The following is a 63,688-nucleotide window of genomic DNA, read 5'->3' on the forward strand; positions in this document are numbered from 1 at the left end:
AGTTGAATCCCCACTAATCAGACACTCATCCTGTGTATAGGTGCTAAATTGTCATTCTGGGAATATCCTTTAATCCCAATATAACCTCAATGCATAATGCTGTAGATGTATGGGGCTGGCGTGCAGGGATGTATGAAGCAAGCTCACATGCTGGTGGGTGCTGGTTGTATAATACAGCAGACACCAGCCAGCAGTGACTGGGGTTGGCGATGACACTTATTCTGGTCATTTAACTCCTCATGTGCTGCTGTCAATAGTGACCATGTCATCTGAACGGGTAGACAGATCGAGGGGGTTCCCCCTGTCTTCTGATCGGAGCCCGGGCGGCAAAATTGTGGGGCTCTGATCAGTTTCTATTACTGCCTGAGGGCTTTATGAAGGCTGTCAGCGCTATCATAGCAAACTGCCTGCTACAGTCAGGTCCATAAATATTGGGACATCCACACAATTCTAACATTTTCGGCTCTATACACCACCACAATGGATTTGAAATGAAACAAATAAGATATGCTTTAAGTGCAGACTGTTAGCTTTAATTTGAGGGCATTTACATCCAAATCAGGTGAACGGTGTAGGAATTACAACAGTTTGCATATGTGCCTCCTTAAGGGACCAAAAGTAATGGGACAGAATATTTGTCACGACCGCTACCCCAGCAGCAGTCGTGTCGCACCAGACGGAGGGGAAGGGGGACCCTTATCTACGGATGGGAATAGTATGGCCACCCCTGACTAACCCTAAGCTGGCACCTGTCTGCCCTGATACCCTAGACGGGGTGTGAACCCGTGCGGCGAGCAGGATGCCTAAACCCTCAGTCACCCTAACAAGCCTAGAGTGGGGAAAGGCCGATGGGAGCACTAGTCACCATCACTCATGTCTAGGAGAACAGCAGGGGAAGACAGCAACAAACAAACTATATCAGAGATAGACTTATCCAGTCACGAGCAGAGAAGGCGATCCCAATCACGACAGTCCACGCCGGACAAGAGCTCCACAGCAACACCATCAAACGATCTCCTTCAAAGGTCAGAATAGAACTGGAAGTAAGGACTATATCTGGCAATGACTGCAAGTGAAAGTGAAACTAATATAGTAGCTGGGAGTGGCAGACAGGACTCACCTGAGAAGGATGCCTACAAACTCCCAGTCAGGACAAAAAGGTTCACAAGGCAAAACCCAGATGACATACCCTGAACCACGGAGTAAACTCACAAGCTATCGCGAGTAGCAAGTCGCTGCGACCTTCTCCTCCCAGACCTGTCTGGATCAGTCACAGTCGTGACAATAATAATCATAAATTAAACTTAAACTTTTTAATACTTGGTTGCAAATCCTTTGCAGTCAATTACAGCCTGAAGTTTGGAACGCATAGACATCACCAGACACTGGGTTTCATCCCTGGTGATGCTCTGCCAGGCCTCTACTGCAACCGTCTTCAGTTCCTGCTTGTTCTTGGGGCATTTTCCCTTCAGTTTTGTCTTCAGCAAGTGAAATGCATGCTCAATCTGAGTCAGGTCAGGTGATTGACTTAGCCATTGCATAACAAGGAGTTCTGAAGCATTTGGCTGAATATGAGCACATAATATTGCCCGAAACACTTCAGAATTCATCCTGCTGCTTTTGTCAGCAGTCACATCATCAATAAATACAAGAGAACCAGTTCCATTGGCAGCCATACATGCCCACGCCATTACACTACCACCACCATGCTTCACTGATGAGGTGGTATGCTTAGGATCATGAGCAGTTCCTTTCCTTTTCCATACTCTTCTCTTCCCATCACTCTGGTACAAGGTGATCTTGGTCTCATCTGTCCATAAGATGTTGTTCCAGAACTGTGAAGGCTTTTTTAGATGTCGTTTGACACACTCTAATCTGGCCTTCCTGTTTTAGAGGCTCACCAATGGTTTACATCTTGTGGTGAACCCTCTGTATTCACTCTGGTGAAGCCTTCTCTTGATTGTTGACTTTGACACACATATACCTACCTTCTGGAGAGTATTCTTGATCTGGCCAACTGTTGTGAAGGGTGTTTTCTTCACCAGGGAAAGAATTCTTCGGTCATCCACCACAGTTGTTTTCCGTGTTCTTCCGGGTCTTTTGGTGTTGCTGAGCTCACCGGTGCGTTCCTTCTTTTTAAGAATGTTACAAACAGTTGTTTTGGCCACGGCTAATGTTTTTGCTATCTCTCTGATGGGTTTGTTTTGTTTTTTCAGCCTAATGATGGCTTGCTTCACTGATAGTGACAGCTCTTTGGATCTCATCTTGAGAGTTGACAGCAACAGATTCCAAATGCAAATAGCATACTTGAAATGAACTCTGGACCTTTTATCTGCTCATTGTAATTGGGATAATGAGGGAATAACACACACCTGGCCATGAAACAGCTGAGAAGCCAATTGTCCCATTACTTTTGGTCCCTTAACAAGTAGGAGGCACATATGCAAACTGTTGTAATTCCTACACCGTTCACCTGATTTGGATGTAAATACCCTCAAATTAAAGCTGACAGTCTGCAGTTAAAGCACATCTTATTTGTTTCATTTCAAATCCATTGTGGCGGTGTACAGAGCCAAAAATGTTAGAATTGTGTTGATGTTGATGTCCCAATATTTATGGACCTGACTGTATGTCTGAGGCACAGCTCGCAGGCAGCCTGTCAGAATCCCATATTACAGTCTATGGTACAAGTGATCAGAAGATTGCATGTACAAGTACACTAAGGGGACTAATAATTATAATTAAAAAAAAAATATATATATATATATATAAAAAATTCATTGCACCCCTTTTCCAAATTTTACATATAGTCCATAGTCTGAGAGCCATAGTTTTTTCAGTTTTTGGGCGATTATCTTGGGTAAGGTATGATTTTTGCGGGATGAGATGGCGGTTTGATTGGCACTATTTTGGGTTGCTTATCACTTTTTGATCGCTTGCTATTACACTTTTTGTGATGTAAAGTGACAAAAAATGGCCTTTTTACACTGTTTTTATTATAATTTTTTTACGGTATTCACCTGAGGGGTTAGGTCATGTGATATTTTTATAGAGCAGGTTATTACGGACGCAGCGATACCTAATATGTATACTTTTTTAAATGTGCTTAAGTTTTACACAATAACAGCTTTTTTAAAACAAACAAAAAAATGTTGTTTTAGTGTCTCCATATTCTGAGCTATATATATATTTTTTTTGGTTGATTGTCTTAGGTAGGGGCTCATTTTTTGCGGGATGAGGTGACGGTTAGATTGGTACTATTTTGGCGGGCATACGCCTTTTTGATTGCTGTTGTACTTTTAGTGATGTAAGGTGACAAAGAAATGGTTTATTTAGCACAGTTTTTATTTTTTATGGTGTTCATCTGAGGTGTTAGGTCATGTGATATGTATATAGAGCCGGTCGATACGGACGTGGCGATACCTAATATGTCTACTTTTCTTCTTTTCCCTATTTTTTTCCTTTTTTTTTTTACTTTATTTGTGGAAAATTACGTTTTGTTTTGTTTGAACTTGAAACTTTTAATTTGTTGGGGGAAAACTTTATTTTTTCAACTTTTTTTCACTTTATTTTTTGTCCCACTTTGGGACTTCAACTTTTGGGGGTCTGATCCCCTTTACAATGCATTCCAATACTTCTGTATTTGAATGCATTGGCTGTATGAGTTAATACAGTGTTTGGCTGGATCTTAAAGGCTCTTCACCGGAAGGCAGCTCCGATGCCTAAGGAAGGCATCGGGCTGCCTTCCATGCCATCCGGTCCCCATTACAGCAGCACGGGGACCTGATGGCAGCGCCGGAATGACCCGTTAACACTGAAAACCGCAGGTCTGACTTGACCTGTGTCACAGGACCCCCCTCGGCATTGTCACAGGGTGCCTGCTGAATTATTTCAGCAGGCACTCTGGTATGATCACCGTCCGCCGCGTGGCGGTGATTGGAAATACACAGGGCGTATAGGTACGCCCTGTGTCCTTAAGGACTCGGACATCAGAGCGTACCTGTACGCCCTGTGTCCCTAGGAGGTTAAACCTACTGTTTCCATAGAACGGCGATAGAGGAATTACAGAGTAATAGACAGTCTGGTTAGACTAAAAAGTCTTGCTGCAAATGTTTTACTGTAAATATTGCAAATGCTATGAAAAACACTTGAAACTCTTGACTTTTTATTACAAGTGTTTAAAAATGCAGAGTTTCTGTAGGTTTGCGTCATTTTGCTTTTTCCTTTATCGACTGCCCTCAGAGGCTGCACAGATATAAAAAGAAGTGAGACACATAGTTCAGTGACAGCTCTACACATCTGCTCACCACATGCGTGCATTCATAGAAACTTGTCCGGTCCGAGCACTTCTTTACTTACTGTTATAGAAACCCTTCTGAAACATGAAGTGTATATTTTACAGGAATTTCACCATGATATATGTGCTTGTAGTTGTGAAGAGCTGTGAGTGAGGTATAGCCACTCACCAGAGGTCACCTGTCAGCGCTTACTCATGTCTTGGGCCACTTTCAAAGAAGTCCCGAACATGACCTGCCTGGTGCTGCTGACTGGCCAGTAGTAATTGAATCAAGATGCCCAGCATTGTTAGGCTGCCTGTACTCACTGCCGAAGTGTACAGCACCACCAAACTGCACAAAGTTTTACCATGTGTTTTTTTGGCTATTTAGAATATAGTGATATATATTCGTAATTTCGAATATTCTATTTTTTTTTTTCATCAGTAACTTCCCTTCTTGCTTGTGGGCCAATGAGAAGGCTGCAATGTCTTTGTCTGAGCTTAGCAACATCCTTAGCAACCAATAGGAAAGTTGCCTACCCCTTAGTATATAAGAACCTCCCCAGCAGCCCTTGTATGCAGTATTTTGCAGATCTGAGAGAGACAGCAGTGTCATTGCTGTGCTCTGTGCTTTCCTGTGTTATTACATTAGTTAGTTAGCTTAAATATGTAATACAGATAGTTAGTGGGAGATAGTGTAGGTTAGATCAGTGGTCCTCAACCTTTTTTGCACCAAGGACCAGTTTCATGCAAGAAATGGCGCTCACCGCATAGGAATTTTTTAAAATATTTTAATAGTTTGGTCTTTTCTCCCACTAACAATCCCCTATCCACAAGATAGGGGATAACTTATTAGATTATCGATCTTGAGAAGAATGATCCGGTATTCCTTGGAGACCCACAGAAGGAACAGAGCGGCTGGTCGAGCACATGCACTGCCCCTCCTGCTGCTCCATCTCTATAGGAGTTTGGGAGACAGCGGAGTACAGCACTCCCATAGAGATCAATGCAGCAGCAGTGTGCATACCCGACAAGCCACTTAATTAATTTCCGGGGGCACCGAGGGGTATGGGGTCCCCATTCTTGTAAATGGTGAGGGTCCCAGTCGTAAGACCCCCAGATATCTAATAGTTGTACTATATCCTGTGGATAGAGGATAACTTGTAACAACCGGAATACCCCTTTAATTAGACATTCTTATTTATGTCACTGTTAGTTCTGAATCAAACCTATGAATTTTATGAATACGTATGTATATACATTTTATGCAAGCAGGATAAGTGCTAGGACATATAAAATTGAGGGGTTAATGAAGCCAGACATACAGATAAGATGCTGAACAGCTGACTCCTCTGGCAGCAGCTTATCTCTCATAGAAGGAAATGATTGGGCAGATGAAATCCAACATACTGATTCTTATCTCCTCCGACATCTGCCAATGAGAGAGGATCGGGATGCCCCTATACACATTAAATTGTTGAGTTGCTAGCCAAAATCGGCGTGTTTGGCTGATATACATCCTAGGCCTCATGCACACAAATGTATTTTGTTTCCGTTCCGTTTTTTTTTTTGTGGATAGGTGCAAAGGAAAAGGAAAAGTGAAGTAGTCCAAGGTCCAAAATCCAAGCTGTTATTTTCAAAATGAGATGTTTCCATGGGCAAATAGTCCACTTTTCTTTTGTGTCTGATCACAGTTTAGAGGGGGCATTGCATATGCTGCTTATAAAGCACTTCTGAAAGGGGCACTGTGCGGTTTAAAGGGGTTTTCCGAGATTCTAGTATGGAAGACCTACCCTCAGGATGTCATCAATATCAGAACAGCGGGGGGAGCTAGATGCCGCCCAGCGCCGGAGCTACTGCAGAACAGCTGATCGTAGTGGGTGCAGGGTGTTGGACCCCCCGCCAATGAGCTATTGAGGATAGGCCACCAGTACAGTGTAAAAAAAATTCTTCCTATGGCAGTCCGTTCGCCAGACTGACATCTACTGTAGGTCGTATCTGCGTAGATTTCAGTCATTTACACCAGTTACTGAGCTGTGGCCACTGCAGTAAGGGCTCATTGCACACGACAGTATGTATTTTGCTGTCCGCAAAACACGGATCCGACAAAAATAAGGATGATGTTCGTGTGCAGCTGGCCCCTAATAGAACAGTCCTATCTTAGTCCGTAATGTGGACAATAATAGGACATGTTCTATTCTTTTGCGGAATGGACATATGGAAAAGGAATGCACACAGAGTACCTTCCATTTTTTTTATGGACCCATTGAAATGAATTGTTCCGCATACTGTCAGCAAAAAAACAAAAACGGAACATGAGCCCTAACCCATATGGCGCCATCTACGTGGTTGCACCAGCGGTTTGTCTGAGTGGTGGGATCTGAGCTGCAGTTTCAGCCACAGCCTCATACACCAGAGTGGCGCTGTTAGCTACTGCACTGAAGGTGTGCTGACTCTGCGGTTAGAGCTGTGGAGCCTTTTTTCCACTGATCGGGTGGTTCTGAGGGTCAGGTCCCCAACAGCCTGGGCAATCAATCTCAAATGCTACTCATCCGGTGGTGATTGAAGGGGTTGTCTTGGTGAGGAAACTACACGAGCTGTACGTTTCTTAGACCAGTTGGCCTAGTGAATTTTATTATTCTGCGGTGCGGCTTCTGTTTAGAATGGATGTCACAGCGCTCTGCCCGATCTACCTTTTGACAGATACTAACAGTGCCCGATGGACCCAACTGATATGTCAAGTTCTACTGAGGTGACTTCTGTGAAATATGATGGAATCTGTGATGTCGGCTCTGCCAGAACCAGAGCCTAAAACATATGGGACGTGACCCGGGGGTGCAACCTGTTCAGCTACACCGGAGTTAAAGGGGTTGTCTGAGATTTTGATATTGATGGCCTATCACTGTGATGGCTAACCTCCGAAACTCCAGCTGTGGTGAAACTACAACTCCCAGCATGCTCCATTCATTTCTATGGCGTTCTGAGAAAAGCCAAGCAAACGTACATCTTGGGAGTCGTAATTTTACCACAGCTGGAGTGCCGGAGGTTAGCCATTACAGGGCTATCAACCCTAGCCCCTTTAAGGGGACCCACTGCCACCTTAACCACCTCCGGACCGCCTAACGCAGGATTGCGTTCCGGAGGTGGCAGCGCTGCGCAGAGTCACGCATATACGCGTCATCTCGCGAGACGCGAGATTTCGCTCAAAGCCGGCCCGCGCATGCGCATCGCGGGCCGGCAAAATTAAAAGAAGTATTTCGTCACCAGCCTGCCAGCAACGATCATTGGCTGGCAGGCTGGCGATTTTCAAAAAATCCAATCCAAAGTCATATAACAGATCATATTAGTAAATATGATCTGTTATATGGCTTGTCTGCTCCTGTGCTGGTCCTTTTCGTCGGTTGGATCCAGCACAGGAGCAGACTGAACTGTGAGTAGCACCAACACTACACCTTAGCCCCAGATCACCCACCTGCACCCCAATTAACCCTTTGATCACCCCTTTGATCGCCCCTGTCAATCACTAGTGAAAGGAAAAAAAGTGATCAGTGTAAACTGTCACTTTTTTTTTTTCACTGGTATTGGCTGTTAGGTTTTAGGGATAGTTTAGGCCCCTTGGTTAGGTAGTTAGCGTCAGTTAGCGCCCACCCCACCGCACTGCAGTCACTGATTCGCTGATTAGCGTATCGCTAATCAGCATTTGTACTTTTATAGTATCTGTAAGTGATCAAAACTGATCACGGTCAGATCTATAATAGTATTAGTGTCACTTTAGTTTGCCCTCCACCCAAAACGCAGTGTTTGCCCGATCAGGCCTGATCGGTCGCCCACACGTGCGTTCACCCACGCCTGCCCCACCGCAGTGACAAAAAATATATATTTTTTGATCACTGCACATTCATTTTACACGCACTGCGGCGATAAAAAAATCAGTTTTGATATTTTTTATCAACCGCAGCAGCCTCCGGTACTTCGCTAGCCTCCCCTTTGTAAGACAGGTTTGCTTTTTTTCTTGGGTAGTCTCAGGGAATACCCCTAAATTTAGTAGTCCAAAATGTCAAACAGGGGGTATTCTTCTGAAGAGGCCTACAGGATTCTGACCCAGTCGGATGAGGAGTGGGAACCCTCATCTGACGAATCTAGCGGGTCAGAATATGAACCTGTGGAAAGCAGTGGCTCTCTGACCCAAAGTTCGGACGAGGAGGTGGAGGTCCCTGGCAGCACCAGGCGTACCCGGCCCCATGTCGCTAGACCACAGGTTACGCAGGATCCGCTTCAAGAGCAGCAGAGTGGGGCTGTCGCTGCCGGATCACGTGGTGAGGCATACACCAGCAGCGCAGCCCTTCCTGGACCTAGTACCAGCACTGCCGTACAACATGGTGAAGTAGCGAGCACCAGAAGGGCAGTTGAAGCTGGTACGGTGGCACGTGCAATAGTTACCCCGTCGCAGCCACCGCAAAGACAGGCCCGTAGAGCCCCTAGAGTCCCTGAGGTGCTGGCAAATCCTGATTGGCAGTCACCAACTTCAGCCGCACCAGTAGTTCCCCCTTTCACCGCCCAGTCTGGAGTTCGGGTTGAGACGGCTCAAATCGGTTCGGCCCTGGGATTTTTTGAGCTGTTCTTGACTGCGGAGCTCTTGGACTTAGTCGTGGCAGAGACCAACCAGTATGCCACACAATTTATAACCGCTAACCCGGGAAGCTATTATGCCCAGCCTTTCCGGTGGAAACCAGTCCAAGTTTCCGAACTTAAAATTTTTTTGGGCCTTCTCCTCAACATGGGCCTGACAAAAAAGCATGAATTGCGGTCATATTGGTCAACGCACCCAATTCATCACATGCCCATGTTCTCTGCTGCTATGTCCAGGACACGATTTGAGACCATCCTACGTTTTCTGCATTTTAGCGACAATACCACCTCCCGTCCCAGAGGCCACCCTGCTTTTGACCGGCTCCACAAAATTCGGCCCCTCATAGACCATTTCAACCTGAAATTTGCAGATTTGTATACCCCTGAGCAAAACATCTGCGTAGACGAGTCCCTAATACATTTTACCGGGCGCCTTGGCTTCAAACAATACATCCCAAGCAAGCGTGCCCGGTATGGGGTCAAATTGTATAAGCTCTGTGAAAGGGCCACAGGCTATACCCACAAATTTCGGATCTATGAGGGAAAAGATCAGACCCTGGAGCCGGTCGGTTGCCCTGACTACCTGGGGAGCAGTGGGAAGACAGTCTGGGACTTGGTGTCACCCTTATTCGGCAAGGGGTACCATCTTTATGTGGACAATTTCTACACAAGTGTGGCCCTCTTTAGGCATTTGTTTCTAGAACGGATTTGCGCCTGTGGCACAGCGCGAACTAGTCGCGTGGGCTTCCCCCAACGGCTTGTAACCACCCGTCTTGCAAGGGGGCAGAGGGCTGCCTTGTGTAACGAAGAACTGCTCGCGGTGAAATGGAGAGACAAGCGTGACGTTTACATGCTCTCCTCCATTCACGCAGACACGACAATCCAAATTGAGCGAGCAACCCGTGTCATTGAAAAGCCCCTCTGTGTCCACGACTATAATGCGCTCATGGGAGGGGTGGACTTCAATGACCAGATGTTGTCTCCGTATTTAGTTTCCCGCAGAACCAGACGCTGGTATAAGAAGGTGTCTGTATATTTAATTCAATTGGCGCTCTACAATAGTTTTGTTCTCTACAGTAAGGCTGGGAGAACAGGATCCTTCCTCAAATTCCAGGAAGAGATCATCGAGAACCTCCTTTACCCAGGAGGTTCCGTGGCCCCATCCACCAGTGTAGTTAGCCGTCTACACGAGCGACATTTCCCCAGTGTCGTTCCTGGTACCTCAACCCAACCGTCACCCCGAAAAAGATGTCGTGTCTGTAGCAGGAGTGGAATAAGGCGTGACACCCGCTATTTCTGTCCTGACTGTGCTGACCACCCTGCCCTATGCTATAGAGAGTGTTTCCGGAAGTACCACACACAGGTACACCTAGCATAGGGATCACATCTCACCAGGACAGGCACACAGGGCTATTAGGGCCCATTCACTCACAGCTGCTGCAAACCTCTCCTTTCACCTGGGATAAAGTGCATAACGTACTTCGCCACATCTTTGGGCGATTTGCGCTTTGCACATTGTCCCATGGGGAAGGAGAGGTTTGTTCTATAAAAGGTAAAAAAAACTAAACAAAAAAAAAAATACCGGTAAGTAAAAAAGTTAAGTGTTCAGTTAAAAAAGTTTAAAAAAAGTTTCTATGTTCTGTTCAACAGTTAATAAAGTTATTGCTTTGCGGCCTGGTTTTTTCTTTTTTGTTTTGTTTTTTTTACCTTTCAGGTGGACCAACCGATCGACTAGCTGCAGCACTGATGTGCATTCGGACAGAAGCATTGCGCTGCTGTCAGATTACACGCAAGTCGGTGTATGCGGCGCTGCAAGACGAGATTTCTCCTCTGCAGTAAAAGATACGTTTGCCGAGGCATATGAGCTGAGGAGGTGGCGGTGTTCATATACTTTGGCAAACACTTTGTATATATAAAAAAAAAAATCCCGGCAATGATTTATTCATCCACATCGATTGATGTGAATGGAGAAATCTGGTTTGCCAGGGCATACGAGCTGAAGTGGGTATGGATGTTGGGCGGAGCTCCTATGTCCTGGCAGACGCCTTTCCCCTCCTTTTTCTTTTTTTGGCAGAGATTTTTTCATCCACATTGATCGATGCGAATGAAGAAATCTGTGCCGTTCATTTTTTTCTTTCAGCCCAGAGGCTGAACGGAAAAAAAAAATCTCATTACCCGTATGCTCAATATAAGGAGAATAGCAGAAACTCCTAATGCTGGGCATACATGTAATGATTGCGGAGACCCTCAAATGCCAGGGCAGTACAAACACCCCACAAATAACACCATTTTGGAAAGAAGACACCCCAAGGTATTCGCTGAGGGGCATATTGAGTCCATGAAAGATTGAAATTTTTGTCCCAAGTTAGCGGAAAGGGAGACTTTGTGAGAACAAAATCAAAAAAATCTATTTCCGCTAACTTGTGCCAAAATTTTTTTTTTCAATGAACTCGCTATGCCCCTCATTGAATACCTTGGGGTGTCTTCTTTCCAAAATGGGGTCACATGTGGGGTATTTATACTGCCCTGGCATTTTAGGGGCCCCAAAGCGTGAGAAGAAGTCTGGTATCCAAATGTCTAAAAATGCCCTCCTAAAAGGAATTTGGGCACCTTTGCCCACCTAGGCTGCAAAAAAGTGTCACACATGTGGTATCTCCGTATTCAGCAGAAGTTGGGGAATATGTTTTGGGGTGTCATTTTACATATACCCATGCTGGGTGAGATAAATATCTTGGTCAAATGCCAACTTTGTATAAAAAAAATGGGAAAAGTTGTCTTTTGCCAAGATATTTCTCTCACCCAGCATGGGTATATGTAAAATGACACCCCAAAACACATTCCCCACCTTCTCCTGAGTACGGAGATACCAGATGTGTGACACTTTTTTGCAGCCTAGGTGGGCAAAGGGGCCCACATTCCAAAGAGCACCTTTCGGATTTCACAGGTCATTTACCTACTTACCAGACATTAGGGCCCCTGGAAAATGCCAGGGCAGTATAACTACCCCACAAGTGACCCCATTTTGGAAAGAAGACACCCCAAGGTATTCCGTGAGGGGCATGGCAAGTTCCTAGAATTTTTTATTTTTTGTCACAAGTTAGTGGAAAATGATGATTTTTTTTTTTTTTTTTTTTCATACAAAGTCTCATATTCCACTAACTTGTGACAAAAAATAAAAATTTCCATGAACTCACTATGCCCATCAGCGAATACCTTGGGGTCTCTTCTTTCCAAAATGGGGTCACTTGTGGGGTAGTTATACTGCCCTGGCATTCTAGGGGCCCAAATGTGTGGTAAGGAGTTTGAAATCAAATTCTGAAAAAAATGACCTGTCAAATCCGAAAGGTGCTCTTTGGAATATGGGCCCTTTTGCCCACCTAGGCTGCAAAAAAGTGTCACACATCTGGTATCTCCGTACTCAGGAGAATGTGGGGAATGTGTTTTGGGGTGTCATTTTACATATACCCATGCTGGGTGAGAGAAATATCTTGGCAAAAAACAACTTTTCCCATTTTTTTTATACAAAGTTGGCATTTGACCAAGATATTTATCTCACCCAGCATGGGTATATGTAAAAAGACACCCCAAAACACATTCCTCAACTTCTCCTGAGTACGGGGATACCAGATGTGTGACACTTTTTTGCAGCCTAGGTGGGCAAAGGGGCCCACATTCCAAAGAGCACCTTTTGGATTTCATAGGTCATTTTTTACTGAATTTGATTTCAAACTCCTTACCACACATTTGGGCCCCTAGAATGCCAGGGCAGTATAACTACCCCACAAGTGACCCCATTTTGGAAAGAAGAGACCCCAAGGTATTCGCTGATGGGCATAGTGAGTTCATGGAAGTTTTTATTTTTTGTCACAAGTTAGTGGAATATGAGACTTTGTATGAAAAAAAAAAAAAAAAATCATCATTTTCCACTAACTTGTGACAAAAAATAAAAAATTCTAGGAACTCGCCATGCCCCTCACGGAATACCTTGGGGTGTCTTCTTTCCAAAATGGGGTCACTTGTGGGGTAGTTATACTGCCCTGGCATTCTAGGGGCCCAAATGTGTGGTAAGGAGTTTGAAATCAAATTCTGAAAAAAATGACCTGTCAAATCCGAAAGGTGCTCTTTGGAATATGGGCCCCTTTGCCCACCTAGGCTGCAAAAAAGTGTCACACATCTGGTATCTCCGTACTCAGGAGAAGGTGGGGAATGTGTTTTGGGGTGTCATTTTACATATACCCATGCTGGGTGAGAGAAATATCTTGGCAAAAGACAACTTTTCCCATTTTTTTATACAAAGTTGGCATTTGACCAAGATATTTATCTCACCCAGCATGGGTATATGTAAAAAGACACCCCAAAACACATTCCTCAACTTCTCCTGAGTACGGGGATACCAGATGTGTGACACTTTTTTGCAGCCTAGGTGGGCAAAGGGGCCCACATTCCAAAGAGCACCTTTTGGATTTCATAGGTCATTTTTTACTGAATTTGATTTCAAACTCCTTACCACACATTTGGGCCCCTAGAATGCCAGGGCAGTATAACTACCCCACAAGTGACCCCATTTTGGAAAGAAGAGACCCCAAGGTATTCGCTGATGGGCATAGTGAGTTCATGGAAGTTTTTATTTTTTGTCACAAGTTAGTGGAATATGAGACTTTGTATGAAAAAAAAAAAAAAATAAATAAATCATCATTTTCCACTAACTTGTGACAAAAAATAAAAAATTCTAGGAACTCGCCATGCCCCTCACGGAATACCTTGGGGTGTCTTCTTTCCAAAATGGGGTCACTTGTGGGGTAGTTATACTGCCCTGGCATTCTAGGGGCCCAAATGTGTGGTAAGGAGTTTGAAATCAAATTCTGAAAAAAATGACCTGTCAAATCCGAAAGGTGCTCTTTGGAATATGGGCCCCTTTGCCCACCTAGGCTGCAAAAAAGTGTCACACATCTGGTATCTCCGTACTCAGGAGAAGGTGGGGAATGTGTTTTGGGGTGTCATTTTATATATACCCATGCTGGGTGAGATAAATATCTTGGTCAAATGCCAACTTTGTATAAAAAAATGGGAAAAGTTGTCTTTTGCCAAGATATTTCTCTCACCCAGCATGGGTATATATAAAATGACACCCCAAAACACATTCCCCACCTTCTCCTGAGTACGGAGATACCAGATGTGTGACACTTTTTTGCAGCCTAGGTGGGCAAAGGGGCCCATATTCCAAAGAGCACCTTTCGGATTTGACAGGTCATTTTTTTCAGAATTTGATTTCAAACTCCTTACCACACATTTGGGCCCCTAGAATGCCAGGGCAGTATAACTACCCCACAAGTGACCCCATTTTGGAAAGAAGAGACCCCAAGGTATTTCGTGATGGGCATAGTGAGTTCATAGAAGTTTTTATTTTTTGTCACAAGTTAGTGGAATATGAGACTTTGTAAGAAAAAAAAAAAAAAAAAATCATCATTTTCCGCTAACTTGTGACAAAAAATAAAAAGTTCTATGAACTCACTATGCCCATCAGCGAATACCTTAGGGTGTGTACTTTCCGAAATGGGGTCATTTGTGGGGTGTTTGTACTGTCTGGCCATTGTAGAACCTCAGGAAACATGACAGGTGCTCAGAAAGTCAGAGCTGCTTCAAAAAGCGGAAATTCACATTTTTGTACCATAGTTTGTAAACGCTATAACTTTTACCCAAACCATTTTTTTTTTACCCAAACATTTTTTTTTTTCAAAGACATGTAGAACTATAAATTTAGAGCAAAATTTCTATATGGATCTCGTTTTTTTTGCAAAATTTTACAACTGAAAGTGAAAAATGTCATTTTTTTGCAAAAAAATCATTAAATTTCGATTAATAACAAAAAAAGTAAAAATGTCAGCAGCAATGAAATACCACCAAATGAAAGCTCTATTAGTGAGAAGAAAAGGAGGTAAAATTCATTTGGGTGGTAAGTTGCATGACCGAGCAATAAACGGTGAAAGTAGTGTAGTGCAGAAGTGTAAAAAGTGGCCTGGTCTTTCAGGGTGTTTAAGCCATGGGGGCTGAAGTGGTTAAAAGCTGCAATGCTAAACATGTGGATGTTTTATCAATGACTTCTATGCCTCGTTTACAGATCTGCTATAGAAACATTGGTTTATAGAAATACATAAAAAACGTGGTGTGAACCATTATCTTTCAGTCAAGTCTATAGGGACAGCGAGCCCTAAGGGAACAGGATGCTTAGACTTGTAGTTCTACACCAAGCTCTCACACTGTGTGCGGGATACTTGACGCCCACGAGCGCGCGCATTGTGGTCCGTGGAGACCGCCTACAAGACGCGGGGGCGCGCACAGCTCGGTGGGGTGTGGCTCGTCAGCTTGTCGGTTACGCGCACGCAGGGAGGCGGAGGCGCGTTCTTGCGTTGAAGTCTGAAAGTTGTGTCGGACTCCCAGGGACCGCTCCGGCTGAGCGGCAACATGGACGACCTGGGTGAGTGACGGTCCGGGGACTTTGGGGACCTGTATGGTGGGGCTGTGTGTATTTATGGGCTGGGGCACGACATGTGTGCTCGGGGTTGGCTCACTGGTCGTTTACATAGGGCTGCCAGCTAACGGGGCGACTATACCCTGGACCCAAGTGTCACATGGAGGAGCTTGTGTGTGATCCGGACTCCTGCGGGTGTGCTGGGACAACCGCTACCCTACAGCAGGACATCAGCGTGTTACTCCTGGCTGACATGTCTGCTCCCAGCATTCTTGTAGTCGCCTTCCATAGGAATGCATGGAGTTGGTGAATGTGTGCAGATCATTGTAACTGGACCGATCTCCGTCTGTAGACGTCAAGGGGCATTGAAGAGATCTTCCAGAATTGTCATTGTGGAGCCTAGAAGACAGTTGTGTGACCCTCCCCAGCCTGTACAGAATGACAGTCTATGGACTGCATGCCTTGTGCTATGGGGCACCTCTGACCTATGTCTGAAGATGCAGATACTATAAGGGGGGCAGAGGAGAAGGAGCTGGTGGTCTTTGCTGTCAATGGAAATTAGGATTGTAGTGGTCGCTGATTTCTGCAAGAAATTTATTGTTTGACTAGAAATGCATTTATTTATTTTTTATTACGGTAAATATTATATCTAGTCTTATGGTGAGTATTTGTGACTTGTTTGATGTTGCACAATGGAGCTTTATAGCTGCGGTCACATTCTTGGTGTATATTGCTGCGTTAAAGGTCTCGGCGCTTCCTGTTTGTGACACATTTAAGTTACACTAGATACGTGCTTACATGACATTAAGGCACTTGGAGGAGGACAATGTACACAGCACCTCAGAATTATGTTTCATCCCCTTTTACTATTTATAATGTGTTTCTAGGAATGTACCCGTCTCTTTGTACTGCTGACAGGTCTAATCCTAAGGACCCAGGACCTTTTGGCACCTATGTTGAATCCCTGCTGTTAAAGTGATACCCTCTGCGTCCAGTAGAGTTGATTCTCTTATGGGGCATATAGAAGTCTGGGAAAGGGGAAAAGCTTGTGGCCCCCATCTATTAGAGCAGAGAGACTCTGCAAGGAGTGACATAGCCCTGACATAGACTCTGCAAGGAGTGACATAGCCCTGACATAGACTCTGCAAGGAGTGACATAGCCCTGAAGGATTTAGTTGATGTGGTGTCATATGGTCGCCCATTGATGTAAATGGGTCCTGTGTAATATTGCATCTTTCTGCAGGAATCTGCACCCTCTGATCAACTCATTGTTGGGGATGCTGCTTTAAATATCTTGATCTTCAAGAAACAACCACTTTAAGGCCTACTGCACATGAATGTGTGCACCCCGTGGCCGTGCTGCGGCCCGCAATGCACGAACACCATCCGTGGGGCAGCCGCAGCAGATCGCAGACGCCTTGACTTTATTGGGTCCGCGATCCGGCCGTTCTGCAAAAACATAGGACATGTTCTATCTTTTTGCGGAACAGAAGTACGGGACGAAACCCCACGGAAGCACTCCGTAGTGCTTCTGTTACGCACCATTCCGCATCTCCGGATTTGCGGACCCATTGAAGTTAATGGGTCCGCATTCGTGATGGAGAATGCACAAGGAACGGTGCCCGTTTATTGTGGATTCGTAAATACTGCAACGGGACACCTGCGGCCGTGTACAGGAGGCCTAAGACTACTTTCACACTAGCGTTTTTTTGCGGATCCAGTATGGATCTGCAAAAACGCTTCCATTACAGTAATACAACCGCTTGCATCCGTCATGAACACCATTAAAAGTCAATTGGGGACGGATCCGTTTTCTATTGTCAGAAAACGGATCCGTCCCCATTGACTTACATTGTGTCTCAGGATCCGTCTTGCTCTGCACCACATCGAGGACAGAAAAACACTGCTTGCACTGTTATTCTGTCCGTGATGGGAGCGCAACCAAACGGAACGGAATGCACTCTGGTGCATTCCTTTTTTTTCAGTTTTGTCCCCTTTGACAATGAATGGGGACAAAACTGAAGCGTTTTCATCTGCTATTGAGATCCTATGACTGATCTTGATAGCGGAATTGAAAACGCTAGTGTGAAAGTAGCATAAGGCTGGGTTCACACGGGCGAGATTTCCACGCGAGTGCAATGCGTGAGGTGAACACATTGCACCCGCACTGAATCAGGACCCATTCACTTCTATGGGGCTGTGCACATGAGCGGTGATTTTCATGCATCACTTGTGCATGCTCTATGTTGTGCGTTTATCACGGAACTCAGGCCCCATAGAAGTAAATGGGGCTGCGTGAAAATCGCAAGCAAGTGCGGATGCGGTGCGATTTTCACGCATGGTTGCTATGATGACAGTTTATTCACTGTATTATTTTCCCTTATAACATGGTTATAAGGGAAAATAATAGCATTCTTTAATACAGAATGCTTAGTAGAAGGTCAATTGAGGGTTAAAAAAAAAAATTAACTCCTCCTCCTCCTCTTGATCGCGTAGTTGCCGATCTCTTCTTACTTCTTTAATCATGAGCTGCTGGCTAAAGGACCTGTGGTGACGTCACATCACATGGTCCATCACTGTGGTGATGGACCATGTGATGAGCTCAGTGACGTCACCACAGGTCCTTTGACAGGTCCTGAAGAAAGAACAGGTGACCGGCAGCTACGCAATCAATTGGAGGAGGTGAGTTAATTTTTATTATTTTTTTTTACCCTCAATTAACCTTCTACTAAGCATTCTGTATTAAAGAATGCTATTATTTTCCCTTATAACCATGTTATAAGGGAAAATAATACAATCTGCACACCACCTAACCCAAACTCGAACTCCATTGAAGTTCGGGTCTGGGTATCGCATTCATCGCATTTATTGCACCCGGGCGATAAAAACTGAACAACGGAACGTAATCGCAGTCAAAACTGACTGCAATTGCATACCTACTCGCACGGGTTTGCCGCAATACACCCGGGACGCATCCTGAACAAATCCGTCACGCCCGTGTGAACCCAGCCTAAGAGAGGTGATCAATTTAAGGCTCTGATACACATTAGACTTCGATACACTGCCATATCTGTTTTTAGGTCTGTGGATCTGCAAAATTTGGATACCGGCCGTGTGCATCCTGCCCTTTCCACGGGCTCTATAAAAGAAATGCCTATTCTTGTCTGCAAAATGGACAAGAATAGGGCATGTTCTATAACATCCTCCTGAATGCAGACAGCACACGGATGTATGCATTTTTTGCCGCTCCATAGAAATCAGTGGGTCCTGGTGCGATTTGCAAAAAATGCAGATCGGAAGCAGACCAAAAATAAGGTTGTGTGAATGTATCCTTTTTAGGCCTCATGCACACAGCAGTATGTTTGGTTTGCATTTTTTGCGGGTCGCAGCGGACCCATTCATTTCAATGGGCTGCAAAAGTTGCGGGCTACATGCACACAGTGAAAAACGGACGTAAAAAAATAGAACATGTTCTATGTTGACTGTCTTTCACTGACCGCCTGCCCACATACAATTGAATGGGTCAGTTTTTAAACAGACCCATTCATTTTTAATGTCCGTTAAAAATGGACAGTTTGTCCGTTTTTAAGGGACTTTTTTTTTTCAGTTGTGTGCATGTAGCCTTATTCTTGTACCGTTTCAGGATAAGGATAGGATATTTCTATTGAAGCGAAAAAGAAACGGCTACAACCACATGTCCGCCATCCATGTTTTGTGCATGAGGGTTAAGTGCATGAGCCCTAATGTGTGTGGTGGGCGCCCGACTCTCCCTCGGCAGATGTCAGGGAGAGATTGAGCGTTGTTCTCCTGGGAGATAAGCTGCCTCCTGAAGTGTCTGGCCGCAGCTTTCACCCCTCTGCCTATTAAATACACATTCGGCTGAGCCAAACGCGGATATGTATGAGGGATTCATTCAGGTGGCTCGGCCGACAGCTATTGAATGTGTATGGCCGCCTTTAAAATGAGGCACATGTCCCTGTGACTTATTGAACCCTGTTATAGGTAGCCTAGCCCCTCTGCGTCCGTTTCAGTGAATGTGTCTGTAGATCTTGGATGCTCAGTCCTCCATAGTGATAGCTAGTCTTTGCGGGGGTTCTGATCAGGGTTCTTTTTTTTTTGCCCCTATTGGTCGTGTACTATATTTTGACATCCCATGTATCTGGTTACTGCTGTGCAGTCTGGACAGTGGTAAAGGGTCAGCGTCTTAATCGGTGCCCTGGGCATAGAGAATGTCAGCGGTAACGGGAGAAGCAGCCCCGTGTTATTTCAGGGACGGCTTGTATATTTTTTGGCCTGCCGCTCGCTGTTTGTTTTAAGTAAAGCGTAATGTAGGCTTTTAATCTTGGCAGGATTCGTGGCCGCTCTTAACCATGTCTGGTAGTTTGATGTGCCCGGCCTCATGTAATGCCGTATGTAGCATGCTCTGCTGTAGCGTGGTGGCTCGCGTCATTACAGCTGGCATAGTGTATTCAGCTTGTCATTATTCTGCGGTGAATGCACATGTACTCTCCGTCACACATCATTTACAGGAGTGTTAAAGGAGGACAAAAAAAATTAATCCCGACAGAAAACCGGAATCCTACCGCAATCTCCCTCTCTAGTCATACACTTGCCTGATATCTGGGGTAATCTTAGGTGCCCGCGCACATGGTTAAATGCATTTGCAGAAAAATCTGCACCATAAATAGTTGTCCATGTATTCGCTTGTCTACTCTAAAAATCTGTGTTCTGCTGCGGAAAACGTGATATGTTGTGGATTTTGTAAAGCCGGATTTCTTCATAGAGCTCAACGGTAAATCATAATCCACAATGAAATCTGCTTTAAAATCCGAATAAACCTAAAAATACATATGGTATAATATGCGGATTTCAGTGCATGTTTTTCCGTCGCATAGTAAGGCACCTTTGTGTGACGTCTTTAATCCTCATTCACACGTCGGTGTTTCACGTACGTGTTCTCCGCGGACAGCACACGTCCCCGTTCATTTGAATGTGTGTATTCACACATCAGTGTTTTAGCACGGTCCGTGGGTCCCACGGATCTATGGGTTCGTGAAAAACACGGATGCAACACTGATGCCATCCGTGTTGCATCCGTATTTCAGGAATCATTAGGAAGAGATGCTTTAAAAATTATTTTTAAGCTGTTCAGTGTCAGTGCAACACAGACAGCAAAAAAACGGACCCAACACGGATCTGTCACGGGAGAAAACACGGATTGAACACTGTCTGTGTTACCACTGATCCAAAACTGACACAGACGTCTGCATGAGGCATTACACTGGAGCCAGTAAGGCCGTGCTGACATCTCCAGTGAATGTTTCCGGCGGAGAGCAGCCTGTCGGAGTTCCTCACATGCGACATTGGCGGATTCGGCTGCCTTCTGGGATAGATGCTCGGTTTCAGCCTTAAAAATACTACTGTATGCAGCGGTTTTTGTCCGGCATTTATAACGGAAAAGCAGGTCGTATGAGGCGTGTCGGAGATGTGTAGTACTACTGGTTTATATCCTTTGTGCCATTGATGAAGAATGTGTAGGGGCTGTCATAAATTAGGCGCATACTCTGGCCGTCCGTGCTCCTTAACGGAAATTCATGGCCCCTTCGTAGCTGTACATTTCATTTTTCATTTACGGATTTCACGCTCATGCACACGGCTATAGTATTGGTCCGCATCCGATCCGCGTCTTTTGCTGTTTCGATGAACATGTCCTATTTTTCTCCATTTTGCAGACAAAAATAGGTAATTTCTATAGGAGTATAGTGGCGGGCACACACAAAACCCGACCGTGTGCATGAGCCCTTAGAAGAAAAGTATGCAGAGACTCTACCTCTCATTGTTAGAGGCCCTTTAAAATGATAGCAGTATCCTGATTTTGGGGGGCAACTAATCCTTGGCGCCAGTTTGTGTTTTCTAATGGTGTAAATAGATTTTTTATTTTTTATTTTAAAAAAAAATCTAATTTGGGGGAGCTGCTTTTATTGAACAAAGAACAGATGTGTAGGTAGAAGGCTCGGCTTGTGTTTGTTGACTTTATGGGGCAGAATATATACTTTCTTACATTTTCCTATTACGGTTGCTCGTAGCACTGCCAGGTAAATATTTGCTGAGCACGTATGCTGTTCTGCTGCTGATATTTTACACGTATCGCTTGCGATTTAAAGGGACCTTACAGATCAGATATTTCTAATGTAAATTGTCAGGGGGTACGGTTTTAGCTTTCACGCAATATTTCAAATTTTTGAGACCTCACTCTGGACGGACTTCACCTAAGCATTTTTTTTTAAATATGCATGGCTATTATTGCCATAAATTCCGGAAACCTGTTAGTCCCCATTATGAGTGTGTGAATCCACTTGAATACAGGTCTAGCACACAACCACAATACTTGTGTGAAGGAGCCTGCCATCCTTTTCATGGCCTCGGGCTGCTGTATCTTGATTTACTGTGCAGTTGAATGTTATCTCTTGGCTTCTGTGCATAGCCATTTCATCATGGGCGCTAAGGACCCTTATACACAGGCTGATGCGCAGGGGAATGATCAGGCATGAACGGTTCGTGATGAGTTTATGTGCCGCTGTGATCACCCGCTGGACGAGCATTTTGCTTGATTGTTGGTGACATATTCCCACAATCATTGTCCCGTTCCTCCACCTGTTTTTTTCCCTAGTCGCGGTGCCTCTTGGGGGTGAATACCTGTTTGATATAGCTTGCGTGATCTCTTTTTATTACTCAATTTTCATAATTATATGGCAAAAAAGCTGTGTGCCGCTAAGTCCTGAGGCAAGATGGGGCTCTGTATTAAAGGGGAATTCCGATTATATCAGGTTATCCTCTATCAACTGGATTGGGATAACCATTTGGCCCCTTTCACACGAGCGTGACCGATTAGGTCCGGATGCATTCAGTGAAACTCGCACCATTTTGCAAGCAAGTTCACTCAGTTTTGTCTGCAATTGCGTTCAGTTTTTTCCGCATGAGTGGAATGCGTTTTGATGCGTTTTTTCATGTGCGTGCTAAAAAACGGAAGGTTTACAGACAACATCTCTTAGCAACCATCAATGAAAAACGCATTACATCCGCACTTCCGGATGCAATGCATTTTTCACTAAAGCCCCATTCACTTCTGTGGGGCCAGGGCTGCGTGAAAAAGGCAGAATATAGAACATGCTGCGTTTTTCACGCAACGCAGAACGTACACAGCCCTATTGAAATGAATGGGTCAGGATTCAGTGCGGGTGCTATGCGTTCACATCACAAATTGCACCCGCGCGGAAAACTCGCTCGTGTGAAAGGGGCCTTAGATTGGTGGCGGTCCAACTGATGTGACCTAACGATCATGAGAACTCCGAACCCCTCCCTGAAATGAATGGAGAGGCCTGTGCTGCTCCATTCATTCTCTATGAGATGGCTGGAAATGGCTGAACGCTTCATAGAGAATGAATGAGGCAGCACAACCTCAACCTCTCCATTCATTTAGGGTCAGGGTACAGAGCTCTTGTGATAGGTGGTGGTCTGACTGATGTGACCCCCACCGATCTGATAGTTATCCCCTATCCTGTGGATAGAGAATAACTTGATATAACCAAAATACCACTTTAGGGATTCAGTATGGAGCAGTTGTCCCTCGCTGGTGATAGACTTGGTGGGAGAGATTTATCAAACTGGTGGAAAGGAATACTGGCTTAGTTGCCTATAGCAACCAATCAGATTCTACCTTTCATTTTCCAATGGAGCTCTGACTAATGAAAGATGGACTCTGGTTGCTCTGGGCAACTAAGCCGGTTTTCCTTTACACCACTTTTGAAAAATCTCCTCCGGTGAGTTTATCGAACCCTAGGCTCCAGGAATCTCGTTCTCAATAATGCCATTTACATAGCTTTGGCTGCCCTTTTCCGCCAACACCCACATGGTGACCATGACTTAACCCCACCAGATCAGAAGATGGTTTAGTCACTGCACAAGGTTTCTTTTCCTTTTTTAATCTGATGTATCATGAGCATGGTTATCGATTCAGCCATACTATACAAGTAGTAAGCTCTGCAGCCTCTCCACAGCTCTGGATGCGGAGATATGGCCTCCTACAAGTCTATGGGAGCCCACTAATGGGTCTGTACTAGTGGTGGGGTGGATGAAGCTGTGATTCTCCAATGTGCTTGAGACCATTTGTGGTGGAGTCCATGCTGCAAGTCCCTACCAATATGCAGCTTGTGAACCCAGTCCTGAGAATATTCCGGCGCTCTCCAGGCTTTTCAGCTTGCATTGGTGAAGTAAGGTGTGTGTAGGAGCTGCATGACATAGCTCCGAGGTGGAATTCTAGGGGGAAGGGATTTTGGCTGTTGAGAGATGGGTGTGGGAGGAAGGGCCTGCTTCCTTACATTGCTTAATTTTTGTTTCCTTTCATTTTCAAATGTTTGCCCAGATGTTGAACCTCCAGGAGTTTCCTTGTCCACTGCACTCTATCACAGTCCATGCTGGAGATTGGAGGTCCTTCCTAGATCTCCACATTAGAGTAACAAGCTGATCTAGCACATACACACCACAGGCTCTGTGCATTCCGGATGTCGTGTCACTCATTTTCTGTGTAATTGCATATGGCTTAGTGACTTCAATTAGAGACCGGGCTCTGACCCTTAGCAGCCACTCGTCATTGCCTGGCACCAGTGAAGATGAAAACAGCATGCAAACTCGAACACTTACACTGGTGGTTTTAGGATATGGCCACAGGTGGCGTAAAAATTGCGTGTGGAAAATCCACTGGTGAAGATTTATCAAATCTGGTGTCAAATTAAACTGGCTTAGTTTCCCGTAGCAACCAAACAGATTTCATTTTTCACAACTACTTTGGAAAATGAAAGAGAGAATCTGGTTGCTATGGCAAATAATTCACTTTTCCTTAACACCAGTTTTTATAAATCTCCCCCACTGTGTTTTACAGAAGTAGCAATGTGGACGAGAAATCTCATTCTCGTGATGTTTACGAAATCCACAGCGTAAATGAACCTGCATTGCGCATTTTACGGGTATGCAAATCTTCGGCGCATCTGCTTGAAATGATGTGGATGTTGCAGAATTGCTGCTGATTTGATGCGGATTGCACCCTTGGCAACATATCTGCAGTGTGTGGATGAGAATTCCTAAAAACTGATTGGGGGTCATTTATCAGAGACTGACTTTTATAGTCCCTGCGCTGCAGGAGGTCATACATTAGCAGTCCGTGTGTCTGGAGTGAAAACTACTACAGTCCCTGACTGGACTAGTTTTCACTCCTCTTTTCCGCTTGTTTTCTGGTGTAAATGTTAGTACATTTGCTGGGGCAGATGTGCATCTATTCAGTCACGTGTAAGGGCTCATGCACACAAATGTATTTTCTTTCCGTGTTCGTTCCGTTTTATTTTCGTGGACCATATGCGGAACCATTCATTTCAACAGGTCCGCCAAAAAAAACTAAGTTACTCCATGTGCATTCCGTTTCCGTATGTCTGTTCTGCAAAAAAAATAGAACATGTCCTATTATTGTCTGCATGACGGACAAGGTTAGGACTGTTCTATTAGGGGCCAGCTGTTCCGTTCCGCAAAATACGGAATTTACACAGACGTCATTCACATAATAGAGTGAACAAATTGATTATTTGCTGAAAAGCCCATCCTTAATAGTTTGGCAAAGGTTTCCTAATGCTGGGCAGATTGCACATTGATTGGTAAATCAGCAATGGCGCAAATGTTTTAGTACCTGTTGTTGGGTAAGTGAATGCTTGCGGCAGGTCATAAAGCCACCGATAACATCCTCATCAGCTCTATGCATTATCCAGTCTGACCTACAGCTTGTTTGTCAGCGGCTGATGGGTTAATGGCAGCAGCGGGTGCTTCCTGCGCACCTTTTGGTACATAGGGTGATTTGTCGTTTTGTCCTCTGGTCTCCTCTGTTATATGCAGTGTATAGACTCGCCATTCCTGCGCACTTACTCACTGAGTGTATGAGGTTACACAGGATTAGATTACAGTAGAGAGCGGTGTGTAATGAGTCCGCCGGGCATGGAGACACTGGGGGCTCTGTTTCACTTTTCAGGACTGCCTAGAACTGCTTTCTACAGCTGGACAGAGCTTTAGGTCCTTTATAAACAGCAGCAGATGCAGGACCTTGCTGTCCATCATCGTCTGCCACCCTGAGGTCATTTAAGTGTCTGTTCACACTACGTTTGTCATAAAGTAACAGGATTCTTTGTGTTGGATTGACAAAACTGATATTTTCTGCATCTATCGGATCAGTACAGCCGCACTAAAGAAAACAAATGGTGAAAACACATACAGAAGAGCTGGCCATATGCTTTTGTTTAGGCACCAGCTATGTCTCCCTACCCCCCCCAGCAGACCACATCCCTCCCACCCTCGGGGGCACAGGCTCACTCATTTCAGCTGAGCGTCCATATGTTCTGAATAGGGAGAATAGAATAAGCCCCTGACAAACACCTCTGGAAGTGGCTTATCTTCCCAGAGAACTAAAGAATTGGGCATGTTGATCTCGAACAGCCTGATCTTTCCTTACCCAAACATCTTCCAGGAAGTCCTCCTAGCTATATATATGATCAGCCGGTCCAGCTGAAATGTCGAGGTCCAACATTCATGTGTATTTCCAGCTTAAGGCCTCATGCACGGGACCATATGTATTTTGTGGTCCACCAACCGCGGATCTGCAAAATATGGATACCGACCGTGTGCATCCTGCAGTTTCCTCAGGCCCAGTCGTATAAATGCTTATTCTTGTCTGCAGAACGGAATAGAAAGGGATAAGTTTTATTTTTTTTTGAGGGTCGGACATGCACAGGACGAGACAGATAGTATGCTGTGCGCTGTCCACATTTTTTGTGGCCCCATTGAAATGAATGGGTCCGCAACCAATCCGCGGATGAAATGCGGAAAAAAAATAAGGTTGTGTGCATGAGGACTTGCTATGCAGTAGATTATCAAGGATTAGCCCTATTGTCATTCAAATGAATAGATCCTTGGCGTTTTCTTGCAGAATCCACATAAATAAGTAGTGTTACTCATTTCTTTGGGCTGCCAGTTGTCCTTAAATTTGACACAGATGTCATTGTGGAAACCAGTTTTAGATCTGATGCTCTGCATCCATGTAATGTCCCCTTAATTGGGACAGAAGCTGAATGCTTTCAGTGGTTGTTCATCTTCAGGGACCCCCCTTCCCACCTGGCTCGACCTGTGGAGTTCAGCATAGTCGTCTGCTCCTCACTGCTGGGTTCTGGCTTCTTTAGTCCCCTACCATCGCTGCATTGCTCCGGTCTCTGCGTGTCAATGTCCTGTTTGACGTGGGTCACATGGCCGCCAAAGCGTTGATGTGTCCAGCAGAACGGCCCCCTGTAGATGAACAACCCCTTTAATTCCTAGCATGACGCTTATGAAATCAGAGTGTGACCAGGTGAAGTGTACCATATCACGGTGTCTGTGATAGTATATTGGATATGTAAACCCCACCATGAGCTAAGGTCACCCTTCCACATTTTTAGTCTGTGAGTACTCCCATAGTGATTGTGGGATTTACGTGAAAGTTAAAAAACACCAAAGTGGTTTGTGTTGGCTGTCCATACACATGAGAAAGCTGTTAGCCTGTGATCACATCATGTTTCTGATGCAGGTTTAGCGTGTACAAAGCTCTCGACCTGCTCTCTAAACGTGTCCATAAGGTAACGTTGGCTTCACCGAGACCTAAAGTATGTCCTTCTGGACTTTAGCTGCTATATGTCAGTTTACCACAAAAAAAAAACATTTTTGCAGTGGGATCTTTTGGGTGACAGAAGCCACTGTATGGCTACATGCACACTGTGCGTATTACGCGCTGATTTTTGTGCAAAAAAATCCACAGCATAGCCGATCCTCTAAAAATATACTGTCGTTTGTATGGGGCCTTATACGCTACAAGCTAAGTAGATGAGCTATTCAAAATGTCATGTACACCGGTGCGGATATTGTCCTGCGGATATTGTTGCACGGGCAATATTCGTGTGGATTCCGCAGACAAAGCCAGACCTTGAATGGGTCCGTGGTCCATCCGCACCACAAAAAAAAAAAAGTGTATGCACAACTTTTTTTGTGGTGCGCAGGCAATGTGGTTCCATGCCTTCATTCCGCGCTGACCTTCCACATCCCTGATGCGGAGTGCACACGGCATTGCGGACGCGCTGTTTGTGGGCACGGCTGGGCAACGGCCGGGCACATGAGCCCTTAAAGTGATGAGAACATAGCTTTAAGCTGGCCATATACATTAGTTGTCTGAAACCTCAATTGTCTGCAAATTCAGCAGAGCATCAATGTGTATGGAGTCTGCTGACTCTCCCAATGTCTGATGTAAGGTGGGCAGCCCGGTGGCTCAGTGGTTAGCACTGGTGCCTTTGTATGTTCTCCCCCTGTTTGCATGGGTTTCCGCCCACACTCCAAAGACATACAGATAGGGAATTTAGACTGTGAGCTCCACTGGGGACAACAAGCGATGTCTGTAAAGAGCTGCAGAATATGTTAGTGCTATTGAAGGTTGTGTGTATGCTGCCATTTTTTTTTTTAATCCCTTTAGAAATGTCCTATCCTTGTCTGCAAAACGGACAAGAATAGGACATGTTCTATCTTTTTTGCGGGCTGGCGGTACGAACAATCGATCTGCTGTCTGCATCTTTTGTGGCCTGCATCGACCTCCACATAAACATGCACGCTTGACACAGAATAGGTGATAAATGTCAGATAGGAGGTGGTAGGCTTTCTGACTTCTGGGACCCCCAGCGATGCTGAGAAAGAGGCCTTCCAGATTCCCCTCTCTGAATGGGACTGGTAGTGCACATGTTGGTCCTCCACTCCTTCCACGTTTATGGGAGTGATTGAGAGCTGTCTACCTCAGTCCTAATGGACCAACATGTGCGCTCGTGCTACATTCAGACAGGGAACTCATGGGATTGCCGGTCCAGCGACCTGATGATATACTGCTGGGGTTAGTTGATGCTATTCATGGGAGCGCCCCTTTAGTACATGAGTTCTACAGACAAGGGTGCATGTGGATGTCTTTGTGGGTCGTGCGCTCTGTCACGGTTCTCGCAGCAGTGCTGAAGTTGCAGCGAGTGCCAGCATGCAGGGAATGTCAGGATTCCTTGAGACTGTACTTGGCAAGCTTTCCTTTTTTCTGCTGAGATATGAACAGGCCCTAGGGGCAGAACTGCAGAAATCGCTGGAATGTGATATTACTCTGTGAGCCTTTGTTTTTCCTCTCCTGGTTGGCTCAGTCTTCATATAAGACATTGTAATGTAGTAATGCAGCTGTTTTATAGGACTATTGGGGGCCACATTGTCAGCCTAAACCAATTCCAAGGGCCAAAAATAAAACTTAAAGGGGTATTACCAACTAAAATACTATATTTATGGCATGTTGAACCTACTGTATATATCAGAAATGTCTAGTTACACTTCTAGTACTCCCATCTAATGGGGGAATACATGAAAGATACACGTGAGCAGCCACAAGACATAGACATACATGTCTGTCACCGCACAGAATGGTATCTGGGGCCGCAGGTTGTGCACCCCTGGACTATAGCCATTAAAACAGTCTTGTAGTGCAAAAGAGAATTCCTTGCGTGTCTGCATCCTAGAACATGGCTTCCACTGGTTGCCGAATCATGGTCTTGGCTGTAAAATTGGGCTCTGTTCTCTCCAGCTTTCTAGACTATTGGTAGTGCCAGTGAGCCCAGAAATGAGAAAAAGTGCATAAAAAAAAGTGTGTGGACCGGCGCTTAATAAGCCCTATGCCTGGTGGTGGATCCGCCGGAGTTAAGAGGCGTCACCTCTTCATAACTTCGGCTGATCCACCGCCAGTTCTATATGTAAGACCGCTTCCTTGCTGTCTTACGTTTAGACCAGGGATGCTCAACTGCCCGCCTTCCAGCTGTTGCAAAACTACAACTCCCAGCATGCCCTAATAGCTGTAGGCTATCCAGGCATGCTGGGAGTTGTAGTTTTGCAATAGCTGGAGGGCCGCAGGTTGGGCATGCCTGGTAAACGAGACGGGTCTGCCGGCCTGTCCCCTTCCGCGCCCATAACACGCCCACTTTTGTAGACTTGGCGTGAGCAGAGAGAAGTTGCAGATTGCGGTGCAAAGGACCTTTGCCCCGCAATCTGCGCCAGGAATACGTCTAATATTGGCGTATTTTGTAAATGAAACCCCCTTAGTCCCTATTTGATATGTTTTTTCCTTGGGGGATTTAGAAAGATAGAGGAATTTCTACAATCCAGGGAGAGGTTGGAGTCTGAGGGAGTATTCACACTTGGCAGATTTTGCGCAGAGTACTGTCCTGTCCCATTATCCATCAGGAGCGTGTCCTCTGGAGTGCTGTCAAATGGTCTTCTTCCGAGGTTCTCTCATTGCGGCAGACACCTTGTAAGTAAGGCTACTTTCACACTAGCGTTTTGGCTTTCCGTTTATGAGATCCGTTCAGGGCTCTCACAAGCGGTTCAAAACGGATCAGTTTTGCCCTAATGCATTCTGAATGGAAAAGGATCCGCTCAGAATGCATCAGTTTGCCTCCGATCAGTCACCATTCCGCTCTGGAGGCGGACACTAAAACGTTGCCTGCAGCATTTTAGTGTCCGTCTGAGGAAACTGAGCCAAATGGATCCGTCCTGGCACACACTGTAAGTCAATAGGGACGGATCCGTTTTCTCTGGCACAATAGAAAACTGATCAGTCTCCCATTGACTTTCAATAGAGTTCATGACTGATCCGTCTTGGCTATGTTCATGACAGATGCAGGTGGTTGTATTTTTGTAACGGATCCGTTTTTGCAGATCCATGACTGATCCGCCCAAAACGCGAGTGTGAAAGTAGCCTAACACACGAGGCAGGAACAGCCATACGACAGTCAGTAAGTGCCCTAGGAAGTCCTGTTCCTGGAGTAAGGAAATGAGGAGGGAGGACATTTCTATCACAAGCACGCCTGGAATTTCTCTACACCTGGTGTATAGCGGTGTGTTTTATGTCAGTGTCTTGTGTTTATTGCTTTGCTGTGAAGATTGTGTGCATTGGGTTTAGTGCAAATGGGCACCAAGCGGGGTCCTTCAGTTTCTAGCTATTTAGTCACTATGGTACCACAAATCCTCCTGTCTAGTGCATGTAAATGATAGCCTTCTGATGGAAGACATGCTTGTGGATCAAAGGTCCCTCCAGTGTCCTCTAACCGCTCGGATTGTGTTTTTTTGCATCGGCTAAATTAGATGATGTTCCTTTCTAGTAAACTCCTGTTCACACCCGGCAGCAGGGACTGCAGTATTCACGGCTTCACGGCGCGCAGTAATAGAGGCCAGGTATGGGATATGCCCGGCACATGCAGGCTACGTTTGTATTTAGGCATATTAACTATATTCATTGGTGGCGCAGTGGCCACAGCCCCTTCCTTCTACTCCCCCTCTTCTAAGTATTATATTAATTGCGGGCCCCCCCCCCACACGATTAAATCATTGGTGGCAGTGGCCCCAGGGTGGCAGCTTCTGATCAGAGCCCCAGCAGTGTAATCGTGGGGCTCCGATTGGTTACCATGGCAGCCAGGACACTACTGAAGCCCTGGCTGCCATAGTCAGCTCCCTGCTGCTGTGTGCACTATGTGCAGGGCAGCAGGGAGAGTGTGAATTCCTGTTCAAGGGTCTAGCCCCTAAGGAGGCTAATGGTTATTAAATAAAAAGTAAAAAAAAAAAAGTTAGACGATTGCCAGGAAGGAACGCTTCCCCCCCAGACAATCGCTTGTTCAATCGGCCTGTGTAATGCCGGCTTTAATGTCTCTCCCTGCACCAGATATATCATCCAGCCTGAGCCCCGGTGATAAATCTGGTGCAGGTCTAGACAGTCAGTCTGAGCTTACCCCATCTATAGGATAAGTAAATTAGATCAGTGTGTCTTACCACTAGTGTTTCCCGTATAGAAAATGTCAGAACGCCAAAAAACAAAACAAAAAAAAACCTCCAGCATGCGTTTTTGGAAAGAAGCCAGAGAGACGACAAATGCCACCTAATGAACAAAAGGGCAGGGGCAAAAAAGCTCCCGTGTGTCCTGCATTTCCCATAGACCTTCTGGAGCTGGTGTCTTTACTTGCAAAAACACAACAAGAAATGCACATGCAAAAAAACACTAAAAATGGCAGGTGTGAAAGCGCTCTTACAGCGCGGTTATCTAAGGCTGCGTTCACACGGGCGAGTATTCCGCGCGGGTGCAATGCGGTAGGTGAACGTATTGCACCCACACTAAATCCTGACCCATTCATTTCTATGGGGCTGTTCAGATGAGCGGTGATTTTCACGCGTCACTTGTGCGTTGCGTGAAAATCGCAGCATGCTCTATATTCTGCGTTTTTCACGCAACGCAGGCCCCATAGAAGTGAATGGGGTTGCGTGAAAATCGCAAGCATCCGCAAGCAAGTGCGGATGCTGTGCGATTTTCACGCATGGTTGCTAGGTGACAGTCTATTCACTGTATTATTTTGCCTTATAACATGGTTATAAGGGAAAATAATAGCATTCTGAAAACAGAATGCATAGTAAGTGATCAGTTGAGGGTTAAAAAAAATTAAAAAAAATTAACTCACCTTCTCCGTTTGTTCGCGTAAGTCCCGGTCTCTTCTTTACTTCTCAAAAGATGAACTATGGGCTAAAGGACCTTTGGTGACGTAAGATCACATGCTCCAATCACATGGTCCATCACCGCGGTGATGGACCATGTGATTGGAGCATGTGATCTGACGTCACCAAAGGTCCTTTAGCCCATAGTTTATCTTTTAAAGAACTAAAGACCGGGAGAACTACGCGAACAACAGGAGAAGGTGAGTTAATTTTTTTTATTTTTTTTAACCCTCAACTGATCACCTACTATGCATTCTGTTTTCAGAATGCTATTATTTTCCCTTATAACCATGTTATAAGGGAAAATAATAACATCTACACAACACCGAACCCAAACCTGAACTTCTGTGAAGAAGTTCGGGTCTGGGTACCACAGTCGGTTTTTTATCACGCGCGTGCAAAACACATTGCACACGCACGATAAAAACTGAACATCGGAACGCAATCGCAGTCAAAACTGACTGCAATTGCATTCCTACTCGCGCGGGTTTGCCGCAACACACCGGGACGCATCCGGAACTAATCCGGACACGCTCGTGTGAACCCAGCCTAAGAAGCTGAGGCATTTCACCAGGGTTTGTGTGGGGACGGAGGGCTTGGTTCTGAAGTCGGCAGCGTTCACACTGGTTGGTTTTGGAATTCTACATAAAGGAAGGCTTCTTTTCTGATCCCGGCACTTCTCCTTTTGTGGGTTTTTGCTGTCTACATAAGTAAGCAACATTTTTAACACTTTCATGCCCAGGAGTGCTATGAGCCTTCTTTTCTTTACCCCAAATCATTTTTATCTATATTTTATTTTTTTGCTGGACACATTTCTGATACTTTTCCAAAGTGCAGTGGATATCTAAAATACATAAAGGCACTTTTTAGCATTTTTCTTGTACTCTTTTCTAAGGGTACTTTCACACTTGTGGCAGAGGATTCCGGCAGGCAGTTCCGTCGCAATCCGGACGCAAACTGATGGCATTTGTCAGACGGATCCGGATGCGGCATCCATCTGACAAATGCATTGAAATACTGTATCCTTCTCTCCGGTGTCATCCGGAAAAACGGATCCGGTATTTGATTTATTTTTTTTGCATTTTTAAAGGTCTGCGCATGCCGTTTTGCCGGAACAATTAATGCCGGATACGGCAAGTGATCAGTATTTTTGGCCGGAGAGAAAACTGCAGCATGCTTCAGTATTTTCTCCAGCCAAAAAACGTAAGAGGGACTGAACTGATGCATCCTGAACGGATTGCTCTCCATTCAGAATGCATTAGGATAAAACTGATCAGTTTTTTTCCGGTATAGAGCCCCTGTGACGGAACTCAATACCGGAAAACAAAAACGCTAGTGTGAAACTCCCCAAGGATTCTTTCGGGTAAGCGGTCTCAAACCCGTAGTTTAAACAGACTGCACACGGGTGGCAGCTCTGTACCGTCCAATAAATGTGCAGAAATCAGTTGCGCATGCATCAATGGTGCCTGTTACCGTGTTCTCTGCACGGGCCATCGGAAAATTGCTCTCGTGACTATAATTGGTCAGTGTGCAGTCTGGTTTGCACACAGAGGACATCACTGAATGAACCCTAAGCAGGGGCGTAGCTAACGGCTCATGGGCCCTGGTGCAAGAGTTCAGCTTGGGCCCCCCTTCCCTCAGTGTGTTGTGTGTCTTCTTATGTGGCACAAGGGTCTTTGGGCCCCCTCAGGCTCCACCTCTGCACCCCCTATAGCTACGCCCATGACCCTAAGGCTACTTTCACACTAGCGTTCGGGGCTCCGCTTGTGAGTTCCGTTTGAAGGGGCTCACAAGCGGCCCCGAACGGATCCGTCCAGCCCTAATGCATTCTGAATGGATGCGGATCCGCTCAGAATGCATCAGTCTGGCTCCGTTTGTCCTCCGCTCAGCAGGCGGACACCTGAACGCAGCTTGCAGCGTTCAGGTGTCCGCCTGGCCGTGCGGAGGCAAACGGATCCGTCCAGACTTACAATGTAAGTCAATGGGGACGGATCCGTTTGAAGTTGACACAGTATGGCTCAATTTTCAAACGGATCCGTCTCCCATTGACTTTCAATGTAAAGTCAAAACGGATCCGTTTGCATTATCATGAAAAAATAAAAATAAAAAATAAAATTTTTTTTTTTTTTCATGGTAATGCAAACGGATCCGTTCTGAACGGATCTAAGCGTTTGCATATATAGGTGCGGATCCGTCTGGGCACATACCAGACGGATCCGACCTAAACGCAGGTGTGAAAGTAGCCTAAGGAAGTTGGTTCAATCAGTAATGGTTACTGCAAAAATAAATCCCATAATTATACTGTGTAGCGATACCAAATACGTGCAGTGTCTAATGTATGACTCTATTATAGCGTTTGCCGCTGACAATAATGGAAACATTCGTATTTCCAAAAAAGGACTTTGAAACCTATAAATGCAATTAACTGAAGGCTACTCAACTTTCTATATTGTATCTATGTATCTATTGTGCCTATGTAAAAGCACCCTAAAGGGGTTCTCCAGTTTTTTTTTTTTGGTTTCCTCAGTAGATTTCCCTGCCATCTCCGCTGCTGTCATACTTGGGGCTCATTCGCACGACCGCCATTCATTTCAGTGGAGCAGCAAAAGATGCAGACAGCACACTGTACTGTCCGCATCAGTACTTCCATACCGCGGCCCCATATAAAAAAGAGAGCATGTCCTTTTCTTGTCCGCAATTACGCACAAGAATAGGCATTTCTGTCATAGGGCCGGCCATGTGCAGTCCGCAAAACACGTACGGTCGTCTGAATGAGCCCTTACTGAGAGCTTTTCTGCTCAGGTCCCGACTGGATGTGTTCCCATGTCTTCCTGTTCAGCTACATATGCTCTGTCATGTTAGTGTAGATTTTTGCTTTTGTGGTTTTTGGAGCTGTCCTTTTTTTTTTTTTTTTTTTTTTTTTTTTGCTGGTGTGTTTTGCCACTTTTTTTGTTTTTGTAGTAGCATTTTGCTTTTTTTTTTATTCCTTTATTGCCTGGCATTTTCCCTTATATACCATACCTTCATTATTATGTTTATTTTATTTTATTTTTTTTCTCCAGCTTCCAAAAGTGTGAAGCTGTCTGCCGGCTTCCATTAGGGCTCCCAGGTGTCAGACTCCCAACGATCTGATATTGATAACCTATCCTAAGGATAGGTCGTCAGTATCAAGAGGCCGGACAAGCCAAAAGCATTTGTCCACCTCCAGCGATCACACTGGTTTCCAGACACACAGTAAATCCCTTTTCCGGGAACTTTGTGTTGCCCCAGGCTGTAAGACCTCATCTTTGCCTTGTATGTCTCTCCTCAGAGTTTCCTGGGTGTGTATCCACTTGCTGTGCTTTCCTCTTTATCTCTGTATTTTTCATGTGATTGTGATTTGAGCGTGAGGCATACGCTTATCATAAACTGTCCGGAAGTGACTAACCGAGAAATGCATGAGTCAGTCTGGAGCTGCTGCTTCCGTCCTGCACATATCACCTATGTAGTGTACCGCATCAGCCTTCTGTGGCTCTAGGGGTATGTTTTCTCCTTATGGAAACCGCCGGATCCCCCTATAGTCAATGGGGTTCAGCAGTATTGGGCTAGGTTGGATCCAGTGAACTCTGGAAGGTTGTTCTGCCAGAACAGCCTGCTGAATCAGTTAAATAGAGGTGCGAACCTACCTTAAAGGGGTTATCCTATGATTTAAAGGGGTTATCCGGGCTTTTAATATTGATGACCTATCCTCCGCATAGGTCATTAATATCAGAGTGGAGGGGTTCCATATGGCTGAATGAGTAGACGATGCGTCTTCGTCTCTCTTCCTGCTCTGCTGCTGCTTTGCCATAGATGTACAGCAGCGAGCAGGAAGGGAGACTGCACGTGCACACTGCACATGCCGTCTCCTCAGACAGCTGATTGGCGGGGGTGCCGGATCCCTGCCAATCTGATATTGATGACCTATATAGTACATGACAGTCTCTTTCTAACAAAGCTAGAACCAGCCCTGTACCTCACATGGATCCAGAGATCTCCCCATTCATTTCTCTTCTAGATTTATATCAAGCTGACAGCTCAGGGGGAGGCGTCCTTTCTGCTGGCAGCTCAGGGGGAGGCGTCCTTTCTGCTGGCAGCTCAGGGGGAGGCGTCCTTTCTGCTGGCAGCTCAGGGGGAGGCGTCCTTTCTGCTGCAGCTCTCTCCCTATCGCAGCTCAGGAGACAGCTGAGGAATGAAACTGAGCATGTGCAGCCTTCTCAGTGAGCAGGACAAACAAGAAAAATAACATATACAGCTACATTTTATTGAATATGTCAGTGGTTATACAACACTTTTAATTACATGCAATTACAAAACCATTCGGATCCAGGTGCTGTTTTGAAAACTGTATGTGGGACAACCACTTTAAGTCAAGCAAGTCTTATTAAAAGGGTCAGACCTGTCACCTCTCCTGATATTCTGTTTTTGTAACTACTTGCATTCCCCATGGAATAATAATTCTGATGCATCAGTTATTATCACTCTATTGCGCCATTCCCTTATTATTCCTGCTAGAAGTTATGAATGAATCACTAGCAGTTTGTAATGAAGGTCCATCTGGGTGTTACCAGTCGACGGGGTGTCCCTGCACAGTCTGTCACTGGCAGCACTGATTGGATAATGGCACACCCTCAACCAGTAACACCCACCTGGACCATCATTGTAGCCTGCTAGTAATTCATTACTAACTTCTAGCAGGAATAATAGAGGAATGGCACATCATAGAGTCATAAGAATAGATGCTCCAGAATCGTAAGTACATGGGAGATGCAAATAGTTAATACACGGACATGTCAGGAATGGTGGCAGGTCACTCTTTAAAGGGGTTGTCCGGGTTCAGAGCTGAACCCAGACATACCCTTATTTTCACCCAGGCAGCCCTCCTGAGGCTAGCATCGGAGCATCTCATTCCTTTTTTTTTCTATAACACACTGCCGGGCGGAAACTTCGCCCGGCAGTGTGTTCGGTGACGTCACCGGCTCTGATGGGCGGGCTTTAGCGCTGACCTAGCCGTTTTACTGGCTAGAGCAGCGCTAAATCCCGCCCATCAGTTCCGGTGACGTCACCGGGGGTTCCTGTCAACGCCAATGGAGAGCCCTGGTACGTCACCGGATCTCCAGAAAAATAATGCCTTTGCCCTGTGCGATTTAGCGCAGGGCAAAGGAGAGCATCGGAGCATGAACTGCTATGATGCTCAAGTCAGGGGGGCTGCCGGGGGGAAAATGGAGGGATGTCCGGGTTCAGCTCTGAACACGGACAACCCCTTTAACTTCAGTTGGAAGCACTATAAGGGGGCATTCACACGACCAGATCTGTTTTACGGTCCGTGTGCATTCTGCACTTTTTGCAGGGCCCATTTAAAAAAACATGTTCTTTTATTTGTGGCTCGGCCGCATTTTTTGCGGCCCTGTAGAAAATACAGTTGTGTGAATGCACTGTTAAGAGTCGTTGCCAATTTGTAATCTCTGTGGCTCTCCCTGAAATGTGACCGGAATAAAGATACTTGGCTTTTTTTTTTTTTTTTTTGCTTTTACTTTGAAAAGCCCATAAAAGAGGATACAGCGCTCATTTTCATGACTTTATGCCATGATATACTGAGTCCCTGACACAAGCAGTTTCTCTCTAGCCGGCAGAATACTTCAGGGCCTAACGTGTTGATCCTGTAGGGCTCACCTTATTTGTTCCACTGTTCAGCTTTATGTACCTGTAGTGACAGTTGTTGGCACTTTTTATTTATTACTTCTTCCCTCCACATTGTATCTAGATGGTGGCTAAAGGTAAATGGCACTTTATGAAATTGAGGTCCCATCTGTTGTTGGACAGAATTACTTTAAAGGGTCTGTCGGCTCATTTTCCGTTTTTTGCCATTGTCGGTGGTTCCGTGCCTCAGAAAAAGAAGTTTGATATGCAAATTAAACGTCAAGTGCCCATTTGGGTGGTCCATGGCACGGCAAGTGCCCAACTCCTCCCCCTTGCTTCTGATTGACCGCTCCCTCTCCTCCGAAAGTCAGGCATCCCTGCAGTGAAATTAGGTGCAGTGTAGAGATGGGTGGCCTGTGCCACACACGTTTGTGGCTCATGCGTGCTACATTTTATGGTGTCGCTGCCCACAGATGGTTACATGGCTATGGCTATATTTCTTCTAGAAGGAGGACAATTCCAACGACATTAGAACTTCCTGTTATGAGAAAATATCAAAGCTTCATTCTATATATTTTTCCTTTAGTTACTCCTATTGCTTTCTGACATTCTTGCCTCTGAAGCCTTCATGAGCTCTCCACCACCCTTCTAGCTGGACTCCCTTGGCATTGAGTGTAGTTGGGTATATTGTCTCCAAATGTCATTTTCCTCTGCTAATTCTTTGTTCTTCTCCTCTGCAGATGCTTTGCTTGCTGACTTGGAATCCACCACATCTCATATATCCAAGCGACCAGTGTTCTTATCTGAGGAGACTCCATATTCCTATCCCAGTGGTAGTCATACATATCAAGAAATTTCTATACCGCCTGCACATGCCAGTGAGTCTCTCAATGGCACCTTTACTGACCCCCTGGATTCCTGGACCACCAGCTCCAATGCATTTTCCCAGCAGCAGGTAAACCTCAAGTGCAGGAACATGGTGCTTGTATTGCACATATAAGATCTCTGAAAGGGGAAGACCGGTTTATCCTTCTCTTATCTCCCAACAGAATCCCAACCCCAGCAGTTCTATTGTGAAGGAGGCCGTGGGATCCCCCTCTGCTGGAGAAGAGGAACATGTATACAGGTAATATCTATCCTAATACCCATGTTTTCTGGCATTACCTGTGTTTTTTAAGGTTTCTAAGTCACAAGTTTTACTTTCTGGACAGTTTTCCCAACAAACAGCGATCTGCCGAGCCATCTCCCACCGTCCTGGGTTCATCATTGGGCAGCAACCTGTCCGAGTTAGACCGCCTGCTCTTGGAGCTAAATGCTGTGCAACAAGCCCCATCAGGTAGCCTTTCTACAGGTAAGATGCAACGGCGAAGATGCCAACTTTTGTTTTAAATGTATACTATCAGGTTTTCAGGCAATGTTTCATGTTGGTTTTTACTTGCAGATGATTTGACTCGGATCACACAGCCTGTAGCAGTCCCGGTTTCTCTTTCCAGTGTTTCAGACAGCTCAGGATTTAAGATTGTCCAATCCTCAAAGGAAAAACCAAAGCGCAACGGGGCCCGGGGTATAGAGGATGTCCGCCCAAGTGTGGAGAGTCTTCTGGATGAACTTGAGAGCTCTGTGCCAGCCCCAGTGTAAGTACTGTAGTATTGCAAGTTTTCTGCTACACGGGTTTTATTCTTTGCCACTGAGCAATTTTTCTTACGCAGTCCGTCAGTCACTGTGTCTTCAGGAGAAATGAACAGCTCTCAGAGGGTTACCCCTAGCCAGCAGCAGACCCGAATCTCTGCCTCCTCTGCTACACGGGAACTGGATGAACTTATGGCTTCTCTCTCTGATTTTAAGGTATCTAATTCTGACCTGTCCTAAACTGGGACATGAAGGGCACCTTCTGTTATTGAGATAATATAGGCTGGAGACAGTGTACTCTTGGTCTGCTGGCCATCTCTCTAGCTGCTCCTAACTAATCTCCAGGGTGCCAGTGGATAAGTTTTATAGGGAACCTGTCAGATTTCTGGACAATATACCAACATCTTGATTATAGTGCTTGGGTGCATTTCTAAACATTCACTATGCTGGATAGGTTGTAAAACATAATGCTGTGTAGAAATCGCTGACCAAGAACCATCTAGGACAGGGATGGCCAACCTGCTGCTCTCCAGCTGTTGCAAAACTACAACTCCCAGCATGCAAAGACTGCCTACAGCTATCAGCCTACAGCAGGGCATGGTGGGAATTGTAGTTTTACAACAGCTGGAGAGCCTCAGGTTGACCAGCCCTGATCTAGGAGGTGCTGGTCCTTATGTCCTCTGCTCTGCAGAGCTGGCACTGAGGTCAATCAAGGCAGAATAGGTGCACAAACAACCAAGACACTGACTCTTCACTACATTGGCACCACCCACATGACTCTTGAAGAGCTGTTTATACACTGTGCGCACTGTTTTATAACTTTTTATTCAGTTGCTGCTGATATTAAGACCCATATTTTCAAAGGTGTACCAAGTACTGTAAAGTCATGGCCTTGGTTTACTCCCTTTTTAAAGTGGTTGTCCAATTACAGCAACTTATCCCCCATCTAAAGGATAGGATAGGGGATAAATGTCTGATTGGCAGGGCTCCCACCGATCGATCACTAAGATGGTGGCCCATGTTTCACTGTTTGTTGTGGTGGGCACACATGCTTGCTGCTGCTTCATTCTTTATAGGACTTCCTAAGATAGCCAAGTACAAGCGCTCGGCTATCTCGGGCAGCCCCATAGAGATGAATAGAGTGGCAATATGTGACAATGCGAATGTGTCCGCCGTTCCATTCAAACAAGGGAACGGGCCTCCGCTCCCTGTGGATAGGCCATAAGTTGTTGTAATGGGAAAACCTCTTTAATTATTACCTGAGGAGCAACATTTTCTGCACGTTTTAATTATATGCATTATTTATTGGAGATGTTTCTACAGAAAGCAGCAAGAGAGCCCCCTGCGGTTTCTGAAATGCCTTTTATCCTTGTGATAGTTAATTATTAGCGAGATGATGACTGCTGCTGTTGCTTGGTTTACCTTCCCCTTTGCTAGTTCTGCTTTTTTCTTCCTTCTCTTTTATTGTGCTGGGTGCGGTTGTTAGCTCTGGTCATCTGAAGAATGCAGCAGAAAAGTTCACCATTTTCTAGGTTGAGACCAGAGATTTTAGAAAACTACTAACTGGCTTCTACCTCAGAAAATGTGGGGTGTCTTTTCTTTTAGTAGGGAAGGGATGCAAATGAGCTCTTAACAAGCTCTGCCTCTAATGCCACCAGATGGGAGGCAGCTATACATTATTACATAAGTAGCTTGTGTGACCCTCTCACATTTCCGTGTAAATACTTCCATTTCAGTAGGATTTTGCGGGAGTCTTGCTGTTTATTTTACAGGGCCAAACGCATTGGAACCAGATGATATCTTTCCTGATCAAAAATTAGTTATTTTAGGCTAGTTTCACACTAGCGGAACGGACCTCCGGCAGGTTGTTCCGTTGGGTGAACAGCCTGTCGAATCCGTCCTGCTGCTAGTGAACGTGTGCCCCCCGGACTGCCGCTCCATTCCCATTGACTATAATGGGGGCGGAGGCACAGCGAGAGGCTGCCGGAATAAATGTCGGACATGTAGTTTTATTCCGGCAGCCTCTCGCTGTGCCTCTGCTGGAACTCCACCCCTGCCCCCATTATAGTCAATGGGGATGGAGCGGCAGTCCAAGGGCACACAGGTACTAGTGGCAGGACTGATCCGACAGGCTGTTCACCCAACGGAACAGCCTGCTGGAGGTCCGTGCCGCTAGTGTGAAAGTAGCCTTACTAGTTTTCAGCTACAGTTGTGATAAAATTATGGCTGCAAAGCTCAATCTACTTCTAGGACACGTGATGGACGTCATGTCTACAAGTAGATGGAGCTTAGTAGCCGTGTAGATTTACCCTGCTCACTATGCTCTGACACGCAGTGCATGTTAGTGCGGTTTTCTGCACTTCTATTGTAAACCATGTTCCATGCTGGGAATTTGACTATACTGCAAAACCCAGGGCTCATTCTGACCTTGAGTTACATTGTGAGTGCTCATTGCATCTAGGTCTTTTGTCGGTGGTATACATCTGGAAGAATTCCAGGCGCATACCTCTAATGGAAGGCTCTGACATATGCCACAGTATATAGACATTCAGTGACATAGGTTAACCATTAATTCCAGAAGTTTACTGTAATGTATACTTTTCTGTGGTTCCTCTTTGTATAGAAAAGCGTAGTTGGCTGCGCTTTCCTATACAAGAAGTTACAGCAGTGCGTACCATCCAGATGGGTGCCAAAAGATTGGAGCCCTAAATATACTTCTAATGTACTGTATGTTCTGGGAGCTTTTCCCCACATGTATACCCAACATTGGACTTGATTGCAGTGTGCACAGATCCTTGCAGTGGTACATCGTGGTGAGGACATTTGCTGGATTTAATGCTGTAGGTCTGACTTTAGAAATCTGAAACTACTGCATAGTACTACATTTCCAGGGAATTCAGACGACTGACAACTGGGCTTTCAGACTGCTGAACAGTGGGTGGTTTGACACCTTGTATGCATCTGCTCAGTTCTTTACATTGTGTGTATATATGTGTGTGTATATATATGTGTGTGTATATATATATATATATATATATATATATATATATATATATGTGTGTATGTATATATATATATATATATATATATCACTCATATATAATGCACCAAGGAGTTGTTCGAATCAAATTTAAAGTTTATATGTGTGAATGTAATGATACATGTAGGGGAAAACTGAACAATTGAAAGATCCTGCAGGTTCCTAAAGTTGATGTCCCAGCTGGTCCCATAAATGCTCAGTTGCAGATAAATCTGCCGATCGGGCTGAAAAATGCCAGTTGGATGCCCTGCCATAAGAGGCAACATATGTGGCCCCAGAATGTCTTGCACATATATTGTTGAGCTGTTAGTGTTCCTCGTATCACTACTAGAGGTGACCGACTGTGGTATGTGATGGCTCCCCAGACCATCATACCAGTAGTTGGGGCAGTGTGGGACTCCACAGCATAGGCAGGATTGGAGGGCTGACCACTAGGCCTCCATTTTCGAACCCAACAATTGTTGAATAATTTGGTGTGTGGTGTTTTTTTTAAACTTTTTTTTGCAGTTTATTTAAGAACTACCCCCCCCCCCCCCCCCCCTCAGGGGCTAGAACCTGGGATCTTTTAATGCCTTCACACTCTCCCTGCTGCCCTGTGCATAGTACACACAGCAGCAGGGAGATTACCATGGAGGGCTTCAGTAGCATCCTGGCTGCCATGGTAACCGATCGGAGCCCCAGGATTACACTGCTGGGGCTCCGATCAGAAGCTGCCACTGCACCACCAATGAAGAGGGGAGGGGATGGGACCCTGTGGCCACTGCCACCAATGATTTTAATACTGTGTAGGGGAGGAGGCGCACTGCGCCACTAATGTTTTTAATATTGTGGAAGGGGGGGGGGGGCGCACTGCGCCACCAATGTTTTTAATACTGGGGACGGGGGGAGGGTTCGCTGCACCACCAATGATGATTAACGTTAAATATACAAATACAGCCGGCGGCAGGAACACATTGCTGGCACTCTGCATCTGACAGGGCGCTGTGATCAGCGGCAGTTAACCCCTCAGAGGCAGGTGCCGCTCTGCGCTCTCATTGGAGGCAGCGGCAGCAGTACAGGGGGAGGGAGAGACTGCTTTCTTCTTCCCTTTGCAGCAATACGATAATATATCTGGGTACGTTTTATTTTTTTCGTGTCCCTCCAATTAATAGTTTTTATGTGAATAAATTCTGCTTTTAAACGTATCTTCCTGAAACCTGAGCTAGAGAATTATAGTACAGAGCTGCTTGCTGCTGCTATAACCAGCCGACAGCTGCTAGAATAGTGTTTTCTGCTTCGTTGCATTCTGAGACAGACTTTACACTGAACCTGAACTGATATAAATACGTTTTTCACAATTGCTAATCGTGTTCTGTAGTTATATGCAAACTTTGGAGTTCAAAGGCGACCCAGTGCTTTCTGTTCTTCTCAGTACTTGTATTTTTAGTTTCCTACTTGGCTAAACTGCAGTTATTTAGATAAGGCCTCATGCACACAACTGTATACATTTTGGGGTCTGCAAATTGCCGATCTGGCCATGTGCATCCAGTATTTTCGCCTTTTGCATATCCCTTCCTTTGTTAAAAATGCCTACAGTTGTCCGTTTTCCGGTCAAGAATAGGACATTTCTATCTTATTTGCGGAATAGGCATGCAGATGTGGACAGCACATGGTGTGCTGTGCACATTTTTGGCGGCCCCATTGAAACGAATGGGTCTGCATTCGGTCATCAAAAAATGAAAATCGGATGAGGACCAAAAATATGGTCTTGCGCATGGGCCAATGTTTGATATTTTTTTCTCTGACTTGTATGTTCAAGGCATTTTTTTATGTAACATGTTTTTTGGGGTCTTTCTCCTGCTTCTATTAGACATGTCATACTTGTTATGAGCCCATTTCTGAATGGGGTAAGAGTATCCCTGCATCCCCCCCAAGCTCTGTATGCAGCGCTCCTCTATATGCAAGACCAGATAGTAATTTTGATGCGGTCACACCCAGTAGTCCTGCCGTTTTCCTGCACATTGATGAGGATGACAACCATGCCTCATCATCCGCTTTTAGAAAAGGCATTGTCCTCTCCAGTCACGGTTTACAGACTGATTTAGCTCCTAAAGATCAGTTTGTGATCACTCCACTCGATGCTTACAGTCAAAGGACCGACCTTTACCTGCCAAGCTTTTACAAGAATTGTCCAACAAAGCAGAAGGGTCTTGATGTCCATCCTGCAGAATTCTCACAGTTGCCGCATGCTGTTAAGTCTTATGATTTCACTGACGACCAGGCAAGGCAAGAGCAATGCACTTCTGCGGTATGGAAGTCTTGTGAAAATCTAGTGCTGAACGAAGAAAAGCTCCTATTGGAATTGGCCCATTATCAATGTTCAGCCAATGAAATGTCAGAAATGGCCACTACGGGCAAAAAACTTGTGACTGATAACAGGTTTAGTAAACAAGTAGGGAGTGGTGCCCCAAATGGACACTTTGAACAAAATCCAACATTTGGACTTCATCCTGATCCAAGTAATACTGATGGTTTATGGACACAGGATTCACATGAAATTCCATATCAAGAGGTTCCACGGATTTCTGCCTCACGTCAGGCAAGAATGTCTTGTGTGGATTTTGTCCTGTGCATGGATCAAGTGCATGTCTTTGGTTTACTTTGCTGGAGGTGCATGCTAATATGTATGCATGGTTGTGGTGTCATCTAGAAGATGGTTATTGGAAGAGATTAATTCGATGTGTTCTGCTGTGTTTTCTATTAACACGTTATGCCTGAAGCAGCAAGTTGACCCGTTTCCCGTGTGGCGGTATTGACGTGTTAAACGGCCTTATAGTGCTGTTTGATTACTGGTGACAAGTAACATTGTATTGTTTGTTCAGATGAAGTCTGTGATCAAAAGAACCAAAGAGTCCCCTAATGTGCACCCAATGTCTCGGGACCTTTCTCCTCGTCGGAAGTTTGGACCAGCTATATACTACAAGAGTCCATCACAAGACCGCCTCATTGAAGAGCTGCATGGGCGCTTTGGCATAGACAAGCAGGAGACTAGCAAGACTCCAGAGGATAATTGGCTGACGGAGGGTGTGATCATTACATCTCAGCCCGCTAAAAATGTGCACCAGTCTGAGCAGAGGATAGAGAAGGTAGAATGAGAAGTCAAGGGCAGTGATGATCTGCCCAAGGAGGGATCATTATAGATGCCTACATTATTGTAAATTGAAGCTTGAAAATTTTTATGGCTAATATTTAGGCAACCATGACAGCTACCTTAACAGAACTTGGACATACCTAATTATTAGTTTATAGGATCTGTGCATTTCTGGTGGTGATTCTGTGTTGTAGGTTCAGTTTAAACCAGGGATGCTCAACCTGAGGCCCTCCACCATGCCCGGCTGTAGGCTGTCCTGGCATGCTGGGCGTTGTAGATTTGAAACAGCTGGAGGGCCGAAGGTTGGGCACCCTGGTTTAAACTGAAATCCCTATGCACGTGTGAACAGAGCCTTTAAATAAAGGGCTGTAATTACCCGTGTAATCATTGCCCAGCGTACATGCCTAGTGACCAATAACAAAGCACTAAAATCGTTTGTGTGCACAACCTGTCATGCAAACGGGATGTGCAGCCAACAGTAACCTATCTACAAGGACCGATAATTAAAACATATAGATGCAATTTAATGAGTGCTGGTCGACTTGCTGTATAGTTGATTAGTGCGCATACGTCAATTTATCTGCTCACTTAAAAGGTTTCAAAGGGCCCGTTAATGCAGCATATTTTGCTAACGGAATTTTTGTGTAGATTTTTGCACTAAAATTCCGGCAATGGACTCGTGGTGTCTGCCTCCCATTGGTTTTCAGTGGGAGGCAGTGCAGCCGGCGGGTGGCTTAAAGCCGCGACTGCACCAAGGAAGGTCATGGTAGCAGAGAAATCCCAGCAAGCGCTCTGGAAAAGCATAAACCTGATTAACAATCAGTTGAAAAAGGCTGGAAGGGCCAAAGCGTGTCCTGACATTTTATCGGATGAAATACAATAACACAAGGAGTGGGCTCCTGCCTGTGCCTTTTCCACTCCGCTGAAAGATCATATGCAAGCCTTTTAGCTGAACGGAACCTGGCGTAGCTCATCGGGACAGTGTGCCAATGTTTTATGGCAGGATTAAGTCAGACTGAGGGGTCACGGGCTGCGCTGCATGCTGTTGCCTGTACAACGTTTGATGCGGGCCCCATTGCTCTAGTACAGTGAAATATGTACGCCTCTCACAAGTTAGCTATGTATGAAAATACTGAATATAAAGTGTATAGGAACCCAGGACATTGGGTCCCTATTTCTTCAGTAAACCTGCAAAATTTACAATTAATAAAGTATATGAGAAAAAGTTTAGGATTAAGAAAGGTTTCGTTAGTCTTTAAATATTATTTCTCCAATACTTCATATTACATTTTTCATCCTTTTTACCATGTGCTAACCTTTTTCATTCATTCACCTTTTTCTTCTTTCCTGTGTATTTTATTTAGATAATTATCCCTCCAGATTCTCCTCAGCTCATGAGAAAAACAATTACCACTTCTCCTCATGGCACATTACAGCTAACACGACTTGTGTCTAAATCTACATCCCCAGCACTACCACCACCACCTCCTATGTCTTCCTCTACTGAAGCTGTCTCTTCATTGTTCCCACCTCCAGCCCCTCCATTGCCCCCAAGTCTCCCTCCCATGCACAACATGACCACATCAAGTACACTTCCTCCTCAGCCACCTTCCTCGTGGAAACGATATAGTGATGATTACCAGGACTTGTCGAGGGCTGTTTTTCCTCAAGAAGAATCTAGAAAACCCTGTCAGGATGACACTACCATGCCATTGATGGTGACCCCTTCTCTACTGAGAATGCTGCCTACTCCAAAATCATATGTATCTGTGGGTTGTCAGACAGACGATAATTCACTGTTTCCACCTATTCAGGCATGGGACGAAAGTGTGTCCATGGTTAGTTTCAGTGTGAGACCTTTTTGGTTGTGTAGAAGTTTCTGTCTAACAGCTAGCTTGGGTCTCTGAGTCGATGTCCTTGTCGTGTGTTGGAAATTTTTAGGGTCACACACTTATTTTTGTGACGACTATAAAAACAATTTTAATCTTTTTGCAGATGATGTCTCCTGCTACTTACTCTAGTGGCAGGGCACTTACCGCACGTCCTCCTCTGAGCCGTTCCTTCTCTGACAAGGCAGGTTTCTGTTTTTGTCATCTGTGTTGTCAGAAATATTTTAATGGTACGGTTGGATTCTGAGTCCCCTTTTGGGGACATAAGGTGCATGAAATCCAGCAGTGTATTTGTAATGTATCAGCATGTTGTGCAGTGAGGTAGTTGTCAGTTTTTTTTAAGCTTCCGCTTTTTGCATTGGTCTCCAGTCACTGGTTCCTTTACCTCCGGCCTCTTCTACGTGGCCTCCACAAGAAGAAAAGTCTTTCGTGCCTGACTTTGATTACCGCAATGTCAACTCTAGATTCCTGGATTCAACAAATGAAACCCCTTTGGTATATGGATTGGTCTCACACTTGCTTATCATTGCAAACTATTCATGGAATGTAGTATTTACTGTGTTTTTTGTCTGTCTTTTTTTAATCTTTGATAGTTTATGGCTCAAGGCCAAGGAAGAGCGGTGAACAGTTCTCCTCCATCCAGCGCTCCGAAGCCTGGCAGTCAGCTAGACAATATGCTGGGTAGTCTCCAATCTGACCTCAACAAGTTGGGTGTGGCAACGGTGGCTAAGGGTGTGTGTGGTGCTTGCAAGAAACCAATTGCCGGCCAGGTAATTGTCATATGCTGGCGATGGGGGGGGGGGGGTAATATATTTGCTTTAGTTGCATTATGTACTGACGGTGTTTGCTATTATTCAGGTTGTCACGGCCATGGGAAAGACTTGGCACCCAGAGCATTTTGTGTGCACACATTGCCAGGAGGAAATTGGGTCACGTAACTTCTTTGAACGCGATGGGCAGCCCTACTGTGAAAAGGATTATCATAATCTCTTCTCCCCTCGATGTTTTTACTGTAATGGACCCATACTGGATGTGAGTGCCCTGGACTGGCTGTGACATTGTATGTTTATAGTTTTCATAATTTAATCTGTATATTTCCTTTTTTCTTATCAGAAAGTTGTAACTGCTTTGGACAGAACATGGCATCCAGAGCATTTCTTCTGTGCGCAGTGTGGGGCATTCTTTGGACCTGAAGGTAATTCTGACTGTGTAATCAAACTGTACTGTTTGTAGGTTGTACATGTGTAGTAACTCTCACTTATCCCACTTGTCATACTAAGGCTACAGGCACACAACCGTTGTGTGTTTTGCGGTCCGTGTGCGTTCCGCAATTTGCGGAACGGCACGGACAGCCATTAATATAACTGCCTATTCTTGTCCGCAAAACGGACAAGAATAGGACAGATTATATTTTTTTTGCGGACCACGGAACACAGATTACTGTCCACATCTTTTGTGGCCCCATTGAAGTGAATGGGTCCGCATCCAAGTTGCAAAAACTGCGGCTCGGAAGCGGGCCAAAACAACGTTCGTGTGCATGAGGCCTAAGGCTCCTGTTGGCACTTGTTTGCATCGGCGGATTACACTGGCAGTGCCCATCGGCCAATCAGCGTTTGTTTGCATCAGCCTATTACACTGCTGCAAAGTATATAGGCGTAGGATGATTGCTGCTGTAATCGTTCTTCTACCATTCCCTTGTATTGATTATCAGCAATGTGATGCCTATAATCGAGCATCTGGATTCTGCATAAAAGATGCAATCAGCCGAAAAATAAGCATTTGCTTGTTTGATGGGTGGCGTAATGGACCCTACAGGCCTCCTGCTCACATTTCATTACATTACCAGCTAAGTATGAGATTAGATGTGCACTTTACAGATTTTTTTCAGTGCCAAATTTATTTTGAAATAAATAGTATGTCATTTATGTTTGCGGTTTTAGCTGCAGATTTAACCCTTTCTCATCCGGATCATTGGGGGGGACACAGTCTTGACCTTGGGTATAGCTATTGCCACTAGGAGGCGACACTAAGCAAAAAAAAGTTAGCTCCTCCTCTCAGCTATATCCATCCTGCAGACACTGAGCTAATCCGTTTTTAGCTTGGTGTCCGTATCAGGTCTGCTGAATTTCTTTCTTTTCATTCTTTAACATTTTTCTCTTTCTTTCCTTTAGCTGGGCTGATGGCAGTCTCCAAGCTGCCTGCGTTCCCACCCAGGAGACGGGAGACCAGGGGGTCACCCAAACCCCCTGCTCCTTCCCGTGCTCCAGAAGAAAAGGAGGAACGGAGGTTCCTGTAAGAACCTCTGTCTCCCGCCAGCATTCGCATCACCACGGCTGTCCACTTTAAGTCCCCTCTGTTTCCGGTGTAGCATCCCTCACCAAGGGGCCGCACACCGAAGGTGATGATCAGGCTGGAGCCAGGTGGGCAGAAAACGCCAGACGGGTGAGTATTCTCTCAGTCCCCAAGGCCCCCATTCCTCCTCAGGTTTTTTCATGTGACTATCCCCCATGGAGGCCTACTTACCGCCACCTGAGGCCTCCGTTTTGGCAGGTGTCCCTTCCCCGGGGAAGGGGGAGACTTCTGCTTATTCTCTAATAGCTCAGTGTGTTATTAGGTAGTTTCCTAAGAAAATGCCCCTGTAATCTGATGATTAACCTGCATGTGCATTTGGAAGCTAAGCAGGATGTGTTGTTGATGAGAGTCCAACCTGGTGTAGTAATTGCTCTAGCCCCACCAGCTGCCAATAAGCTCCGCCTCTGCCTTCTGCTTAACACCTTCCTTGCCTCAGTGCTACTGTGCTGAGGAAAGCGCTTCTGGGCTCTCTGCTGAGGCTTGCAGTGCTGGTTATTAGTATAGATGGATGTGGGTGCTGTTCCCTTAGGTCTGTTTGGTTAGAATTGAGCTGTATGTATAAAAAAATCTATATATTTTATATATTATTAACCCTTGGAGCTATTTGGTCTGTCTGAGCCTAGTTCCCATGCCATTCTGTAGGCAGAATTTCTTTACCCTGCTGATGGATACATACGTCCTATAGCATAAGCGGAATCCTGGCGCTACCGCCGGATACCGCACTCCCTGTAGCTTGCCCTATTTCTATAGGTGGAGTAGTTACATGGTAGCATACCCTCCTTCCATAGACCCGTCTTCCATAGGCAGAGGAATTGTACGTGCTCTGGATACCGTACAGCCTGTAGCATACCCTCCTTCCACAAAAGGCGGAGTAACTGCACTTGCACTGGATACCGGACAGCCTGTAGCATTACCCTCCTTCCGTAAAAAGGCGGAGTAACTGCACTTGCACTGGATACCGGACAGCCTGTAGCATTACCCTCCTTCCGTAAAAAGGCGGAGTAATTGCACTTCCAATGAATAATGTACATTCTGTAGCCTTACCCTCCTATAAAAGGCAGAGTAACTGCACTTACACGGGATGCTGTGCTGCCTGTAGCATTACCTCATTCCATCGGTGGAGTAATTGCACTTACATTGGATGCTGTACTGCCTGTTGCATTACACTCCTTTCATAGGCGGAGTAATTTGCATTGGATACGGTACAGTCGGTAGCGTTACACTTCCTTCTTAGGCAGAGGACTTGCACTTCCATTGGGTACTGTATAGCCTGTACCATTACCCTTCTTCCATAAACAGGGTAATAGCACTTCCATGGGGTACCGTACAGTCCGTTCTATTATTCTCTTTCCATAGGGGAGTAGTGCCACTATCTCTGGACACGGTACAGCCAGTAGCTTTACCCTCCTCCCATGGGCGGAGTAATTGCAATTCCAGTGGGTGCCGTTCGGCTGGTAGCATTACCCTCCTTTTTTAAAGGACGGAGTGTTTTCACATTTCTTAGGCAGAGTATTGGCACCTTCGGTGGGCTCCTGTACATCAGGTAGCATTGTTCTGCTTCCATAGGCGGACTATTTACACCACCACATAAGTCCTGTAGCACTACCCTCCTTCCATGGCGGAGTAGTTGTACTATCACTGGATCCTATGCTTCCACTAGCATTCCTCTCCTTCCGTAATAGGAGTATTTGCACTTACTCCGTATATACTGTACATTTTGTGGTATTACCCTCTTTGTATAGAGTGGTTGCTGTACCACTGGTTCCTATACAGGCTATTGCATTACCCTCCTTCATTGGGCTGGTAACTGCTCTTCCGCTGGGTACCATACATCCTGTTGCATCGCCCCCTCCGCAGGCAGAGTAATTGCACTAATACTGGTTGTCATCTGTCCTTTCGGTTTCCCCCCTTCTATAGGTGGATTCGTGGCACCACAATTGCATACTGTAGATCAGGTAGCATTGCGCTCCTATTGGTGGAGTAGTTGCACAACCAGTAGTGCTTACACTACACTACCCATGGATTGTGTCGGGTTTCCTTCTTCAGTCAGCGGAGTGATGCTCTATCGCATTTTCCGTCTTCCTCAGGTGGGACAGTAGCTGACAGACTGTGGACTCAACACGATCGACATCCATTCTCTGTCAGGTGGAACAGATGCGCTGTTTGTCAGTTTCCTTGCTCCTCAAGTGGAGGATGGCGCTAGCACCATATTCTGGGTGTTTACTGCTGTTTGGCCTCATTCTCAGGAGGAGCCTCTCCTCTGGTCCCGGAAACCATAGTTGGCTATGGCCTCCCCCTATGAGGCAGCCTTGCGCTGGCCATAGATTTTATGGCTATTTTTGTTCTGTGCCCCAACTGCGTGACTGCATCCCAGGGGGAGTATTTTTGTTTATCGTCCCCCTTCTAGGGGTGGAACCTCGCTAGTTGTAGCTGTGATTGTGCCTACATTTCGTTATCATAAGTGGCACTGTGCTCATGTTCTGCCAGATCTGGGTGCCATAGATCCTCCAGGCCTTATATGTATGGGGTTCCTGAGGCGCTGGCTGTCAGGTACTCTTATTCCCTATAGTGCGGTCATCTGCCCATACCAGGACAGGTTTCAGCTGGTGGGTTTGCTCACTTTTCGTGGGTATTAGTACGGCTTAAGGTGCATTCCGGAGGGACCGATACGAGGGCTGGCTGGCTCAAGTTTCCATTTCCCGATTGATTCGTTTGGCCATGGTGAAAGCGTACCGCATCAGTGGCCGCGCTCCACCCTTCCGGGTTACTGCTCATTTTGCTCGGGCAATAGTTGGGCAGTACATCATGGGGCTTCAGCCTTTCAGGGGTGCAGGGTGGCTGCCTGGTTGTCTGGGCACACTTTTTTCCAAGTTTTGCAGAGTGGACACCTTTGCATCTTTTTACACTTCTCTGGGGCGTAGAGTTTTGCAGAAAGCGGTCCTTGGATTTGCAGGATGGCTTCTTTGTTTATGACCCACCCTGGGGACTGCTCTGGAACGTCCCAAGGTCAAGACTGTGTCCCCCAATGATACGGATGAGAAAACTAGATTTTTGAGCTTACCGTAAAATCTGTTTCTCTTCCATTCATTGGGGGACACAGCTCCCACCCTGTATGTACATTACTGGTTCTCCTAGATGGGTATTTCTGGTTCTTCAGGATGACACATCTCCGGTTTTCTTCCATTTTATTATTTGCAGTTGGCTTCTCCTGACTGCTCCTACTGCTTTTGTAAAAACTGATTAGCTCAGTGTCTGCAGGAGGGGTATAGTTGAGGGGAGGAGCTAACACCTTTTTTGCAAACAAGTCAAGTCAAAAAGAAATGAGGTTTTTGTGAAGGCCATATCTTTGGTGACAATCAGAACCAAATTTAAGATCTGTTTATCTTGACCTGAGCAGATAGCTCGAGCCAGGAATCCCTGTTTATTTGGTCATGGCCTTGATGGCTACTGCACATTCTTCATTCATTGCTTGCAAGACTGAGATCATAATCTCATCCCCTGCTTCATATTTAGCTTCTATTTCCTTTCCCAGGTCTCCTTCTGGCAGCTTAAGGTCTTCACGGACCTCACCAGATTCAGTCAGCAGGGACAGGTATTTATCACTAATACCGATCAGCTGGTAGTCATTTCTCTTAATGTTTGGGACGTCCATGTTGTGGGTAGATGGGCAGATATCTTCATACTTCTTACCAGTGAAGATGTCGGTATTGATAAGGTGAACCTTGGCGTGACCGTGCTTGCCAGTCTTGGAGGTTGACATTTCAACAATCTTGCAGGGACGCGCTTTCAGAACCACAAATCCGTTCTTGCGCAGAGCACTGCATGGGGAAAGTGGTGGAAGCCCCAGCATCTCCAGTGGTGAAATCTACCTCATCTGCCATATTGATGGGTGTCTACGAGTACTTCCAACAAAAAAAAGGAACGTCACTGCGCAAACGCGCCCAATTTCACTGCGGCAGCCCGGGAGAGGCGGGGCTAACAGAGGCTTCACCCTAACACCTTTTTTGCTTAGTGTCGCCTGCTAGTGGCAATAGCTATACCCAAGGTCAAGACTGTGTCCCCCCAATGAACGGAAGAGAAACTGATTTTACGGTAGGTACAAAAATCTAGTTTTTTAATGGACGGGTGAGAACTGTAGCAAAACCGCATCAAATTTTCACTAAATTGCTAATTTTGGTGCCGATATGCTGCAGAAATAAATCCGCATGGAAATTTGTGTGGATCTTATGTAAATTCACCATCACCCGTGTGCAGGTAGCCTTAAAGGGGTTATCCAATTTCTCAAAACCCCCCACATATGCCGGGCCCCTCACAGGTAATATACTTACCCCGCTATGCCGGGCCCCTCACAGGTAATATACTTACCCTGCTCCCACGGGAACGCGCCTCCCTAGCGTCACCCACGAGCCTGCCTGCCATTGGCTGCTCCCCCCCCCCCCCCCCCCCCCCCGACACCGGATGTTTTCATCCATGTGCAGGGAGAAGCGGCAGTGCGGGGACCAGGAGTGGCGCCGGGAGTGGGGTAAGTATATTACCGGTGAGGGGCCCCGCACATGAGAAATTGGATAACCCCTTTTAAGGGGACTATAGACAGTTACAAGGTCTCGGTAAGGTTTTTCCTTCCCATCTTGAACATTGGATTGTTGGCAAAGTATCCTGATAAATATCTAGAGTTTATTGGCAGCTAGGAAACTATGGGCCAGAAGGATATCACTGTAACGCAGATTTTAAGCAGATATTTTATAAGCTCCAAAAAGAGACCTGACAGGGAGGCACCAAGTCACATGTCAGGTCACCAAACCTCTCAGCCAGTGATCAACTCCAGGAGTCCTTATTGATTTCAGACAGGAATGCCTTGTATTTTTGAAGTGAAGAGGGGATGACAGCCTCTGGAGAAAGAGTGAATGACTGCTGTGTTTGTCAAATGCACATACTGTATGTTAACTCGGTGTCATTTGGCTTGGTTTTACAGGTTTCCATGAGAGGGACGGAAAGGCTTATTGCCGTAAGGATTATTTTGACATGTTTGCTCCCAAGTGTGGTGGCTGCACCCATGCAATCCTGGAGAATTATATTTCTGCGCTCAACACTCTGTGGCATCCTGAGTGCTTTGTCTGTAGGGTAAGAATACATATGACAAAAACAATTAAAATGTACCTTCACAAGGAAACACTATTATAGTGTTGCACTTTGCGGCATAATCCTTTTTACAAAATAATTGTTAGACTTTTGCTGTTCTCCTGCAGCACGGACGTGCCGAGGTCTGTGCTGCGGACTGCACTTAACTAGACAGCCTTCTGTTCTGCTTCCCGGGCTACTGTCTTCAGTGAAGGAGCCAGTGCCGTAGGGGATGCCGCACACAGTGAAGGCTATAACCCCGCCCCCCCCCCCCCCCCCCCAAAAAAAATAAAAAATGTCGAGAAATAGCTTTTTTCCCCTCCCTGCCAAAAAAGTTATACAGTACATTCTAGGGGTGCACGATATGGGAATTTTGTGCGATTGCGATTAGGGCCCTAAAAATTGCGATAACGAGATGCGATATTTTAAGGGAATTGTGCTAGAGGTCTATTTGCTTGGATTTTCAAGGCAAAAGCACACAGAAATTACTGATGATCCTGAAATGTAGTCATGCTTAACTCAAGAACTGAAATGCACAGTGTTTTTCAAAATAAAACATCTTTTACTAAATTAAATAACATATTTGCATTACTGCAAAAGTACAAAATACAAAACTTGCCATTTTCTTAATAGCACTGCACAGAACAGATAAACAGAATAAATAGAAGAACATTTGTTCATTAAAATACCGACTTGCCTCCAGCCCCTCCTCCCTCCCCGCACTGTAACTGATGTATCGCCGGCCGCGCTGTGCAACATAGCGGCCGGCGATACATCCGTGTCAGCCACGTAAAAAGTCAACCATCGCTTTATAAGACACTGCCATTTTCGTCTTATAAAGCGAAAAATATGGTAATACAATTGCAGCATTTTTGGGTCGGCCAATTGGCGATTGCGATATGGCGATTTATTGCTATTGCTTTGGCGATATATTGTGCAGGCCTAGTACATTCTATGTAAAAAAATATGCATAACTCTGCAAAAACAAGCCCTTGTAGAGCCATGTTGACAGAAACATAATACTGAACCCCATAGAGGACAAGTACTATTTAAATGCCCTATATTAAACGCAGCCAATTTCATAGAAAGCCAGTTTACTAATCTGTATGTTTGTGACGAAACCGGAGAACCTGGAGGAAACACAAGGGAAACATTTAAAGTCCATGCAAATATTGCCCCCTGGTCAGATTTGGACCCAGGACCCCAGCACTGCAAAGCACCACCACTAGTCACAGACAAATAGATTGCATTTCCATTTGAATTCACTTTAATATTACCTGTCACTTCTCCTGACATGTCTGTTTTAGTAACTACTTGCATGCCTCATGTAATAATTCTGGAGCACCTGTTCGTATGACTTTTTGTTCTGCCATTCCTCTATTATTTATAAGCTTATAAATGAATTGCCAGCAATCGGCAATGAAGGTCCATCTGTTTGTTAGGCCTCATGTGCACGCCGTGTGCATGAGGCCTTACCAGTTGGGGTTGTGTCCCTGCCCAGTCTGACACTGGCAGCACTGATTGGATAATGTCAGGGACAAACTGGTAACTTGTAGATGGACTTTTATTGTAGACTGCTGGCAACGCATTCATAAACTTCTATCTAGTAAGAGTAATAGAAGATCGGCACAACATAGGCTCATAAGAATAGTTCCAGAATGATTTCATATGGAATACAGGATTATTGCTAAAACAGACATGTCAGGAGAGGTGACAGGTCCTCTTTAAAGTGGTTGTCCCACCATAGAAATGACGGAGATAGCCAAGTACAGCATGCAGCTATGTCAGTCCCATAGAGAATCGGGGAAGTTCCAGCAGCATGTTGTGACCATCATTTCATTCAAACTGGGGACTCGGGAATGAATTGGTTTCCATTAGTGTGATCCCCAGCAATCCTACATTTATCACCTATACCAGGGATCAGCAACCTTCGGCACTCCAGCTGTTGTGAAACTACAATTCCCAGCAGGCTCCATTCATTTCGATGTGAGTTCTTAGAAGAGCAGAACAAGTATGCATGCTGGGAGTTGTAGTTTCTCAACAGCTGGAGTGCCGGAGGTTGCCTACCCCTGACCTATACTATAGGATAGGAGGAAAGTTCTTATGGTAGGGCAACCCCTTGAAATGGATGAAAATGCCATTATCAGTGTCCCTATTGAGTACATTTAGTGACACAGTTTGGCCCTAGTTTTAAAGAAAGAAAATTGTTTATCAATATTCACTCCGAAATACTTTGTGTTTTCAGGAATGTTTTACTCCATTTGTGAATGGAAGCTTCTTCGAGCATGATGGGCAGCCATACTGCGAGGTTCATTACCATGAGCGTCGTGGTTCACTGTGTTCCGGCTGCCAGAAGCCAATCACCGGCCGCTGCATCACCGCCATGGGGAAGAAATTCCATCCAGAGCATTTTGTTTGTGCCTTCTGCCTTAAGCAACTCAATAAAGGAACCTTCAAGGAGCAGAATGACAAGCCTTATTGCCAGAACTGCTTTGTCAAGCTCTTCTGCTAGAGAACTGCACTGAATCTAAACATTTCAGCTCTGAGGGGATGAGCGCAGCCAGGGTGGTTGATAAATGTCCGGACTTTAAGTGTTAAGGGAGGCTGAGGATCCTTACTTCTGTTTTTTTACATTTCCTTGCAAGGTGCTGATCTGTACGTTGGTCACTTAAACACTTCATTTCAGAAAGGCCCCTTATTTCATATTTGGCAGCGCAAAGCTGCCCATGAGTAGTACTGCATGGCACGTTCACCTTGTGCTGTACGGCACTTTAAAAGGAGAGACAATCTTCCATGCAGCAGTTGTATGTGTGGGTTAGACTGCTGCTGGCTCCCTCACTTAGAAAGTAAGAGGAATGGCTCTCACGTCCTCGCTAGAATGAGATTGGCAGCTTTCATTACATGGGTTAAGCTGTGTCCTAAAAGGCCTGATTCGGGAATTACAGCAATAACATTTTCTAATGACGGTTACTGGTAACTTGTCACCTGAAGGCAGAGTAGCTGATCTTCAGGGTTTTATTTTTTAACCTGAAATCCACTCTTTCCTCATTTAAGAGTGTGATTTCTAAGATTGGTTCAATTTTAATGACAAAATAAAATCAGCTTTTTAAAAAAATAAATAAAAAAATATACGCATATATAAAATATATTTACTCTAAAAGTAAATCCAGTGGTACTGGATTTTTTTTGTGCTTTAACTAAACCCGGCTATTAACATTTCAGTATTTTTTTAGCGTGGAATTACTTTATTAACAATTTTGGACATCTGTTAATTGAAGAGCAGTATTTGAAAATAAAATGACTACAATCAAATATTAATAATAAATGCCAAATTGGTTGTTTTTTTTTTAATGTTAATCGTGTACTTTAATCAGAAAAAAAAAAAAATTATGGAGAGGCCTGCCACTTTATTCTCATTTTGATCTAAGGGAGGTTAAGGGCTTTGTGGCAGGGGTTGACCCACGAACAATATCACCTGTCCATAGTACTAGGCAGTCCTGTAGACAGTGAATGGAGCGGTGGTCACACATGCTCAGTTCTGCTCCATTCATTTAGGGTGGGGGACCCCTTTTTCTCATGATCATTGGGGGTTCCACAGGTCGGCACTCAGCGCTACATTTACCACCTATTCTGTGAATAAGTGATAGATGTTTGTGGGCCAACCCCTTTTAAAGGTTCTATAGTACTCCATTAATAATGCTATTGTCAGAGCGCTAACATTTTATTCTACTTTGGCTCCATCAATGTAGCCCTGGTGGTTCATAAGATCGGCTCCCAGGGTCTGATTTGTATATGGAGTTTACTAGAGTTGGTGGTGTTAAGAATTTTAATCTATTTGATCCAATCATCAGCATGCAGTGTTCATATTAGAGCTATATGATTGTGTGAAATGCCAAAGATTACACTGATTTGATTACTGTGGCCGAGATGCCTTTACTTGACAATGTCATAAGACGTTGTCACATAAATATCTTTTACGTTAATTGTATAAAAGTATATGTCTAAGGAATGTCCTGCGTCTGGCATGTTGCTCATTGAAATCCATTTAAGAAATTGGTTTAATTGGATATAAAAAATTTTTTACTGCTGAAGTGTTAGGGAGGTTTTTGGAGAAAAAAACTCCACTGTAGTACTTGATGTAGTATTTTGAGCCAAAACCAGAAGAGAATGTAGCAAAGAATTTAAAGAGCATCTGTCGGCTGAATGAATCTTATTGTACCAGGCATAATGCCTGGTAGGGTTGGTCCTGCTGGGTAAGATTAATTTAGGGAGGAATTTATGTTCTTAAGAAAAAAAAATAACTTAAGATATAAGTTTTGTGTCTTTGGTGTGGACTGAGCCACTTCTCCTGTCCCTGTGATTGGCAGGACCAGGCATCTCACCTGGCCCTGTAATCTCGTCCTGCTCCATAGTCTACAATATTGGTGCATGCACATTGCATCGGCCTCTGCTTTGCCAGCAGCACAGGTGACTACTACGCATGCGCTGATTTTATCCTCCCCCCTAGAAGAGGAGAAGCTCAGCTTCATTCTAGTGAGGATGACTTCATTGGCGCATGTGTAGTTGTCATTAGTGTAGACTATGGCGCAGGCATCTTGCCTGGCACTGTCAATCAAGGGGGATAGGGGTAGTGGCTCTAAGTGGAAAGCGGAGGAGCTCTGGTGCTCCAAGGGGCACCAACCTGCCGCTCGGTGCACTGTCCTAATTTATGTATTAATAAAAAGTCATTTTTTTCTCAGGAAGGGCACAATGGACGAACATAAATGTCTTTATGCAGGAGGATCAACCCTGCCAGGCATTATTCCTGGTTTAATAGAGTTGATCCTGCTAACAGACACTTTTTCTCCTTCCTTTTTTTTATGTCCCATCTCCCCTGATTTTGGCTCAAAAAACTGCATCAAAGACACTAGTGGCTCTTTGACATGTGCTATGTGTGAAACCAGCCTAATGCAGTGTAGTAATACAGGATGATGCAGTTGTACCGAGCTTTGCACATAGGTGCTGGCCAAGTTATGTGCAAGTAGGTTTGGTGAATGAAGACAACAGTGCCACTCGTTTCCTCTGGTTGTGTCTGTTATTGCATCTCTGTTCCATTTGCTTGTGTGGGTCTGGGCTGCAATAGCAGGTAATGAGTGATGCTGTTTTGTTCTGACCTTATAGACCCCTTTAACAATTTTATGTAAGTACCCCAGAAGTAATTGCTGCACGCTACTGGACCCCAACGCTGTGAGTTACTTTAATTTAAACCTGTTACATTGAACATGCCATCTGATCTGCCAGAAGGATGAGCTGAGCAGATTGATATACACTTTGGTGGGGAAAAATTCAATAGAATTTAAAATTTTCTAAATCCTAAAATAACCTCTGCTTGTTCTGACACTAGGAGTCCGGTGGGTGGTCCAATCAGTGATTGACAGCCATCTCTGTATGCGTGCTCGAACAGGGAAGGCCGTCAGTCCCTGAGTAAGACTGCACACATGACTGCCAGGTATAGAAAGAGCAGGGATTTCAATCACTAAATTATTGTGATGCAGAATCAATTTGTTGAGTTCAGCATGCACTATAACATGGTGTCGGTAGATTAAAGGGGTTTTCCAGTACTCTGGATAGGCCATCCATATCTGGTGATCTGGGTTCTGAAACCCCGCACCCCCGCCGATCAGCTGTTCTGCAGTGCAAGAACGAGATGGCTCCATCCTGTGTGTAGTGGACGACGGTGGTTGCTGAAGTGAATGGTAATCGGCTCCATCCACTACAGTGGTCGACTCGAAGCTGTGTAGTGCCAGCACCAAAGCTACGGCAGAATAGATGGGTATCTAATTCGCCCATTAATATAGTACTGTTAACAAGTATGTTCATGGTAAGAGGTTTCATTTAAAGAAGGATCCATTATAAATCGTAATGAGAGAACTCTCAGGCCCATATTTTTAAGCCATACACAGACGAGTGAGTTTAAAGCGAGAAAATGGCTGCGTGTGGCAGTGTGATTTCCCTCTGACAGGATCGCACGGCAGTATAATGATTTATAAGGCTGTGTCCCCTGCTAGACCTAGAAGCTACTGAACTACACTGACATAATGCAGTGTAATTCAGTAGATTTCAGGGTCTCGCAGGGACAAACATCCTTATAAATCATTATACTGTCATGCGATCCGGTCGGAGGAGCAGAGGTCAGAAGGAGAAATCTCACTGTCGCACGCAGCGAGTTTCTTGCATTGAACTCTCTCGTCTGCTTCTGGCCTTATACACAGATCTGGGTTCACATAGCCTGCTCTATTGATTGCAATGCAAGGAATAATATATATGGCAAAATCTACAATTAAATCCGTATTTAACACTGGATTCGTTCAGCGGTGAGCCATTTATGAGATGTGTAAACGCAGCCTGTAGCTGTCCCTTGGGGGAAGCCTGACCATTTTTCTTATCGTCCTTCCTGCTCTATAGAGTCTGTTTTGGGGTAAACAGCATTTAAAATGTGATGTGAGGACCCAAGTGACGTTCTGTTTTACTGTCTGTAATTCTGTTGCCTTTTGGTGTTGAAAAATTGCAGTCACATTTTGCCTTAAACTTATCAATGTAAAGGACTTTATTGGACACTGGGCTGCAGTATATGCAGATCCCCATTACGGTGTACGTGTACAGCCACCCATCTGCAATGGTTTGTCTTAACACATCAGTTCTGCTGTTTTCTTGTTCCTGCACATTACTTTGATATAACTTTTTTTTTTTTGCTTATGTGAAAAATGCCAATAAACATTTCATTTATTTTGTTTGGTCGTTTCCTGTGTTAAATTGACAGGTTAACTGTATATTATGTATAATAAAGCTGCCCTGCGTCAGTAGCTATCAGTTAAACACTCAGCTGTTTCTTCCGAGTCCCCTCCGGAGGATCAGGTGTTGAAATTTCATGTCCAATCCTTCTTCCCTGATGTCTGTTGGGGGGAGAGTGGTAGCCAACCATACACATGAGATAGCTGTCCAGCGCCACTGCAGTCTGTGAGTTCAGCCAATTTTTTTCTTGTGTAAGGAAGGGGGGGCTTAAAGTGGTCGTCACTCCTTTACTATTGATGGTCTATTCTCTGGATATGAAAATCCCTGCACGTCTGCCAGTCAGGTGCTTCAGACTAGCTCCGGGCTGGAACTACGTGGCTCTGTCCATTGTGCAGTGGATGTCGCCAACCGGTTCTTTCCACTGTGCAGTGGATGGTGCCAACCGGTTCTTTCCACTGTGCAATGGATGGCGCCGCGGTAACCGGTTCTTTCCACTGTGCAGTGGATGGCGCAAACTGATTACATTTGAATCCTGATCAGGATTTTTATCACAATGAAAAAATGCATTGGCAAAAACGGATCTGCCATTTATGGACATTTTTCGGGTTTAACATGCAAAAGCTGGATCCGGATTGACGGAACACATGGCACCGTATCCGGCATTAATGCAAGTCAATGGGAAAAAGGCCGGATCCGGCGTTCAGTCAAAGTGTTCCGGCTTTTTGGCCGGAGGTAAAAATACAACATGCTACGGTTTTCTGAAAAGCCTGATTAGTCAAAAAGACTGAACTGAAGACATCCTGATGCATCCTGAACATATTGCTCTCCATTCAGAATGCATGGGGATAAAACTGATCAGTTATTTTCCGGATTTGAGCCCCTAGGACGGAACTCGGCGCTGGAAAAGAAAAACTAGTGTGAAAGTATCCTAAACTATGTAGTTCTGGTGCTTCTTTCCGGCTCCTGATCTACTTCAGAACAGCTGATCGGTGGGCTGGCGGGATGTTGAATTCCTGACTATCAGAAAGGCCATCAGTAGTAAATGAGTGGACAGCCCCTTTAAGGAAACTGTGGTTAGCTGTTCCTAATAATGAAGGGAGGAGGATTACTCATGTAATTGCATCACATTGCTTCACAATTGTTGCTCAATCCTAGCTCATTACAATGTCTGAAGGTTGATGACTCTTTTTGCAGGAATGCTTGTTTTCTGATCCATTGGCCAGGGCCTGTACAAATAATTCCAAGAAATTGTAATTGCTAGGAACTCATTCATAACTTCTAGCAGGAATAATAAAGGAACGGCACAACAAAGAGTCATGAATGAATGGATGGTCCAGAATTATTACAAGGGGAATGCAAATAGTTATTACAAAAATGTTAGGAGAGGTGGCAGGGCCAGTTCAAACTTATCGGAGACAAAATCAGACCTCCAGTCGTGGCTGACCTGCGGTGGTGATGTTGCTCGCCTGGTCCTAGCTGCTGGATTTGGTCTGTGTGGCAAACTGAAAAGAATGGCGTGGCATTAGGGGAGCAAATCCTGCACTTGTGGCCTGTTGCTAATGACTATGCCCAGCAAAAATGCATACAGTGGAGGATGCCCGCAGCGAACCACAAGTACCACACTAGACAGCCTACACAAGATGGCAATTATGTGGATGTGGTAATCAATATAGCAATATAACAAAAGAATAGCAAAGACAGCTGCACTCTGCGGTCTTACTAAACCCTCAAACTGATGTTAAAATTGAGAGATTAGCCAACATATCCTACGGTGTAGGACATGTCTGAGCCCGAGCACCGCGCCAAGGTTTCTCAAGTAGCCTGGGACCTAACACTCACCTACCTGCGCTGTATGGGCACTACCAGGAGCTAGTGGGCAAATTACAGGAGCATGAGGCCAACTCACAAACAACTCACCAGTTACCTCCAGCATGTAGCCATGCTTGCAATGGGAGAAGGGAGGAGTCTGCGAGTCCCACTCAAGACTGGCTGGTATGGCCCAGGCCTCACAGGTGCACCTAAATGTAGCCTGTAGATGGAAAACAGGCACATTTAAATTGGAGTTTAT

The 63,688-nt window shown here is 45.2% G+C and overlaps 2 protein-coding genes across 5 annotated transcripts; one reads left to right on the plus strand and one right to left on the minus strand.

Moving 5' to 3' along the window:
• The first annotated feature begins 15,262 nt into the window (after positions 1 to 15,262).
• PXN (paxillin) lies at positions 15,263 to 58,443 on the plus strand. Of its 4 annotated transcripts, XM_040416510.1 has the most exons (12): positions 15,263 to 15,380; positions 38,432 to 38,646; positions 38,741 to 38,817; positions 38,903 to 39,042; positions 39,133 to 39,325; positions 39,401 to 39,536; positions 47,749 to 47,874; positions 47,973 to 48,149; positions 48,238 to 48,411; positions 48,493 to 48,574; positions 54,704 to 54,852; positions 57,095 to 58,443. In XM_040416510.1, the coding sequence occupies exons 1-12, from the start codon at positions 15,368 to 15,370 to the stop codon at positions 57,359 to 57,361; spliced, it is 1,749 nt and encodes a 582-aa protein (XP_040272444.1). In that variant the 5' UTR covers positions 15,263 to 15,367; the 3' UTR covers positions 57,362 to 58,443. The 4 variants fall into 4 exon arrangements, with proteins under 4 accessions (XP_040272444.1, XP_040272445.1, XP_040272446.1 ...); XM_040416511.1 differs by lacking the exon at positions 47,749 to 47,874; XM_040416509.1 differs by lacking the exons at positions 15,263 to 15,380; positions 38,432 to 38,646; positions 38,741 to 38,817; ... (1 more) ...; positions 39,133 to 39,325; positions 39,401 to 39,536 and adding exons at positions 45,075 to 45,485; positions 46,855 to 47,328; positions 47,486 to 47,563.
• On the minus strand, positions 53,072 to 53,718 carry LOC120988800 (eukaryotic translation initiation factor 5A-2-like). Its single transcript, XM_040416513.1, is given in 2 exon segments — positions 53,072 to 53,546; positions 53,548 to 53,718. Coding segments are annotated over 2 exon segments (459 nt in total). The 5' UTR covers positions 53,613 to 53,718; the 3' UTR covers positions 53,072 to 53,152.
• Positions 58,444 to 63,688: the final 5,245 nt, after the last annotated feature.

The sequence above is a fragment of the Bufo bufo genome, chromosome 2 (genome assembly GCF_905171765.1).
Source record: "Bufo bufo chromosome 2, aBufBuf1.1, whole genome shotgun sequence".
Taxonomy (NCBI): Eukaryota; Metazoa; Chordata; class Amphibia; order Anura; family Bufonidae; genus Bufo; species Bufo bufo.

Excerpts from the sequence above, each read along its gene's own strand:
- PXN (XM_040416509.1), top strand. The coding sequence starts at position 45,222 with ATGAAGTCTGTGATCAAAAGAACCAAAGAGTCCCCTAATGTGCACCCA. Across the intron at positions 47,329-47,485 it reads GGGACGAAAGTGTGTCCATG|ATGATGTCTCCTGCTACTTA; the intron begins GTTAGTTTCAGT and ends ATCTTTTTGCAG. Across the intron at positions 48,575-54,703 it reads GGCATTCTTTGGACCTGAAG|GTTTCCATGAGAGGGACGGA; the intron begins GTAATTCTGACT and ends TTGGTTTTACAG.